The sequence below is a fragment of the Pleuronectes platessa genome, chromosome 6 (assembly GCF_947347685.1).
Source record: "Pleuronectes platessa chromosome 6, fPlePla1.1, whole genome shotgun sequence".
Classification (NCBI taxonomy): Eukaryota; Metazoa; Chordata; class Actinopteri; order Pleuronectiformes; family Pleuronectidae; genus Pleuronectes; species Pleuronectes platessa.
The window spans coordinates 23,012,092-23,084,180 of record NC_070631.1 but is presented as its reverse complement, the minus strand read 5'-3'; the positions used below and the strand labels follow the sequence as shown (position 1 = coordinate 23,084,180).

Here is a 72,089-nt window from a genome sequence, read left to right as displayed (position 1 = left end):
TGATGTATAATTTACTTGCCCCATACCCACAATGTTTCAGAAATATGCTGCTTAGAGATCCCAGTCTAGGATTAAACCTGGAAATAGTTTTGCTACAGATGATATTGTCACATTTTGGAAAGGTAGTGCACATGGCTAAAGCATTTACCACAAATTGGGCACATGGTTATCATCATACAGTTTGTTTAATATTTTAAAGAGTAAGCATTCATTATAAAAGCCCTTCTGCAGGGGTTTATCTGTTTATTATGCATCACATCACACTTCAGTCAACCTGTGACTGCAGCTCATGTATGCAGTGTTAAATGTATGCACTGAGAACACACATTGGAACAATGAGTGCTTGTATGTTGATATCATGTTGAGAAAATGTTATGGCGCAAGATTGAGAGCAACAGAATAGGCGGATCTTGAAGACAGCAAAAAAGAGGCGGAAGGACGGAGAGAGTCACAGGCGAGTGGAGAAGAAAGAGAAAAAGAGATAAAGAGAGGGCAGATCAAAGCTGTTATTCCCGCTTTTTGCAGCTCTTGATTCAGAGCGGCGGGTGGCTGTGCGAAGCGAGCGGCTTCATCCCCAGTCGTAGCTCTCTGGCTTTGGTGTCGTTCGGAGAGATTCCCTGTCCCCCCTGGGCTGTGTTCATGCCAGCCAGGCAGCCTGCACCACCAGGCCATGACGGAGAGAGAGAGAGAGAGATTTCCTTCCTATCTCGCTTGCTCCCTCATAAGTTTTGTTCCTCCTCTGTTTTTCCCCTTTCTTACTCTCCTGTCCTCTCTCTGAAATTCCGTGCCTTGAAATCAATGTTTTCTTTCTTCCGTCTTTTCTTAATAGGAGAACTTTCCGTCCTCCAAGGATGACTGCACAGCACACCAGAAAAACTTTACTTACAGTCAGACAGTTTCCAGCACAGCGGAGGTGCGTTTGTTATAAAAGTTTTAGGTGTGTGAGGGGGTGATTAAAGCTTGGTTTGCTTCTCTGCTTCGCTGAGCTCCTCTCTTCTCCTTTTTTTTTGACTCTTGCTCACCTTTAATTCCCCCTCTCTTTTTGATGCCACACCATACAGCAAGCTGGGAAATGTGAGTTTTTTTTCTTCCTGTGTTCTTCAAAAAGAGCAATTGGGGGCAGCCAACAAAAGGGGACCTCTAATAAGCTGCCTACATATCACAGCAGAGGGTGAGTCCCATGTTGCATTGGAAGGATGATTAAAAGTTACCTGTGCCAAATGATTACTTCTTCGCTGCCCCGGGTTCAGCCGTGCTGAATGCAAGGCGGCCTTTTACTTAGCCAGCACTGTTTAATTAAAACACAGTCAAATGAGATTTGCCACAATAAGGGACGATAATGGGTCAGCTAACTGATAGGGAGAGCTTTATCCGTTCTCATTAACCACTCCCTTGATAGCATTCATGTAATGAAGGAGTCAATCACCCCATCTCATTTGGGGGACAAAAAAAAGCAAGGAGCGCAGGAGGGGGAAGGGATGGCAAACGAGGGGAGGCGAGGGGAGGGGGGGCAATATAGTGGAAATAATACAATCAGGACAATGCTAACACTTTAATACTAATTATCCCTGTAGGCAATCATCATGGGATGCAGTGGACCTATTTTATAAAGAACACATCACCAAAGCTTTAATTAGCATCATACATCTAGCTAGACTCCCAAACTTGTGACAGCAATTCCTCTTTACACCATGTTAGCTCTGGTTCCTGAACTGGTTCCATTCAGGATTCTTGGAGCTTCTGTGCCATCCAATAAATGAGTTGCACAATGCACAAAAAGGGATGCTCCAATCAGACTTTTCTCTCCAATACTGATCCCACTGTTCCTACTTTCTTATAAACAACTTATGTTGACATACAGTGTTTCATACCAAAATACATTGTTTGTGTACTTACGATTGAGATAAATACATTTCCCTCCTCACAAAACATACGTGAATGCTTTAAATCCTAGATTGTTTAAAGGAGATACATTATCCTTGTATACTGTCCATTGCTGCAGTTCCTCTTGTCAGCCTCTGAAACTTGGTTTTAGCTCCTGTCTCTTCAGAAAAAACGGTACAAAACACATTTAGAATAAAACACAAGTGTCTCAATTAAATCCATGTGTGCTGGCAGATTCTTTAAATGAAGCATTGCTATAGTTCATGCAGGACACGGAGTCATGTGCCCAGCTGTCCTAAGCTGTCAGCTACTGATAGGTTTATAGTCGCTCGTCAGTCACTCACTCACCAATCAAAGCCCATTCTCCCACCAAAGCTTGATATACAACCTCCTACTCTCTGATCCCTGCTCAGCTAAACTGACACTCACGCCCTGCTCCCGGCAGCTTTCATCCACCACCCCAGCCTCCACCTTTTAGCACTGAGTCCAAACATGGTTGTGGTAAATGGTATTCATCTTGAACAAATGTATCTTGCCTGCTACGCCCACAATGGGGTTCTGCACATGTGCCCTTTTATATTAGCATGCTGCTTGGCTAATCCAGGGAACATCCAAAGAGTGGAGCCATCCGCACCAAGCATAACTTTATTTCCATTTATGCAATAAATGGGTAAATCCTGACAAAGCGTTCCTGACTGAATTAAGGTTTTAACTTCTTTTTTGCTCAACCTGTCAATCAGTGGTAAACTGGCAAGTATGAGTAGTGCTGCTGGCATGTACTTTACTTGACCAAGGTTTTATTTTGCCTAACTGCAAAGTAACCCTTTAAAAATTTGAGCTTTTCACAAGAAACTGTGAGTTTAAAGGTAATAAAACTAATATCTTTCATGTAATGTTTCAAAAAGACAAACATAAAAGACTGCTGCTAATGAATGAGGCAGAACAGCAATCTCTAAATCAGCCTGGTTAAATAAGATCAGTGGTTTATAACCGAGACCATAGCTACCACTGAAGACACTGAGTTGATGTCATCTTTACATATTTTTGAAATTAGGGTTTCAGAAACAACAAGCATCACATAGTACAACTGAAATAGCAGTAGAGCTCATACCTCCATCAAGGCCCAACAGCCTCCTTAAATTTAACCAAGCTTTAACCAACCAATAAACAAGGATTAAAAACAAAACCTCCTTGGTGGATGTAATAAAATAATCCCCAAAAAATACACGGTGCGTTGATTCTGGGCTAGATAAAGAATCTTTCGTTGTTTGCAGTTGTTTATTTGTATGCTTTTAAACTGACAGGTAATATAATTCACTAAATGTTTTTCTGAGGGTCAAGGTATGTGGTAGAGTGGATCCGGATTGTTAGTGTTGAAATTAATCCCTAAGAGCAGCACACACACGATTTAGGTGCAATATAACTTATATAATGTTCTGCTTGGTTTACAATAAGTTTAACAAATAGTGTGAAATTAGAATTCAGCATACCTGAGGCCTTTAGAGGTATAAATCTGCAGATAAGCCATGGAAAACACATTTTAATCAAGCAGCAGAAAAAAAATCGTCCTTGTGGTGTAAGTGTTTCAATAGCCAACACTGAATAAAACATCATCTGACCCTTGAGACTGCACTTGTTGTCAGGCCTTCGAATGTCTCTTATTCACTGAACAGCTCATTGTGTACTTGTGGAGGGTCACTTATGGCTCTGACCTTGGGCAGATGCTTTAGCAGGGACAAATTAATGACATGGGCGTGATGGTAGATTTCTGACAAAAGAAAGAAAAAACATGGATATTCATGTTATAAGTGCTGATTGGAGATATTGAGCATGGAGTGGTTGCAAGACCAGTGGAGGAGGCGACCTTGTTTTCCCACAAAAAACCTTGCGCTGCAAAAAAAAAGTATTGTGAGACATTAAGTCCTATATAGAGTATTGAATGTTTTGTATTAGAAATTTTTACTTCATTTATTTTCCTTTTTATCCGTGATATTTTGGAGAAAAGCAGATCTCCAGCAGAAAATCACACCAAATTTTTTTTAATTCCTGTAACAAGTTGATCTGTTCTGTGGAAGGTAGTGCTGATCTGGCCTGGAGGGCTATATTTCTTTCTTTGTATTCCTGATAACTTATTTCATGATCTCACACTGAACTGTTTCAAGCAAACCTACTGTATAGTTGGGCTTCACAATGGAAAGAAGCTTTGATGCTAGTCTCAATAAATCCATGAAACTCAAACTCAACAGTGGTAATGCAGGAATAAAGTAAAACAAAGGGAAAATACGATTTATTTCAACTTTACTTATATCAGTCAAATCACAAGTTATATCAGTAATGATACCAAAACCCAGACTCCTAGTAAAGGTGCTGACATGTTTTTAAGCCTCTTTCCCAATTACGTCGTGGTGGACACCTAATTTCTGTCTGCACTATTTTCAGGGGTAGTTGGAGAGAGTAAACGTGGATTTAGCTTTTGCCTTCATTTTCTCCTCTAGATACTTTAGGAGCACTCTGGCAGTCTAAGCTTGCCACCCAATCCCACACTAGTTTATAACTTTGTTAATAGTACAGCAGCCTCATTACAAACCCACAGAAAATCAAAAAAGTAAATCAGAGGAAATACATGGTATAATTCTCAAACACGTACTTTAAAACAGACATCACGGAAGCTGGAGAGGAAGTGGCATTCCACCAGTCAATATGATTTTCACCTAGCCTGAGAAGATAACCTGTTGAATTACAAGAAAGCACTCAGAAATTCAGAACCTCCTATTATTTCCTCTTCCGCACTGTAACCAGGCTGACAGTCATAGCTCCATCTGATCAATCTATTCCCCTTCACTCTGAGGAGCAAGGATTTCATGAGCTTCTTTACAAACAAACAACTCCTCCCCATGATTAACAGATACATTGTCTTGTACAGAAACCATAGAACCACCTGTAGCACCAGATTTATATTTGGACCACTTTTCTTTGATTGAACTTTCTGAACTGACTTCACCAGTCTCTTCCTCTAAAGTCTAAACCATTAACTAAGACACAACTGAGGTCATTGTAATTGGCCCTAAATATCTCAGAGAAACACTGTCTGACCAGATATTCAACTTGGATGGTGTAAGCTTGGCCCCCAGCTGCACTGTGAGGAACCTTGTGTTTATGTTTGACCAGGTCATGTCATTTGACCCACATAAAAAAAAAGTTTCGAGGGACAATTTTCTTCCACCTGCCCAAGTTTAAGAAAATTAGCAACATCCTGGCTCCTGGAGGATGCTGAGAAACTAGTCAATGCATTTGTTACATCTAGACTGGATTACTGTAACTTTTTATTGTCAGGATGTCCCTGTAAGTCTGTGAAAAGACTCCAGCTGGTATTATTACTGTCTTAGCTTCTCTGCATTGGCTCCCTGTCAAATTCAGAATATAATTCCAAGTCCTGCTCCTCACATTCAAAGCTCTTAACAATCAAGCCCCTTAATATATCAGCAACAACACCGTATTGTCAAAATAGATCACTTCGTGCCGAAAATTCAGGCTCTCTAGTGGTTCCAAGAATCTGCAAGAGTAGAATAAGAGGTGGAGTCAACTCTCCTGTGGAAACAGCTCCCACTTTGATTTCAGAAGGTAGACACCATTTCTACATTCAAGGTTAGAATGTTTCATTTTGATAAAGCCTATAGTTAGGGCTGGATCAGGTGAGTCCTGAACCATCCCTTAGTTATGCTGCTATAGGTCTAGACAGCTGGGGGAACTCCCATCATGCGCTGAGCACTTCTCCCCTCTTTTTGTCTCTCTATCCCCACATTCTTTTCTTTTTTTTTACTCTCTCTCTCTCTCTCTCTCTCTCTCTCTCTCTCTCTCTCTCTCTCTCTCTCTCTCTCTCTCTCTCTCTCTCAGGAATCTCTGACTCCAGTGCTGCAAGATTATTATTATTATCATTAGTATCATTATTTTTAATATTATCATTATTATATTTATTATTAATTTGATTAATATTATATGAATTGTTGCTGCTATCATTTATAAAATACTTATACTCTCAAATCTGATGGTCCACATACAGACACAAAATATTGGAAATATTAGATGGATAAACAAAACATCTAACACCGAATCATGGGTTTGACAGGTAGTTTGTGTTCTGTGTCAGCGAGCCCAGGATGGTCTCATTGCTGTCTGATTAGGTGCAGCTTCCAGGCTGTTCTGTGACCTAAACGCAGATACCACATTAGGACAGATCAGAATTACATGTATCCCAAACTCTTATGTTGAACAAACGGACAGGCAAGAAAACTCAATAGACTAAATAAACTCAAACACTTAAAACTTTAGGACAACAATGGGAAAATGACAAGACACTGATAAGACATTGACACAAATCATACTAATCAAGGTGGGGCAGGTAATAAACAAAGACAGGAAGTGAAATTACCAAAATAAGAAACAAGGGTTAGAAATAAAATACCCCCCAAAAAACAGGGAAATTACAAAACAGAAAAAACAGAACTCAAGCAGAGACATGAATCCAAAAACGAAACACAACCTAAAATCCATAAACCCCAAAGTCCAACAAAGGACCCAGAAAACAAAAAAGGCAAAGCCCTTCACATATTCAACAAAACACAGGATCCAGAAAGGGGCAGGATCATGACAGGATGGCGGAGGTTGTCAAGTTACCACCACCTGCTCCTGAAAAGAAACCAGGTTCAGACAAACAGAATATTTCACAAGAAGTTCCTTTAAACGAAAACAATCCACATAATCAAATTAACTGTGAGAAAGGTATGTAGAACCGGACTCTAAAAGCCTTTTCCTCCCCAACCGTAGCTTGTAAATTGAAGCGTGATTAACAAGAAGTCTCTCTGCTGTGATTTGGTGTACACTAACATTAGAAAAACAACCAAAGGACTGTTGTTCTATGAGCACACACAACATTTTTCTTCCACTAAGAGCTCCTTTATTTCAGAGTTAATTTCCCCCTCCCTGTCTGTTATTATCAGAATCATTAGGCGGCACTCAGGAACAGCATGCCTGCTTTTTGAGCGGAACAATTGCACTGAATGGCACTAAAATCCACCCAGTTGCTTGAAAGTCAGCCAAGTGACTTAGAAATTAAAAGAAAGAATAAAATGATGTGGATGTTTTCAGAAGATTACACAATATGCTAAATGATCCTCTGCTGGTGTCTCTCCTTGCAAAATCCGATGTTTGTGTTATTAACAATAGGCTTTGTGTTTTGTCAGTCTCCCGCTTCCACTGCAGCTGAGTTACTGAACCAATGTATCTTTACAATGCTCCTCAGCCCTTTGTACATAAAGACATTCATTACTGCTGTATAACTTAAAAAACATGTTATTTTTTCCTATCTTTGTAAGATATCTTTAAAAACTTTAAACAACAGCCTCTGAAAATCCTCATCCTTTTTCCTGGTTTGACAATCAAACTCTTGCTGTTTCCAGAATCAGAACAGCAGACCTGTGACACCCACAAGAGAAACTCTTCTTTGTTCTGCGTTTGCTCTGCTTTTTTTATATCTGTGTTTTCTTGTACGAGGCTATATAATGATCTCTGTGGGGAGATTTCTTTGATAGAGCAAAGAAAAAGAAGGGCTCTACATAATAAAACTACAATGAGAAAAACTAGTGCTGACATATACTGGCATGTGGTTCGTGAAGCTACGGCATCTACGCTGTGTACTTTCAAGGCCATAATGAGCCAGTTATTGTCAAGTCTAAGAAAGTGCTTGTGACATTTGTCACAAACACGCAGCTGTTCTGAGAACTGTCAGATATCAACCAAACGATTCATCACATTACTTTAATTAATTTCGTTTACAACACGTCTCAGGAGCTCTTAGGGAGTTTTATGAAGATTTTCAATTAAAAAATGTTGACAGCCAGACACTCCTATCCCAACCTTCAGTGTTTCAAATCACCCTCCCACACTCAAACACAAGAATTTGGTGGAACCAATTTCTTTCGTCTTTTCCTAGAGCAAATAACAACGATAATGTGTGTGATTTGGGGACAGTAAAAAGTATGCTTACAGGACAAATAAACCAAACGCACCCAGCAAGGCATTGTTTGTATAAAGATGTTCACGTTATCATGCCGGACTTACAGAACAACCGATGGAAGTAAGTTTGCTTGTTTGCCGTCAGTGTCATTGGTATGAAACTAAACATGATGATACAAATGTTTTTGTCTCATTTTATTTTAAACATTTTGCAAAAAAGTCCTTGACATGAGCCAGTGAGTAGAAGTTGACCAGCATTCAGTAACGACTGTAACAGTTGAAATGGCAGCAGAGTTCACTTCAACACAGGTATGTTCTGGAAACAAACGAGCAAACACACTGGATTATTTATAAGATAACAACCTCACGCTGGCAGTGTGTGTGTGTGTGCTGGTGTGTTGTTTTGTGGTTGGAAATGTGATCATAATGACACTGATTCTGTGTACTGGAAGTGAATATTTTAGTGCTACAGAGTATCGGTTTTTACTTTCATCGCTGGTGACAGCTGTGATAACAAGATGTTGTCTAGTTGTGAACCTGTGGCTACATATACTGTAGGGTTAGGATTTATGTAATTTTAATAAAATAAAACATATATTTTTTTAATCTTTGTATATTTGGTAATAATAATTTATATTGCAGATATATCTGTATATTGCATTCAGTTGATAATCCAGTATTTGGCTGGTTTTATTCCAGTTAATTAATAGCATGTCAGTCATGTGTCTGCAAACACCCTCCACAAGGATTTACAGTAACACATTGGGCCGATTAGTTTTTTTTGGCCCACTGAAAATAGAGAAAGAATGAAAATAAAAATGTAACCTGTGTTATATCACCACGCAATACTATGATTATTTTAAATCAGCCTTAATTACAACCACAGTGGAAGGGGCTAAATGCCTTGCTTAAGATAATCTTACTGGTGGTAATTTTAGTCTTGACCTTGGACATATCAGATGATAAAAACCAGTCCCCACAAAGTGGAGGGACTCAAACAGCACAGGGAATAAATGCTAATCTTATCCTGGAGACAGTGAGCAGTACCTGTTCTTCATCTCTCATCTCCATCCCCTTCCCTCTGTCTGCTTCTCTCAGTCTCTTTATCTTGTCCTTTATCAAAGAGAGAGCTTTGATTGGAGCGGTCTTTTCATTTCCGTCTTTGGCCAAGTCAACACAGTGTCGGTTAATATTTATATGCAAATATTTCCTGGACTCGCTGGGATAATCTCACAATGAAAATGAAAACATATCATCTTCTAAACATAACTACTACTTGCCTCAGACTAACTTAAACCTGACCTTACCCTCAGCTTATAATGTGTCTTCATCTTAAAATGTATTGATTCATGGTAGACTGCATTATAATGCTTTTCTAGTCCTAGAGAGCACACAAAGCTCTTTACACTACAAAGTCACATGCAAACACACGTGTGCAAGTACAAAATTTGGAAAAACCCACAGTTCAATTTCTCACTATAAATTATCAAGTCAAATCCTGTTATAATGTGAACTGTCCACAGGAAGATGAAACATAATATAGGTTATTATTATTATCATTATTATTATTATTACCATTATCATCATTATGTTATGTGGTGAAGGTTGGGGTTCTGTGAGAGGAGGTGATTCTGGGAAACGAGCCATTTCAATGAATCCATCTGGCATGAAAATCTGGTTATAATAAAAACCACTCCCTACTATGCAGTCCAGGTTTTTTAATCAGAACTCTTCTCATATACCAAAGTGAGTGTTACAGCAGGTCCTGTGTGCCAGTAAATGTCACAACGGCAACAGATTTGTGGCACAGCAAGTTTAAGAAAAAAAACATATGTTGCATGACTGTTAATAAGCAACAAGTTGACAGGGTTGGCAATAGCCACTGTTGCCAACTACATTCGCAATAATTTTAATTTTAATCATCTCTACTTCTGACTGTAATTCACGATGGAGACTTATGCTGCAGTTGTCAGATGAAAACCATGAATCACCACAAACTAAGCAGTTAGGGAGCATTTTAGGCCTGATGACAATACGCTTGACACATTTAATGAGCTTATGTGAGCTGAAGTGGTTATTTTCCTTTTAAACTCACAGAACACCAGGGTGTCCTTAAATTTGAGAACATGGCAGTTACCAAACTACAACGTTCTCACTGACGTCACATTGATATTCACACATACATCCACAAATGATCCACCCACACGTTCACAGTAACAAAAGCCTGTGACAAGCACTCACACTGCAGTTTGCCAGCTGGATGAGTTACATCAGAAGTTAAAAAGTTTCACCATAACTTCTGTGTTACACTGTCAGCACATTTCTTTATAGCGGAAGACGGCAGGACAGCCAGAAGGCCGTCAGCTGCTTCATTAAGGATCCCCAGCATATCCAATTACAGAGTTACGACTGTTTGGTTAAGGGACAGAGAGCTTGAGAGGAAGGGAGCGTCATAAAAAAGGAGAAAAAGGAAGCGACGGTCAGAGAATGTATAAAAGCAGCAAGTGAAGACGAGAGGACAGAAAGTGGCGGGAGAGAGTTAAAACGAAGGGAGGAAAAGAAGAAAATATCCAAAATCTTCAAAAATAATTTTTCTTAAATCAGTAAACGCTGTAAGGCAGCAAAACTTTGCAGTTTAGATAACATATGCTGCTCGGTAGAGTGACAAAACAAACACTTATTATTGAACTTTCAATTTAAATTGTAAAGACTCAAAATGTAATCAAACTCTTGGTGTATTGCTGTCAGTGGAATTATAATTGTTCTTTTCCCCGTATTCCTGCCTCCAGTTTGCTGCCTGTTCCATCCCACCCACATGCATTTCAATAATGAAGAGTTAAAGCCAGTAATGGACATTTAGTACTCTAAGCTGGTCCTCTTGGCTTTCTGGCAAAACAATTGGCTTCCACTAATACAATTGATACTTGAGAAAAAGCTGAATTTTTTAACAAACATTGAAAGCATTTTTTTTAAAGCTTTGAGTCGACTTCTTGAACTTGCCATAGAAGAAATACATCATTTGTAAAGTTAGCAAATTATGGCCATCTCCTGCTCAGTTCTAGTTTAGTTTTCGTACAGTATTTTATTGACTCGCAACTATGATACATCTTAATTTTGGGTTGACCACTTCCACTTGCCTTGCACTACATCACTGTTCCTTCTACCTGGGTCTATTAACCTTCCTGCCCGCCTATTGATACTTATGTGATGCATATCAGCCCCATTCCAAAAATCTTTTTGTGAACTGTTTCTGTTCATGTTTAGTCTTAGCTTTCTTGTCACTTACAAATTATTGTCTACCTGATTCTGACCTTTTCCTTTACTCCTTTTGTTTGTCTGTCAGCTCCTTGCCTTGAATTGTATGCGTTCTCTGACTGTGTACGAATTTCTGACAAAAACTAAAAATAGGTAGGACCGACAGCAGAGCCGCTCAGCCCCTAATAAACTACACAAACACTTTAGTGATTTCTAAATCCTTCATGTTAGAACTAAAATAAAAATATCAGTGTCACTCTCTTGTAATGTTGGTCGATCAGATGGGCCAATGCTTTTGCTGAAACAAAAATATCTCTTGTACAATAATGCTATGAAGTCATGGTCCCCAGGGGATGAATACTATCAAGCAGTTTTCAGACATGAACTCCAGAGAAGGTCCATGCAATTGGGTCTGGACATTTTCCTTTCACACGAAGAACGCAGTAGGAGACTTTCCGAGTAAGACTTGTTCATGGCAGAAAACTGGATAGGGGTGGGCCTTGGGTAGAGCATGCTGGAGTTAGCACAACATAAAGATTCCAGTGCAGAATTACATGTACACAGGAATCCACCCTTTTAACCAAGAGCTTTGATATTTGCAATCTTTGTCAGTCACGCCTACATGTGTAGGCTCCCTCCAGCATTCTCAGTAGGACATTTGCATTTTAACATTCAACCCCTCTTTAAGTAGGGAAATTTACCGATGTAACTGAACAAATGGGTGACTACAAGGAAACCTCTGTTTATTGAGACAGAGTAGCATATTCATATATGGTTTGTTCAGTTCAATAAATGTATCTATGCTAAAACACAAAACAAAAATAAACACTAAGCCTGACAAACATCATTATGTTAGTATTGTTGTTTTTAGCATGCTAGCAAGATCATGTTAGCATATAGCTCAAGCATATATCCTGATAGATCTGCTCATTAGCTCTGTACTTTGTGATGTTATAACACTTTTCACTATTTCCGTCTACCACGCAAATGCCAGATAAATATATAACCTCATCAGTTTGACACATCAGAATAAATAATAAAAAACAGCTACATTACGTTAAGTTAAAGGACATTATTTCTAAACATTTCTGAACTTTATTTCAAGTTGTAAGAAAGCATCCTTAACAAAGTGAATGTGCAGCATTTAGAAGAAAATGCAACAAAACTAGAATGCTCGAACAAATACTAAGAGCACAACCAAACACAGAGAAGACCTGCAAATAGATAAAACAGCAAAACATTCAGTTGTACTTGTGACGTCCTGTCATTTTAGTTTGTTAATTTCAGTCTTTGTGTTTTCTACTTCCTGTTTTATTTTGTAGCTTCACTGTCACTGTGTCTTGTTCCAGCTTCTCGGTGTCTCACTTCCTGTCTTTGATTGTCGTCCCCAATCCTCATGTGTTTCACCTGTGTGTAATTGCCCCTGCCTTCCTTCTTGTATTTAAGCCTCTGTGTTTCCCTTTGTCCTCTGTCGGTTTGTACTAGTTGTTTTCTCCCCACGTCGTGAGAAATGGTTTGTTTGCTCCTGCTGTTTCGTCCAGCTTCTCCTGCTTCCTCGTTCCTTGTTCTCAGTGCGCCTTGTCGCCAGTGTTACTTTTGTTAGTGTTCCTGTTTTGTTTTTGTCTTGTTTAAACCCTTTTATTATATTAAATACCTTTTGTTTGTAACCTCTGCATCCTGGGTCCATCTCCCCCTTCAAACCGTAACAGTACTGTGTATGCTCCGTATGAATCTGTATTTTTGCTACACTGGATGACAGCAGCAGAAAGAAAACAAGTGAACATAAGGAGTAAATTTAGAAGTCATTTTCTTTGAGTTGTTGCATAGCGAGTCAATGCTGCCCTCACGTTCATGCTGTCAGCAGTCACCACATTATAATGTTTTATTCTGACTGCTTGCTTCATCCTTGTCAATGCTCGTCTTCAACTTCAGCTTAAATCGCATCTATATGAAGTTCTACAAAACTCACTCAGCTTAGCAAGGTCCTTGTGAAAGTTTTCTTCTGCCAAGAGGATTTATGCCCATGATACTCCTTTTAGGATAGGATAGGTCCTTTTGTGGTAATCGCTTAAATTTCACTTCATTATTTGTTTCTGTTTTCTAAATTGACCACTGAGTCTTCATTTGAGTATTTCTTAACAGGCTTGAGATTTGATTTGAATTTGTTGTTTTTTGGCAATTACCCGTATATTCTGTATGCTCTATCACAGTAGCATCCACAGGTTAATGTGGTGACTGGATCTGGTGCCCAGAGCTGGCAGTGCGTTTTCAATCCAGCTTGGCAGCGGGCCTGGTGTTGGCAGCAGGCCTCACCTGGCCAGCACAGCAGAACAACGCGGTCCAAATACCCACAGAGTCACGAGCAGCTCAACCTCACATTAGCAGCCAGCTGATTAGCATAGACACTTTGATATGAAGAAGCAAACACTGTTGTCCCTCCACCCCGTTCACGCTTCTACTTGCTTTTAGTCGTTCCAAATATTTTATTTTGCACAACAAAAGAGGACTATCAGAGTAACACTGCACAAAAGAGACTGAGGTATTGTTGAGGTATTTTGTCATTTGCGGCTATTCATTATTTTAAGGACAAATTCTGCTTTGGATTACTGCACTGATTCAGCGGATATTATGATGTAAAAAACTGCAGCTTATGTTTAACTGATCATTGTGGTACAGTTTTAACTGTTCTATCAATGTGCTGCAGAATAATCCCTATTTTACTATCACCTCATATTGTACTGCAGAAATAGAGGTTAATGACAGCAGCTGTACTCCGAGAACAGCTTTATTGACATTTACAGTGAGTGATGACAGAGAGTTATAGAGGCACAAAATGTCACACTCAAGTACAGCCACAAAGCATCTGGATGAGGGGGAAATGTTCAATAGGCTGTTAAACATGAGAAATCTCAGCAAAACCACTCTGAACTGAATTGGAAATGAAGCAGCTGTGGAACAGACTACTCCCCTCATGAAACAGTGATGGAGCAGCAAGTGAGGGGTAAGAGGAGAAACAAGGTTACGTAACCCTGTCACTTTAACATTATCTTTATGTGCTTTGTTTACCTGAAGGAAGTGTTGTCCCTGAGTAGTGTCTGCAGTTATTCATTTCAGGCTGATTCCTACAGAAGCCTATTGCATTCAGTTGAGAAAACAAATAATTAAATGTTCTGTTTTCCTGAATTAACAAGATTTTTTATCTCATAAAAGTATTAAAGAGAAAGTATCAACTCCTCTTTTTTGGATGTAAGAAGATAGCCAACTGAAAATCCCACGAGAAGCTCTCAGTTTGCATATGAGAGCATTGAAGCAAAAGTATGAGCATGGTTGTGTAGTTTGAACCAGTTTTAATTAGGTTTGGGTTGGAGGCAATGGGAGATACTTATATCTTAAAGGGATAGTTCAACCAATAATAAAAATTCACTCATTATCTAAACACCACTTTGCCGATGGTGGAGTTGGTGAAGTGTTTGAGTCCACAAAAGACTTTTGGAGTTTCAGTATTAAACAGCGTTGCAGCCAAATCCTAAACAATTGAAGTAAATGGTGACCAAAAAACATAACATGCCTCCATATGCTCCTGTTGTGTCATCCAAGTGTCCGTAAGTCTCGTCATTCAAATTCTACTCTAAAACATTGTCCTTTCTATGGCAGAATTTGTGTGTTATGCCTCCTGCAAGCTCGACTGAGGTACCACGCCTTACCTGAATGTTCCCGACATTACCTTGTTGTTGTGAACCCGTACAGTCTCCAGCTCAATTTTTCATAATTGAAAGGAAATGTCTGAAAACAGCCTTGGACTGTGGCAGCTGGACAGGTGGAGAACAGGGCCGGGATGTCCCTCCCATCCCAAATGGAATAAAATATGCAGTAAGACGGTCCTCTAAAGGGCACCATATTTCAATTGGCTCCACATTTTTAAACATTGTCACTGTTGGGTGAAAAACTGATCTCCATATTTATTTAGATTTTCCTAAGTCAAGAGCGGTGTTACATTTTTTAAAACCTTTTAAAGATTAACCGTTTTGGACATACAAGATTTCTTCTTGACCTTGACAATATGCTTTTCACCGTAACTGAATATAAAATGCTGCTGGTAATGACTGTGCCACATTACATTATGAACAGAAAGTGTGTGAGCATTGCAGTCGTTGAATCTCACCCAGTGTTTTCAGCTCACATGTACAGGAAGGCGTGAAACACTCTCCTGTAATGAAAGCACTTCCTGTCCTTGTCTGTGGCTAGGTTTCTTTGTGGAGATAAAATCAACATGAGTGACAGCATCCACAGCGCAGCCGTCTGCGTCACCGCTACTCTCTCTGCCTGCCTGTGTTCCCCCTCTTTAAATATGAGCGGCGCCATGGACTGTTGTCTCCTTAATTATTTGGCAAACAAACAAGTTGCTTGTCATCCCGTCTCAGTCTATCTCTTCATCTCCTGCTTCCTCATTCCCTGCTCTGTTGGCAGATTGCTGAATAATGGAGTGGCTCAGTGTAGTAGCCAGACAGTGTGTGTTGATTTTGCGATCTTGCTAACATTTATATCACGGGTGTTTGTGTATGGTTGATGGCGAAGGTGGATGGGTAGGGTCATCTTCCTTGCTCGGTGTGGAGCCGATGCCTGAGGGTTGTCCTGGAGCTAATCTCGAGCAGCCTGCCCACATGCCCTCCCCAATTACAGACACACACACACACAGACCCACACACCACTGTTTGCTAACAGACGAGAGAAGACAGGTGCGGAAAAAAGATGAAAACAGAAAGAGAATATCAATTAGAGTCCCTTACTTCCCTCAAACCTCTGTTCTACATTATTTAGCTAAACTGTCAAGCTATAACCAACACACATCAGTCTATATCAGAACATGTAATTGGATGATGAGATACAGCACACATTTCCAAAAATATAAATAGGTCATGTTCTTCATTTAAAACCAATTTAGATCATTTTGATTGGAGCTCATTATTCAACTCATTTCAGGAGTGCTTCCTTTAATCACTCTCCCTTTAATTTGTCTCGCTCGTCCCAACTTTCCAGTGACCCTGGCTGTCGTATTACAGCGACTGAGCAGCCTGTTTTAAAGTTCAGCTGGTTTATCACAGTCTTATCACCAGACGAGAATATCAATGTCAGGCGCTTCTGAACAACTTTAGATAACGTTCAAGGACAACAAACTTTTAATGTCCAAAGCCAGTGCGCAAATTAAATGAGCTATCTCTAATATCTGGGATACACAAATATGGCATTGATGAGGGAAGACTAATGAATTGCAAAAGGAGTGAATGGTTAGGTAACTAGAACACTTGTTTAAGGTTAGAAGTGGATCAGAATTTTTTAAACAGAATTAATCGCAGTTAGGGGGATGCACCCAAACCCAGGTCCCTATCACATGCACAATATTCCAAATGACAGGCACACAGACTAATGAGTAAGAGATAAACCTGCATTTCATGTCTGCAGCAGAAACTGTAAGGTCTGCGTGGACTGTAAAAACGTTAGACATATTAGTGCGCATGCGTCAAATAGTTCTGAAAATTGTTCATGAGATCTTTTTTGTTATGATGAACGTTTTTTTTTTTTTTAATGGTTCATTACGAACTGTAGTAGCATAAATTTGAATATGGCGGGTCACCACAGTCTTGATAAGTAACACTGAGGACTATGGTTGCAGCTATTCAATTGATTACTGTCCATGGCAGATCTTTGACAATCGCATCATACCAAACTAAGATCCCAATCTTCCGTCCCTTGCCTTCTGCTTAGTTACTGGTAGGGAACGCTTTCTTCCTTATCTGACACTGAACAATAAAGTCGGCTTAAACTGTGACATGTGGAGTGTCTGATATGAATATAATTCTAGAATTCATCTAATGATTCATTTTTTGCGTTTGTGCTTTTTTTTATATATATATAGTTATTTATGATAACATCTACATTTGGAAACATTACCATAAAACGATATTGAGAATATTTCACATGTGACATCAATCCACAAAAATTCACATCAGCTGGGGTCTACATCAAACATCAGATGGTGGGGAAAAAACTCTTTGAATGGTTGTAATGGTCAACGAAAACTGTGTAACTGTGTGCTATGATGCATCTCGTCACAATAACTTTATTTTTTGCCCGGTCTATACTGTGGGATCTGCAGATGCTGCCTCACCAAACCATTGCTTTAATAACCGGAAGCCACTGAACATCCAATGCTTTTTTTTTGAATAAAATGTAAATGATCAGCTGATTCACATGGTTTTCTTTTCACATCTGCCTCTGATTCATCACTCAGCTACCAGTGATTCATCACCCTGTTTCAATGTAGGAGATGAATTTTCACTTCATTGGTTAGAGAAAGTGAATCCAATGTGTTAAGTGTCTGTGGTGCATTTTGACAGGCAGCACCCTATGTGCTAATTTGCCCAATTGCATAATTGAGGGCCTCTGATTTGATGCTTGTAAAGTAAAAAGTGACAGCAACAAAGGGCATATGAGGCAAAGTGCAGGTTTACCGAAAACTTTTCTTCACATATTAAAGGCAAGCAGGATATACACAGTATTCTGATGATGAGATATTGTCACCTTTTATTATCTGTTATGAGTCATATGGCAGCTATGAAATAGATTTTTTTCTTTCTTCTTAACCACCCACAACGTAGCCTTGAAAAGGTTGAAATTCCCACAACCCACTCATAAAAGCTGCGCTGTTTCAATGGAAACCTTATTCATTTACATTTAATTTAAAAATGAGCCAAAGTGAAAAAAAATATTTATTATATATATATGTATTTATTAATATTTCTTTGCCTTCAAAAGAAAGTGTTTGAGATTTTTTTGGGCACGAAAGGTGTCAACTATCATTTAAATTCATTTTTCTTTTTTTGCAGCTTTTTCCTCCATTTTCTAGTCTCTAGTTTGGATTAGCAACGAGCTACCCTCAAGACATCAGACGTCTTCTTACTGTTTACTACTTAGGAGGCAAGGCAGCATTTCAGTCGCTCCACGCCTGCTGTTGATTATTCATATCAAGTGTGTGGAACGAAGAAAAGGGGGGGGGGGGGGAATCAAGTGAAATGGTGCAGTGATGAAAGAGGATGAAATAGTGAGATTAGAGGGTAGAAATATTGGTGGAGAGCGAAATTTAAGTTCAGAGGAAAGAGAAATATTAAGGGAAATATGATGAGCATTGGACAGACAGAAAAACGTAGGAGGAGCTTGACAAAACGAGATAAGATGTATAAAGAAAGTGGAAGAGGAGTGTACCTGTCAGCCCTGTGCCGCACATCCTCAGGCCATCTGCTGCACTACATCAAGGGCTTTGCATTGATTAACATGCTATTACACCCTTCACATGGTGTGTGTCTGTGTATTCATCCATACAAACTAAAGTGTTTATGTGTATGTGTGCCTTCACATGCATGAGCGAGTGTGATGTCTGAATGTGTGTGCCTCTGTGAGATGGTGTTAAGTGTGTGTGTTTGTGTGCATGTGAATGTGTGTACATATGGGACTTGTTGGCCATAATTACACCGGTGCATTGAGGTTTCCAGTTGAATGCTAGTGGGAGGTGGCTGAGGGTTTGAGTGGAATAACCAGGGCTACAGATCAACAGGGTGTCCCCCTGGGCTTCACCCTGATTACGGCTAGACATGTGAAAGAATGGCAGACTGGGTCTGACTGTTTTTTTTTTTTTTTTTTTACTGGGGCTTTAAAAAACAATAACATCCAACTGAAACACTTGCGTCATGGTCACGGATGGGCTATAAAGCTCAATATGTTTGGTTTAAGACTGAAATGTGTCTGTAGAACAAAGTGCAGGAAACTGTCAAGCAGAGGACGTTTGCATAACTCTGTATGATTTTAAGTAGATTTACTTTTTATTACATATATTTCATTATTTTACAGTCTTGGACAAACATGGATTATTACATGATGGGGCTATATAGGAAAAGTCAACCCTAATATGCTAATATAGAAGGTTAGCATATTATATTAATTGACCTGATGGAGGTAAAAGCCACAGGATCGTCAAAGTAATTTACAATGTCATGACCTGAGAGGAGAACCAGGAATGTTTTGTTTTTTTATGTGAATTACACTATATCTGACTTAAAATGTGATTGTGCATATAAGTATCCTTTGCAAACGACCCTTATTACACAGCTTATTGTGATTTAACACCCAATTATATTTATACCAGCATACCTTCTATATATATACTATATTTGCATTCTGTTGTGAATCAATACCTATATAAAACCTTTTTTTACTACATTTATGTATATATATGTATAGCATGCTCATATTATTTTTGTATACCATATCTACCTATATACGTATAAACCGTCTAATCTGCACATATATGGACACGTCTATTCAAATCTCTCATTATACTTATGTACACAGTTTTTACATCTGCAATCATCCTGTTCCACTGCACTTTACTCAATAACATATCTATATAAACAACTTCTGCAATGAAAGGTGTCTATTATGTAGTTATTCTTATCTTTTATCTTTATTCTTTTGCATTTCTATATTTGTATTCTCTTGTCTTCCTCATTTGGACTTTGCTGCTGTAACAACTGAATTTCCTTGGTGTGTGGATCAATATAGTTTGTCTTATCTTTTCACTTTCTTTAACATTGCGAGATAGTTGTTTTTTTCAACCTCTTTAAATGTAATACTTTGTAAGGAATAATTCCTGGATCTTTATTAACAAATCAGGCATTTTTAGAGGAATAATATGAGTTTATGCAATTTTGATTTCAGAGTTTTTTTCAGATGTGCTTTTTCTTTAATCAAATTTGAAATATTTGTTAAAATCCCCAAAATCCACCTAGTGTTCATTGAGATTATTTAATTATTTAATAGTAAACATGGATGACTTTCTGGTCGTGCTATCTGAAAACTCACAGAATCACCAAAGTGATGCACCGAAAGCCATTTTATTCTATTCGATACTTTCTATCTAGACAAAGTTGCTTGATCTACTGAAACTGAGTTTAAGTAAATCTTTGTAATCGTCAAAGCAAGACATCAAGTTTTGTTCGAGTGTTGGTACTAAAACTGTGGTGCGTTATCAATGGTTAAAAATAAATCTTAAAATTCTGAGGCTGACACTTTTACCTGTAACTTAATAAGTAAATAAATACATAAAAAAGTTAGAATGATGGAGAATTAACACCCATTAACACCCTTGAAAAGAGACGTGGCTCTGTTTACTTCTTTCTGCCTCCGCTGCCTCGCAGAGCGACAGGTACTGGCAGACTTAATGTCAGTTTGTCAGCAGACAGACCGGCTTTTATCCGATTGTTTCATCTGTGGTCTTGAACCCACATGTTACTTCACACATGGTGGCTTGGTGTCAGGATTTTCCATTCTCACGTTGAAAGACACATATTATTATAAGAAAAACTAATGGGGTTATAATCTCTCTGCCCTCAAGACATAACAACATGTGCATGTCTTGGAAATGAATATCCATAGCTCTTAATGCAAGCACTCTAGCAAGAGGAATTTCCATAAATGAATCACACTTTAATTAGATATAGCTCGCTATAAGCTTTTGTTAGCAGCAGTTACTAAATCATCAGGCCTCAGCTCCTTCAGAAATCACTGTGTGGAGATCAGTCATCATTTTGATATAAATATAAGAGAAAATATGTGGTTGGCAGCAGGATTATATACTTTTTTGCACTGCTGCACTGTTGACTTACTTTCACACGGCAGAACCTCAAATGTTTGATGCTTTGAATATTTGATAGTGAAATCAATCCCTCAGTGCTGCTGGTTGGTTGGTGTGTTTTTTTTGTCTTTTAAGCAGTGAGAACACACACACACATGTACATGTACAGTAGTAGGTGATTTTTTTTTGTGTAGATTTAAAGTAGCTTCGATCGCACACAGATACAAAAAAACAGACAGACAGACAGACACACACACATGGTTGGTAGAAGACAGCTTGCCAGTAAGCCAGCTGTAGCGTGAGGCTTCTCCAGATCCATCTCAAGCCAAGAGGATCAGAGCAGCAGGCCTGAGCTCTCGCTCCCTCGGAAAGAGAGAACACACACACACACACACACACTCAGAGGGGCAGTGAGCGATACCTTTACTTGCTGTGCTGCCCAGGTTCATGCATGAGATATTGACACAGGCATCAGGGGGACGGAGAGACAAGGAATCGAGCAGCCGTGGGGTTGAGAGCACAGTCTGTGATCGCAATATGGTGAACCCATTTAAAGCTCCCACCCACTGCCGTCTCTAGTGGAGTCAAAGGTGGTGATGGTGTCATGGGCGCACAGCAAAAGGGTCAAAGTGCGAAAAATACTTTATATTTATTATCAAAAACAACATACAGAAAGGGAAATCACCCGAAACACAATGACTCATTCCATGACTTTTTTTATCTTGAGAGTCACAAAGGAACAGATATGGAACCATTGGTATGACAGGTAGTCTAAGCTTAGAGTCCTGTTTCTAGGCAACCCCTGTAATCCAGCAAGAAGGTAGCGACTGTACCAAACAGAAACCTTTTTTTTTTTAACATTCGGTTTTACATTACTTTGCACAAATAGGAAAAAAATCTGCGACATTTGATGGAGGTGAACATAGATTATAGAATAAAAACACTTTCAAACCAACACCAACTGGGACAGACTGGAACCCAGTCATGACATCAGAATCGTAAATATGGTCACTTCAGCAATTGTTGACTCTTTCTGTCTCTTCTTCAGGACCCTGAAGATCCTCGGGCCACTAATTCTAACCACGTCACATCTAACAAGGATGTTTAAACGGGCCTAAAATGGATCCTAAATCCTATCTTGAATGAGAAAATAAATATATTTTTTAATCTTTGACTTAAAATTACCATTTAATTCAAAACATTTTCATATTCAGTCGCCATCCTGCATATTAAATGATTGTGAATGTGACTTAAAAGTGAAGTCGGATCAGACAAAGGGCCAGCAAACACAATGACGTGCTGCACCAAATTGCCTGGAGGTGACCAGAGCCTTGTACTAAACCGTTACTATTGATTACGTCTTAGCCTCTAAATGAGTTTTTGTAATAAGATCAATCTTTATTTTATGTGGAAACATCAGCCCTCTGCACTTTCATTGGTGTGAGATATGTTTGGTTAATTTCTTTGTTCAGAATACACAAAACACTGAGCAGTGAAGGTTTTACATCTCACAGAATCAAAGAAATAAAATGCTTTTCATGGAAACCCTGTACATCGTTATACTTCCTGATGTGGCCATGAGGGTGGCTCTTTATTTTGTGTGTATAAATTCAGTTTTTTCCATATAATTTTTTTACTGATATGTCTGATATAAATCAGATTGAATGGTTGGACAATCAGCTAGAAAAATTAAACACGGACAAATTTTGTTTCAAGAAAACTAAGTTTTGTGTTGTTATTGATGATTTATCTTAAGAATAATAACCCACTACCTACTTTTGCAGATGGACCGTGTCGGTGAGCCACATCGAAAGAAAGAATAAAAAGGGAATACCGTAGGGTTCGGGTACATTACATAGTTTAGATCCAGTACAAATAAACCGTGTTCTAATCTCCTTTATGATTTACAGACTAAATGAGCAGAAGGCTTAACAACATGCATCTGTTGGCTTTAGACTGAAAAACTTTTTCTTTAAAAAGTTCTGGCTGAAACTGCAGTCCGGCCTTGACGACGGACTGAACACTGGTCCTTGGAGGCTGAGATGTTGAGTGTTCTTTTCTCAGTAAATACGGTATGTCACAGAGGTTAAATACCACCTTAAGGAACAATAGAATTGAAAGTGAAGGCAATTAGCAAATCAATAGCTGTTTAGAGCTGGCGGTTTCTAGGGAGGTTAAACATCATCATTCTAGAAGTGGGGTTGGCAACATTTTTTTTCTCGGCCTCTTCACAGTGAAACTTTTTCCTTTTTTTCTCTTTTTTGTTGCTGCCGCTAATTAACAATAAAACGCAACCCTCAAAAGCACTTCAGTCGAAAATGGAACATTGATTTTATTTATGTTTGTATCAAGGCGCTTTATAAAATATTGCGGTGGGTAAAAATGCCGTGGATTGATTTGGACAAACAGCGAGGAACAGGTTTGACAATATAAATTATAAAGAAGAGGTTGCTCCTCCTTAAATTTCAAAATAAAGACATTTAATATATCACTTTGAATCTATCAAAAGAAAAGCATTGATTTTTCAAGTTTTTGCTCACCTTCACATTCCTGAAAAAGTAACTCTGTGCAGAATGCACCCGAAACATTTTGACTGTGACATATCTTGTCGATGAAAAGTGTGCATCATACTGTGGAGTTTAATATAAAATATTCTTCTCTTGAAGTTTATATTAAAGTTTATATTAAACTCCATATATATATATATATATATATTAGATTAGAGCGGTAACATCCACTTTAATAACTGGGCTGTAGATAATGAACATTAATTCAATGTCAAAGCTGTTTTTTAAAACTTGCACTGCTCCACCTCAGCTGTGATTTCCAGCCTGTAAGGTCTGTCTCCAACCACAGGAGCAGTAATCTGTTTTTTCTAGCAAAGGGGCTACAGTAGAGTTGTCACCTGACTTGGGGCCGGACCTGACAGGCCGGAGGGATAGCGGCCATTGGTGGTGTTCTTTGAGAATGCCGTTGGGTCGACGTTGGGACGACACCTCATCCATCTCAGCCCCCGTGAGCCACCTGAGTCTGCCCCTAACAAGGAGCTGGGGGACCAGGAGATAGGAGGGAGATGTAGCAAAAGCAGAGAGGGGAAAGGGGTGAAGGGGAAGTAAAGGTTGGAAGGGGAAGGGAGGAAAGAACGAAGGCAAAAAGAGGAGGTTACGCGACAGGGAAAAGGGGGGAGCAAAGAGGGGGACTACGGCCCTGAGGAGAAGACGTGAACACAGTAAAAAAATGTACAGGGGAGAAGGGTTGAGGTTGGTGGGGCAGAAATGTGAGAGGAAGGGAGAAAAAGTAGAGGAACATTCCCTGGTTGACATGCCGGCTTCAGGTGCTGTCATATTAGCTCCCCAAGGTATTTTACCTTCAGACAAGGCAAGGTGATCTAATGCGCTCTGGAACAAGCCCACTGCCAATTAGTGTTACAACCGACTAGTGGGCGTAGTTACTTGGGGTGATGGGGTCAACAATTCAGATGTAATCATATAAAGTTTCACAGTGCTGCATTACTATCAGGAACCCCGGTTTTTTTAGTAGTCGAAAACGTCAACACCACAAATGAAATACTTCTGTATTAATAGTGTGTTTAAGAGAAAATGCCTGAGGAGTTTCCAAGACAACTGTGGTGCAGTTAGTTTGAGGTTAAAACATTATTTGATATACATATTGTGTCACTGACATAACAAATCAATATAAAATTATAATTCCGACATAAAACATTTTTTTGTTGAAAAACGACGACAACAAAATTTTTTAATTTTTTTGATTATTTGCCCCTTAACACCTCTGAAACAACTAACACAATCGGTAACAATATTGTTATTCTAGATGCCATCGTCCTGGCTTCCAGCACCACACTAAGAAATACATGGTTCAGATGTCCATTGACTTTTTAATGAAACAAACTTCCAAAATAGCTTTTTTTCACCCTATAATATTGCAAAATCAGGCACATCCTGTTGAAAAAACAAAACAGCAGGAAAACTGATACATGCCTTTGGATTTTGTAATTTTTCATTCACTAGGCATCCCAACAAGGACAAACACTGATCATATTGTACGTTAGCCCAACTAGGGGTACAGCTTTATCTTTAAAGAGGTTATGATATCCTTTTCCCCACTGGAACACTCTGCTGCTAGAATGAAGACTTACTTTTGCTTTCAAGAGTCTTCAAGAGTAGAATGGCGGGCAGATTTTTCAGCTTACAGGCTCCATCTTCCAGTTTCTTTTCAGGAGGCATATACCCTCTCTACAAGTTTAAAATTTTCCTTTTTGATAGAGCTTATTACAAGCAAGCTTTTGCTTGCCATGAGCCATAACCCTACTTATGCTGCTACAGATCTAGACTGCCTAAGGACCTCCCAGGATCCACCAAGCTTGTCTCTCTCTACCCTCACCTTTGTCACTTTCAGCAGGTATTTCTAGCTTTGGAGCAATTGTTATTATTAGTTATAATACTAGTCCTATTAGTGTCTTATTATTATTTCTATCAGTGTTATTATGATAATACATCTTTATCTCCCCCGCGACAAACACACTCTCCCTCTTTCTCTCTCAAAGCAGATGGCCACCCACCATGGTTCTGTCTGTCAAGGTTTCTATCAGTTTACAGGGATTTTTTCTTGACAAAGTTGCCAAGTGCTTGCTCTTGGGGGAAAGTTCGGTAATAAAGTAAAATAAAAAAGAGTTCACTCTAGATCTGCTCTCTATGAAACAACCCTACAGCTGAGCCGTGGTAACCTAAATTAACCCAAGACAAAGATACAGGTATAGTATCTCTTGCACATTAGGACTGTGTTTAGCAAATTTTGTAGGTAGGACAAATATTGTAAAACCAATATTTAGTCTGATGTGGTCACATGAGTCAAACAAGAGTCAACAGTGTATCTGAAGAGGTCAGAACACATCATCTGATGATAGATAGATAGATAGATAGATGGATACTTTATTAATCCCGTGGGAAATTTAGATCATCCAGTAGCTTATACACTTATACATCGTACCGACATACATACATAAATCACATATAAATATTACAGATACAGGAATGGGTCTGACCCTATGGTACAGAATGCAATGATGTGATTGTGTCAGTTTCCAGTAGGAAAGTGTTCTTGTGCTGCTGGAGTGCATATAGTACAAGAAAATAAATACATAAAAACAAAAAAACAAAAAATAATATATATAAATATATAAATATATAAGAATATGTAAGTGGTAAAGTCTGTGCAAGTCCAGTATAGCCAGTAAAGGGATGGACAGTGGGTTGGAGATGAGATGAGATGAGAAGAGTGGAGAAGGGAAGGGCCGACCGAGGTCGACTCATGCAGGGAAGATCATTCCCCCCCCCACTACTGTGTTTCATCTAAATTGTACGAATTGTTGTTTTCTTAACCCTAGAATGGGTCCTATATATGTTCTCTCTGAGGCCACCATGTTTTTGACAGCAGCCCAGACTGGACAAACTAAATACCTTCTGAGTTTTTATGACAACTGAAGGCTACCACAGGTTTTCTCTTATGTTTGGAAGGGGAGGGTGAGGTGTTTGTGTTTGATAATCAGTCAAACCCATATAGGTGGACTGAGTGGACTTTCCAGTTTGTGTTCACGATCTTCAATGCTGAACCTGCTGTTGTGCACAACCACCTAAAACAAGTGTGGGAGCTCAAAGCTAGGTCTCTTCTCTGAGCAGTTCAAAAACAACTTTGTGTAGCGTCACCATCACAAAGATTAAAAGCAATATGCTCCTCAAACAATTTTACTGGATAAACATTGAGTGGCCCTTGACAGACATCTCATACCCCAGCCTCAATCTACAACAACATTGTATCTATAGACTAGAGCCCATATGAACAAAAATCTAAGTAAATAAATAAGTATCCACACCAAATCCAGGGATAAACTGATTCCAGTCCAACACTCCAACAGTGTGAGTGTACTCCAGCAAGTCCACTATTCACAAGAATCTTCACTCAGTGAGCCACACTCAACTTAAAAACACTCTCTTCAAAACCGGAGTCACTTAAAAGCCCTTCACTATCATTAATTAATGCAGAGTTGATTCGTTTTCCCCACTTGCCGCTTCAGAGCCCGGTTGACTTTTTCCACATGCTTATAAAATAGAAGCAGCGGTGCGGTGCTGAAATGTGGTCGATCTCTGCTGGAAATTACAGTCCAATGAAAAGTGGACGGAGTGGGATCAGTGGTGCGTGGGGAAGGGAAGTCTGAAGGGCGCGCTTGAGTGTATCTGTTCGTGTGTTGTCGGAGAAAGAATTAGGGAGAGTTTCATGTTCACGTATTGGGTATCTGCATCTAGATAGAGAAGGAAAGCAATAAAAGAAACCTGTACACTATAATATAATTTCATAGCTCTGTTCAAGAAGTTTATAACATTCATTTTGTTGCTGTTGTGATTGTGTCAACTTTTACAAACGTTAGCTTTTGCGCAACAGAAATTATTATAAAGCCTCACAGAGTGTTACATTACATTTTTCTGTGCATGCGCTTCTTTTATTGTGTTGTTAATGCATTCATTTTTGTCCGTGAATTGCATGCGAGAGAGCTGGAAGGAAACAACCAGTGCAGGTGAGGGAAATGAGTGAGAGTGGGAGATGGAGGGAGAGAGATCTCATAGTAAACACACAGCCTGGAGCTCATTAAAAGTGTCTCTCGGAGGGCTCAGAGGCAGCAGCAGAGTTCGACTCAGTCTAGCCCTTGTCCTCCCAGCTCCATACTAAACAGGCTAATTAGACTTAGAGTCTCCTGAGCTCTCTAATGATAGCACTTCACAAAGACAACACAAGGAAATACAGCACATCCCAAGCCTCGATATGCTACTCCCGCTCTGGCTCTCTCTCTCTCTTTCTCTCTCTTTTGCATCAATAATATCAGTTTATTCGGCTGTTTATTTTGCCGCAGTGGATTTGTGATTGTGTTCAGGGGATTTGAACACTTCAACCACAAATTGGCAACACAGCTACTGTAATATCATAATAAATCACGGTCCAAATTTTTCCAACTAGGAGAGACCCTGCACCCTTTGCTCTGTTGTTTTTGCTTGGTGTCCATCTTCTTTAATTACATGCGTGATTAATTTAAATTACATGTCTTGGTAGCCCAACTTATACAAAGGATGATAGACCACTCACTTTATTGTGTAAATTGCATTATACATATCCTTTGGCACAATAAAATAAATGAAATAACTGAAGTCATTAGAACCTAATTTTTATTATATATTATTTCTTGTGGATTTATGAATGTTAAATGTTAAGAATCGCTAAATATAATGATTATATAATGGAACACAGTCGAGTTAACATTTCAATTTACTAGATCCAGATTTGTATTCGGATCTGCTCTAAATTGTACACAGTCATAAACATCAATTCCCCAAAAATGTCTACTTTTTTTTTACATGAAGATCCAAGAATTATTTTATGAGAAATAAAAAAAATATTTCTGGATCATTGATTCTTGGAATGGGTTCTTCCCTGACCCACACCTCATCCTTCCAACAAGTTTAATGGTAAGTTTTTCTAGTAGTTTTCCTGCCAACTACCAAACAAAAGAGCCAAGATGAAAATATAACTAACTTGACGGAGGTAAAAATAACAATCACAACTTATATGAAAAACAGCCGCTCATTGTATTTGCATGAAGGATGACTATTAACTTTAAACTGATCCTCAAGATTTTTACTTATTTGATCTCATGGCAATGGACTGATCTAGTTACGATCTTAAAAAGTTGAGGGTTTAGTAAAGAAAGATGTGTCCATCAGGTTGTGAGGGTCAGTGTTGTTTATAGCCCTACAACCGTATCTGCCTGTTGATGTGCATGAATTATCGCAGCTGAGAGTATGTATGTGTTAGTGTTAGTGTTTCCGTCACTAAGACGAGATAAAAAAATTACACGAGCGTCACAACAGACTGACATTTGGATATATTTTGAACTCAATGCAACAGAGATAAAAAGTGTTTTATGAGTCGAGCCTTGTGAATAAAAAAATCTCGAGGAAAAAAACACCCATAAAACAGAATGCAAGCATATGTATTAGCATGTTAATTAATGACACTTCACTGTCAAAGCTTTATTTGGCAAACTACTAAAGAGAAAGTTGTACATTAACATTACATTATACATTAGCATCTACAAACAATGCCATGCTGCTACATTGCTTGATGAGGATATCTGCCTTAAACTGATCATTTTGGAAAAACTGTTGGCCCTAATTCCTTTTAAAACTCTGGGCTGCAACAGGACAGACGGAATTCGTATTCTTGGTCTTCACAAAAACCGGACAAATACCGGACTAATACAAATAATACTCCTTTTATGTTTTTCTATGACTAAAATGCTTTAGACTAAAACCTGAGTAAAAAGAAAAAGGGTTAGGTAGACCTAAGATGAACAAATCACTTTAGAAATAAATCTTATAACTACAACAATAGTTAGACTGTATTTGATACATTTAATTATGCCAACAAAAAGCCATAGATGTGACTTCTACAATCCAGAAATATGACTTTTATCTCTGGATAAAATGTTTATGATGAAGTTCGAATCTCCGTATAGTTGCTTTGCTGTTTTCTGAGTATCCACCAAGGTTAACACTTCTACTGCGTTCTGCTGCTTCTACTTTTGTAAATAAGCATTCCTTTAAAATGTCAACTGTGCCTCTCAACTCATGTTTTTTTAGATCAAACACTCATCCTATCCACACCATGGAGATAAAACATGTGACATGAGTAGAGTATGAAATAAATAAATAAATACATAAATAATGCAGGCAGAGGGAGTCAATCGCTGAGAAGAAGTCAACAAGGGGAGGGCAGCAACAAACACAGAAAGTTTTCAATATTTGTCCTTTATCCTGATCGGACCAACAGTTTGCGTCTTTCATTTGTCTTTTCATGCTCCACAGCTGCTGAGGATGAAGTGACACATGATCAGTGAAAGACGAGAAGTGGAAGATGAGGAGATGAAGAGGAGAGGGAGAGCAGAGGGAGGGAGAAGATTGAACGATCAGCTAACAGGCTTTGTTGAAGCAAAGCATGCTGGGGGCATCAGAGGCGATGGGGGGAGAGAGGGATGTTTGGAATGGGCATGAAAAGCGAGGGGGGGGCACAAACAGACAATAAACACTTTCAGTCCCCCAAAGGGAAAATAGCAAACTGTGCCAAGAGTTCTGGTACCCTGCCCTTACTTCACAGTTTTCATGCGGTCACAATGAACACACTGCATGTTTTCAGAGCTGCCTGCATGTACACACACAGACACACACCGAATTTGCATAAACCATAAGTAACTTATGCTACATGTTAACACATGCGCCTTCACCCAGACACACTCCCATTCGGGGGCACTGCGCTGCACAGCTCCTCTGCAGACTCCCTCTCTCTGACATACAGGATTAGAGTGATTTGCTGTGATTAAGCAGCCGCCAGTTAAGTTCAAGCAGGTTTTTGTAATAGTTTAATTCATGGCCAAGAAGATGGGCTTAAATGAGATTGTAGAGTGCGGTCGATTAAGCTCATTAGGCATTTTGAAGAGGGCAGCCTTTCTCGCATCCCTCTTTTCCTGCAATCAGATCCGGGATGAAAATGGGAATTAATTAGGGAGAGAGGTTCCTGCTGTCCTGTTCCAATGTGTTGTACTGTGAGTGTGGGTGTGTTTGTGTGTGTGTGTGTGTGTGTGTGTGTATGCGTGTGTGGCCTCGAGGATCAGTGCTTTATGAGTCTCCGGCTTGGCCTCTTGTCTGTAAGTATTAAATCCTCATTTATACCTTTGGGGTTAATTTGGGTCCATACACATGCAGGATGTTTTATGATGCCAGGATTACACCTTTGCAAAAAAGTATTTGAATTAAAAATTGAGCGAAAAAAAGTTCATGTGAATTATAAAAAATTTCCATGCAGTACTTTTATGCAAATATCAGGTGTTAGGGTATATCAAGATGACCTGGTTTATAAATGCCTGACTTTTTTCCTTATTACTAACTCTTTGTCGTCAGACCTGGCCCTTCTGTCCTGCAGTAACCATGCATAGCTTTCCAGTCTTTCATGCCTGCTCGCCTGGTTTACCTGTCGTCTGTTATCGACCTATGCCCACGTCACAACTTCACCTACTTTTCGCCCTTGCCTGCCGAGCCCTAATAAAGATGAACGGTTTTGAACTTCAACTGGTTTCACTAAGTCGTCCTGCTGAGTTCACCATTAACGTGAGAGGTTGTGCTAATGCTTCAGTCTTCTAAAAAGGAACACAAAAACAGTAGAGGAAAATGCACGAACTCTCTGTTGCCCGTGTTGATTAAGTCCATGCAAATGAGGATGCGTTAAGGAACCTTAATCAATTACGATTAAAAACTGATTAAAGAAAACAAATAACCTTGTGGACCAAAAAGCACAGAAGATTGTAAAGCATCTCGGAAACGTTACCAAAGGTCAACAAACTCAAGCCACCTATGGAATGTTAGATTTAGCAAGTTTTAAAAGGTGTAAACCTGAGCTCCAGTGAGTTGCCTCCAGCTACATCTCAGCTACTTGGACTTGCTTTGGTTCATCATTCATCAGGAGTCAGCGATGACTCTTGCTACCAGCTGTCCCCAATTTCAGCTGCTGTTGAGGGAGCCCAATTTTGGCTACCTTGAATAAAACAAACGAAAATACTCTGCAAGAGAAGCCCTTGTGAGTCCCAGACTTTCCACTTATGTCCAAGAAGCTTGATGAGAGAGGGAAAGTGAAACAGGTCAATAAAATGTGTTTTGCAGCCAAACCAAGGAGCACAGCATCTGCACTGGGGCAGCCAGTGCCATGTTCTTCCAAATATCTGAAACAGTGGTGACACAATTGGAAATGTGCCTCTCTCTGGCATGGATTAAGTTGGGGCAGGCCAAGAGCATGATCAGCCAAAGGACTCAAAGGAAAAGCCCTGTAAATCTGTATAAAGGAAAACTGCACCCTCCCCAATTGTCACTTCTATTCTAATCCAGGATGATCAGGGATGTCTCTGTTTAGAGGTTATAACCACATTCACAACTGTGGCTTGTATATGCTGTGGAACAGATATAAGCAACGTTTAATATTATGGGAAGTACTTAAATCACTCTCACATTAGTCTGTTAAAGACCCCTGGCAGCTGATTTGCTTAGCTTAGCACAAACACTGGAAACTGGGGTAAAATAGCCTTGCTCTGTCAAATGGAATCAAATCTGCCTAAATGATGAATATGAGTAAGTGTTTAATGGGGTGTTCAGATTATTCCCCTCTGCCAGAAAACTCTGCGAATAAGCATATTTCACAAAACGTCAAAATGTCTCCTCTCCGAAAGCAGGTATGTACTCAAAGCAACTGGTTTGGATCTGCACTCAGTGTTAAAGGTTTACACCCTGCAATTGTTTACACCCTCTGATTCAGCTGTTATGCTCTTATTTAGATGCAAGAACAAATTACACTAAATATGTTAAATGCACAAATTTAGCTGCACCATTCTACATACAGTTCGTATCCTCTTAATGAAAGTCAATGTTATTTGATTCCTCATCTTAAGACTCCTATGGCAAAGTTCAGTGCCAGTTCTGTTTGCTTTGTTTGTAGCCAGGCTGACAATAAAATTGAGTGGATCTAACGGTGATGGACGAGCAAGAAGCTCATCAAATCTTGATGCAGGACACTGAATCTTACTTTTCCCCTGAACCATACCATAGTTGCCATGGGCAGATAGGGTGGGAAGAAAGGATTTTAACAACGTTCTTTTGACAGTAGGGTGCATGCCATTGCATTTTTACTGAATGTCACATGGAGGTATGGAGGAGAATCGTCCAACATTGTTTGATCGTTACAACAGTGCAACACATTCTGCATGTAGGTGCTGAAAATTAGTTGTTTTCTTAAAGGGATGGTTTACTGAGAAATGATAATCCAATCGTTATCTACTCACCACTATGCCAATTGAGCCCCCCTCCTTCTGGTGAAGTGTTTGAGTTTACAAAAAAAAAAATTGAGTTTTAGGGGGTAAACAGCGTTGCAGCCAAAACATTAGAAAAACATAACATGCAACCGCGCTGGTGTGGTGTCATCCAAGTGTCTGATAGCTCGGACATTCATATTCGTCTCAAAAAGGTATCATGTACACCATGTTTTTAGGCTAAATGTCCTCCACTTTCATGTTTGCGTGCACACACTGCACACAAACTCTCGCTCAAGGGAATTCTAGGGCTGCACGTAAGCTTCGCTACTTTCGGTAGCATACTTTTTGGTGTACGTGACACAGTTTCGAGTCGAATTTGAATGTCTGGGCTTGCGGATGACACCACAGTTTTCTAAATTTTTTCGGTTATTTTTTTACATTTGAAGAATTGATCACCCGTTACTTCACTTGTATTGGATATGGCTGCTGAGTGTTTACCCCTGCAACTCCGAAAGTGTTTTGTGGACTCAAACACTTCACCCACCCCTTCATCAGCATAGTGGTGAGTAGATAATAAGTACATTTTTTTCTTTTTTTCTGTGATCCCTTTGAATTAATCATCGGGTTGAGTCGAATCGGGATTGACATTATTTTGTCTGCTGCTCTATAAAAACATCCAATATCATCTCAAATATTCTATTGGATGAAGCAAAGCCGAATTTTACAATTTGTTCTGTATTTAAGTCAGACAACTCATGTTCAAACTTGTATTGCAGTATAACAACAGGTTTACTGTTTGGCGTCTAGGCTCAAACTTAATCACTCCCCCATATGATTACACAGGAACGATGGGAGTGATGAGCAAATAACCCCCCGTTGGAGCCTACAGGGGGATGCTGGGGTGGTGGAGGGGCTGAAGCAACTGGTAGCAATACTGCAGCAGCAGTGTGAGCAGAGGGGATGATGGGAAATGTATCTCTGGTTAATTAGACCACCTGATAAGGTGGGTGTGTAATAAGGATGGTTGTGCAGAATACTCTTATGTCACTATGCAATTTTTTTAACATATCTTTCATAAATATATTGCGAAAAAAACACTCTGCAAAGTTTGTTAGATATCCACAGTTAAAAGTTTTGTTTTCAACAATTTTAGTCAAGGGATCAACTAGTTTCACATAGGTATATAAAAAAAAAAACTGCATATAGTAGCTCTTTTCACAACATGAGGCCAAAATGAGAGGCAAATGTAAATAGAAGCCATTCAGCAATTTTGTATTCCCTTAGTCTTTGACTGGCCTGCCACAGCCACTTACATGTGGTTTAATCTTTACATTTATAACCTTCTGAGAGTTCTCCACATGAAGTCAAATGATATTCATCGCTGTTAATTATTCAACATGAATTCATAAAGTATAGTTTAGTTTAGATCATTCATACTTCATTGGATGGTCACTGTAGATTGACAGAAAGGATGGTAACATCTCAGGCACTGGGATGTTTCTCCGAGGCAAGACCCATCAGGAGGCCCCTCAGTCCTCGTAACTTTTCTTTTTCATTTCACTGTAGACAGTCTCGTGTCAAATTTTTTTATACTTTGAAGTTATCTATTTGAAGCTTATAGTTTTCGTTGTATGGAACACTATTCTGTTTGGTTGTTATAGGACAGGGGTGGGCAAACCTTTTGACTCGCGGGCCACAATGGGTTCTAAAATTTGACCGAGGGGCCGGGCCAGGACCAGATGGATGGAGTATTTTTGTGAATTAATATAAATGACATGGAAAAATCATTACTTGAAAGGATTTGAGCTTTAACAAGTAGCAAAGCATTTATTTGCAAGGCGATTTAACAAAAACTTGCCTTGTTATAAATAAAATTTCCATTAGGTAATATTGGTAAAAGTCCTTGGAAGTATCAATACTAATAAATATCTTATATAATCTTCGGCGCAGATGGCGGCCTTCGTAGCCAGAAAATGTATGGCCTCTTTTCTGGATAGTGGGAGGAATTTGAGACTATATACAGTCTATAAGGTAACCACATAATGTGACTACAAAGCTTAATCTACAGTTAAACTGTATCACAGTGCGGATGCAGAGGGATATTTGCTTAACATCTGCAGTCTTTTTAAGAGAATATGCTGTTTGATAAAAGTAGAGAGGAACACAGTGTCCTTTACTTTCCCACTGCCTACACTCCTTAGCAACAGGCTTGCCAACACACCTCAGCCTCACATTGCTTATTAATACATTTATATAGATCACTGAGTGTAATTACATCCGTATGTTTCTCGATAAACCTTTGTATTTCTAAGTTTTAAGTCAACACCATGTCTTCACTAAGGTACATCTATTCCACAGCTGTTAAACACAGAGACTGCTTTAATGTTTCATTACCTCAACACTGCAAATTTATCAGAACATTTATCACAGGTAATGAATGAAAATGATCAAGATAACTGACAGGCTCCATCGTTTCATCGCTCACTCGAGATGTTAAGAGCAGACATGGAGCAGTGAGGGGGCAGAGGGCATGTGCATGCTCACACAAATTTAACATGGTTCAGGTGTTTCCATGACAAGTCTACATTACAAAACTAAAAGTGCACACATAGAGCACATACCTCCACCATATCTGAAAGGCCACTTTATCATCATATTACATATTAAAATCAGATGTTCCATATACACCAAATTGGGCTGCAAACTGCTCACATTAAGCAGGAGATATATACAATCTGTGGTATAGCTGAAAGGAATATTTATTATCAAAAAGTAGCTGAATAAAGATAAGTCCACTAATATTTTTTTTTATTTTCATTCACAGAGTCAGGATTATTATCCACATAACAATTTAGATCTTCATCAGATAGTAGATAATAGCACACTACACATGCTTGATTTTTTCAAAAAGATCTCTTTCCCGACCCATACCTCCTTAACGGAGGTTCAAATTCTCAGTACCCTTCAATAGTCCATATATCCATCATTTATACCACTTCTCCTTTGGGAGTTGTGGAGGGTTGTGCAAAATCCCAGCTGACATTAAGTGAGAGGTTAGATACACCCCAGTGGAGAGCATATGACTTCACTGCTGAATTATATATTTTAAATACCTATATTATTCAGGCTAACATTTCATCATCAAAGGCATTTTTTTCTCCCATTAAAACTTGTGTTTTGTACTATGCTTGGTGTCCTCTAGTCTAGACCATTCAAATGTGCAACACAGAACACTGCACATCAAAAATATCCACACTGTCCTCCGAGTCGTTCTCATTCTGATGAAATGGATAAATCATTCAGTGTTAGATTTGGTCTAGAAGAAATACAGCAGCTCTTCAAAAGAGTTGTTAGAAACTTCAGCAGTTCATTACTTAGGAACGATGATGTTTGTAATATATTATTCATTCCGCACATCCATTTCAAATGCCCTGATGTTTACAGTATTTCTTTACAAGTTGTTCAAAAGTATAAAGATTTGCTTCGGGCTTGAAAAAGTATCTCAGACGGTTCAGACGGAGAGAGCTTCAGTGAGCTGGTGCTGCTGGTTCCTGGCAGTGGATACATGCAGTTAAAGCTCTGTCATTCATCCGATAAGAATGGAGATGCTGGTATGTACTTGCTTCCTCACATGCAATTACTCTCAACGTTTGACCTTAAATCCCATAACACGTCTGATGATGATCCATTACTTCTCTTGTATGTCTGTTAGTGGAAATTATAACTTATCTTATCACCACTTAAAAAGGATGGTGTTGTCTTTTATTTTCTATCTTGGTTGTTCATTCTACCACCTGTACCGAAGATCTGAATGCAGAACAGAGTTTATGTGATAAGTAAAGTATTTTTTTTTCTCTTACAATAACAGTTTAAAACAACATTAAAACCTGAATTAAAAGATGCCACACTCATGTAGATATATACACAGCTCTGGCCTCCCTTCCTGTTCTCAGGTGGAGCCTAGTATACATTTTCTTAACCATAAATATGGGGGACAACTGAATAAAGATTTCCTGTGTAAAGGAGCCAATGAAAAAAAAAATCCTACCACAACCATTACGCCCGGGAGACACTGCCTTTTTTTTCAAACACTTACAATGTCTTCTCCATTTTGTGGACAAGCACGTTAATACCAACTACCAAGTATTCCAAAATTTGGATTGGAGAGCATGGATGTAAGCCTCTATCATGATACGAGTTACTGTCTATTGTGTTGCTTGTATTTAATCATTCGTTTTAAAAAATGCTATAACTCTCACTACACAGAATATCATTCACTACTTGTGTGAGATTAATCATGAAATATGTAAAATTGCACATTTCAAACCGAATCACAGCAAAGATAACTAGCTCAATTGAGATTAATTAAGAAGTTGGGTTCATGCAGGGGAAATTAACACCACACCTGAAAAAATCTTTTTACAGAAAAATAACAAGACAATTATATCAACTATAATCTTCCTGCCTTGAAAAGGGTTACAGTAAATGATGGTGAACACACTAGCATAAAGAAAAAAGTTCCCCTCTCCCAAACTCCCTTGTTTGCTTTTGTCTTTGCTCTGAACTGCGCAGCAGCAATCTGACGGTCTCTGGTATCCTTGGAGTGCTCAACGTGCTTCCTCTCGTAACCATGAAGAGATACCTGATAAAAGATGTTTAAAATAAATAACAGGCAGATGATCCTCTCTTGCCTACCACGCTGCAGCTGCTCGATCAGAGCGAGGCAGAGCCAGAGGTGGAAACGGTCGCATTGTAATTACATCTAACCACCTTGTCCAAAAACAGACACATATCACACATCTGCACAAGGGCAGATAGATCCCTACTCTACAGCAGTGGTCACCAAACCCCAAGCCGCGGACTGGAGATCACAAATGACGGCGGCCTTAAAAGTATGTTCGAGAAAACAACTCTGCCGGTGTTCTGGATTAAAGTCACGGCAGAATATCCTGAGATCGCCACAACAGCACTCACGAAATTACGGAGTAGACTGGACATCAGCAACACACTTCGGGTGTCATTGTCACCCCTTTGCCCTAGATGGGACCGCCTTGTTGCAGAGAAACAGGCTCAGGGCTCCCACTGATTCAGCGTTGTCGTTAGTTACATGTTTCATGCACTATATATATTTGTTTTTTACTTATGATATATTCATTGTTACACACTATTGTGTTGTTGGTAGCACGTTACGAGGACGCTGCTCATAAAGTTGCATAAGAATACACATCAGTTTCACATTTATTATTATTATATTTAGAAAATACCCCAGTTGTTATGCTAGTTGTATAATTTTATTTTGTCATATTTATCCGCCACATTCCATTATTGTTTACACCTGATTATCTTTGGAGTCTGCAGTTATTATTGTATTATATTGTGATGCTGTTTTTAAGAAAGCTTTATATATTACTTATAATATATTATTATGCGTTGAGATGCTTCCAAAACCTCTCCAAAGTGCACGGAGGCGCAGCATGTGCGTAATGGAGCTTTGGTATCCGTCCGTCTCAGTCTTGCTGGTAAGTTACCAGCAAGACGTGCACAGGCTTCATCTCGTTAATTCGTTTAATAATTATATTGTGATTTGTTTGAAATATTAATTATTAGTAGTAGTAGTAGTAATTCATGTCCACGCATTGTTAATACATGGCCATGCAATAGCCACACCTTAAAGCCCAGTCCCTGAAAATATTGTCGGACATCCAACCGGTCCGTAGCCCAAAAAAGGTTGGGAACCGCTGCCCTATGCCACAAGACCCATTTTTACTCAATAAATTAGACTGGGTCTGAGTTTCTTCTTCAGAGGACTCCTCTATGTCACCAAAGAAGTCTCAATTTATTTAGGAGAGCATGATTCCAAGACACACCCACAACTCCAGCTTGATACTGTGGAACATAGTGTAGGTCATTAATATCAGAGATTTCAGAATCAGAATCAAGACCAAGAATTTCCTTTTCGTCTTCCTAATCCTGATCTTCATGCAGCATGTTTATGATCATTTTAGCAGCAAATCTGGAATGATTTACTTACACTCTGATATTTTAAATATACTTACATGCATCAGATGTACAAAAGCAACATGAAATGTATTGCAGATGGTCTAGTGAATACATACTCTATTGTTAATTTTAGACCGATGTGTGTAAAATTGATATAGAAATTCAAAAAATGTATGTTTGTTCATGAAGTAAGAATGGAAAAACGAAAATAATGACTTTTGTAGTGGTAATGGTAATCAAAAACAAGACATTTAATGAATACTTAAATATAATGTTAAATTGAATGAATGTTAAATGATGAAATAAATAGATTTCAAAGATATAGTAAACACACAGCCATGCATGAAATAGCATAGGAAAAGAATACGGGTAATTTTTTACCCATGTTGTGCATTAGAAGGGGTAATTTGTGAATCAAAGAGATAAAAGAACGGTTTGGGTTCCATCGGCATAGGAATAATGGATATCCAATTTAAATGGCTGATGCGTTACCTAACGGGAGCATATACAGAGAAAATAGGATGGGACTAAGAATCCAACCATGTGGCACATCAGCGGAGTTAAGGTTAATTTTTTTTTCAAAATGGAAACAGAAACACAACAGCTAAGACTTACAGATATGCTGAAGCACTGTTAGTATATTGTGTATGTGACAAAGATGTCAACTTGGAAAGACGAGATTCTAGAGCTTTTGGAGATAATGGCCAGCACCGGCATCGATAGTCTGTAATGAAAAACATTTGATCCCTGCAGCAGAATGTATAGATCATATCCTGCCTTCTGCATGCTCTGAAGAAGAGTCCATGTAGTTCATCTCTGAAAACGTCTGTAATATTATAAATTGAATCGACACTGACCCACAGATCTGTGCAAAAGTGTACTGACTTATCTTCCTGAAGAGGGCAGCAAAACTCAGCAGGTCTTGACTTTCAGCTCTTCCCCTTATATATATGCAATGACAATTAAAGTAAGAAACCATAATGCTTTATTTCATTAATTCTTGAAAATAGTAGAATTGTATGCTTATGATACATCTGGTATTATGGTTCACATTCATCTATGAAATGTATTTTATACAGCTGAATATGAACTGAATTAGGTACAAGTACACAACTGAAGACATGTCCCTAACATCCGCTAACATCCAAAAACATAAACTGATGGGAATATAAAAAAAAGGACAGAGAGAGGGACTGAGAGAAACAGTCCATTAGAACTCATTTGGAGGCGATCTTCCCATGCACACGAAGGCGGTAAAGACATGTATATTCAGCTTGTCCCCAGTTACTGAGGACATGCATCTCCACACCACGATAGATGTCGTCAGTTGGGTTCTGGTACCAGGGCACAGGAGAAAAGAGGAGAATGGAGAGAAACAAAGAAGACAAATATCAATTGCGATGAGTGAGTGTGATAAAGTGGGATAAAGAGATAGAATTAAACAGACATAAACGTTACTGCATTCTAACATTTAAGACTTAACAAGAACAAGCCATGTGCTATGTTCAGGCCTAGACTTGTTATATAGAACAGAAGAAGTTACGTCAGGTTCTACATTTCTTTTTCATGGTGTCGTTGTCTGTATAGATTTGATAATTTTAACTTACAAGCAGCTGAAATGTCTGCGTGGACTCGCCACCCTTATTGTAGGTGAATGTTCCAAGAAGAGTTCTCTTCTCTGAGATGTCTGTCATTCCCTGGGAGAGAAATAATACATTAGAGTTGCGACTATTGTATGCGACTCACTTTTTTCTTCAAGCTTTAAACACAGAGCGATAGGACGTCTGCAGTGCCTCGTATAATGGATTTCAACTAATAGTATTGGGAGCACTCACATAGAGTTCAAAGGCTCTGGGCGCGGAGTTGATGCTCCCAGTGGGTGAGCTGTAGCGCGAGACGTGGTCCACTGTCACGTGCGTTATCTTTACCGGATGAGAGAGAGTAATGGCATAAGTTCCCTGGGCACCAGGGAATGACCAACACCTCCCTGGGAGCAGTGGTGCCAGACCCTGGGGAGAGAGGAGATGCAATTAATAATATCTCCTTGTATGAAACTAATAGTCACCGACTTGTAGTGAACAATATCCAGCCTCACAGAAGATACAAAGAATACAGAGCAGGGGTTAATAAATTATACCTGAATAACGGTCCGTGGGCTCACATCGACAGTCAACATCGTGTAACCAAACAGGGTCAAAAACTCCCTACTACCACGATATGTCTCTGAACACCTGGAAGTGATCACCCTGGCTCCTGCAAACAGAAACACAAAAATGGGTCATTTGTATGAATGCTGAGTCCGCTTTCTGCAAGAATGGTACAGGAATGGTCATACTGAGCTTATAGAAGTGATAATTATAACTGATATGTGATGCTGATGACTAAATCTGTAATGCAGTATCATTCACTTAAGACAAGTTACAATGACATGGAGATATTCCTGACCTTGAACCTCAAGGGCAAAGTCAGCCATTTCGTCACCTATCGAACGTCCACTTCTTTTGTCATCAAGCATGAATACGTCCTGCTCCTGATAGACATTCAAATGGTACATAATTAATTTGTGTTGACATTTGTGACATCTAGAGTCGATAAGTAGTCTTGGAGATGATCTAGATCTAGATGATCTCTCTATCTACCTTGATGTGGTAACTGAGCCACTTCTCCATGGCCTGTTGGATCTCTGGGGTTAGCTGGTTGTTGGTAGCTGAAGGTGGTTTGACCCCCTGGTAAAGCAACAAGAAAGTTGCAGTCACATTTCAGTTACACAATCTCAAAGAAACAACGGCAGGTTTGAAGTAAACAAGAACTAAAGATTAATACCTGTGTGTGTCTGTCACTGGCAGACGTCTCTAGCAGCACTTTTACCACTGCATTCTTAGTCTCCACTTCTATGATCCTGTTACCAAGGCTGGACATCATTCCGGTCAAGTCCTGCATGTCTAGATCTATCAGCTCCTTGATCTGAGGGAGAAAGATATGGTCAGAGTGAATAGTTGTCTCTGCATTTGGGAACCATTTTTGCATCTTAACTAGTTCCTCAGCAAGATCTTAGATCCTGTAAAATTTCTCTCCGGTTAAATGACATGGACGTAACTAGCTTGGACCAAAGACCTTTTTTTAAATGTTCAAAGGAAATTGTATTTTAAGGTGTAGAGTTGCAGAATTCGTCAGTACTGGCAGTGATGTGTAATTGTAAAAATATACAGAAGTTACAGGGATTATGTTTCATTAACGATATAAGGCAAAACCCAGAGTCAGGGTCTCAAATCTGGATTAGGGACTACTCTAACAGAGCACTACTATATTGTTCAAGAATATAGGAAAATGTGAATGAAGAAATGCATGATTTACACAAGGGTATATTTTGAGAATCTGAATTCCTCAGAAGCTAAATAGAAATTATAAACACAAATACACGGTGAGATACAGGTATCTCCAGTTGAGTCCTACCTCCTCAGCAGCATCAACATGGGTGTTGGTTTGAAGAGGTAGAAACTTTGGCAGTTTGAAATCCAACAAATGGGTCAACACAGGAGAGAGTAGCCATCCACCTGGAGAAAACAAGGGGTAACAGTTCTTAGAGCTTCAAAGGTCTGAGAGAACAGCAAGTAGTCTCCTTGCCCGATGACCTGCAATCTTGAATCTTGTAAAATGTCAATGCCACTTACATAGAGATATGAGGATGAGGAGGACAAGCAGACCACAGGTCTTCTTCATGCGACTCCTGACTGAATTGTTCACGTTAGGACAAGGAAGACAAATTTATTTTTAGGTTTTGTTCATCTGGAGCCAAGATATGCAGTGATTGTGAAACCACAAACTTATGTCAGGTGATAGTTGTTCATGTAAACATGCAGCAATGTGAACACACCCCACACAAATCGACTTAACAATGCCAGTAAAACAAGCACAAGTATGAGCTTGAAGCATACATCAAGTAAACCAAAAGCCAAACATAAACACATCCACTATCAACTTACCTAAATCTCCGACATGCATCATCATTGATTTAGACTTGGCCCCTATCCATGAGAGCAATGCTGTAAAAAATGGAATATATCAGATTATTATGCAATAATATATAATATCATGCTTATTTTACAATGCCAGATAATTTCTACACTCACTCATCGGAAAAAATAAGGCACTAATTAATGCTCTCATGTATCCAGAACTTCGAGCTGAATCTTTTCTGGGACGGTTGGTAATACTGTAGGTGTAGGTAGTTTGTGTATTCCTTATTGTGCTTGAAGTCCTGGTAGTACTGGTAGTACTGTTATAATTGTTAATGGGCGGCCATCTGGACAGACCCTCAGACATCAAGTACCTTGAGTGCAATCGGGTGGTGTCATATGGTACTGATGCAGGATAACTGACTAGATAGACAGAGACAAAAACATGTTAAACAAAATTGTGTTAATTTTTTCAGGCTTTGACTTTCTTTTTGTGAATTACAACATACATTTACCTCTTCAAGCTTCTTAACAATATACTAGTTCCAAAAAAGTACCAAAGGAATACTGGTTGAACTAGATGCAGGACTGAACTTTACACTACTTTGTTGCAGGAAATTGTGACTTTTTAAATCTAGAAAAAAAAAAAAAAAAAAAACACTGCGCACAAGTTCGCAATTTATCTAACCATAAGACTGGGCTGCAGGGATGGGTGGCTGGGCAGCAGGAATGGGTGTCGTGTAGCTGTTTGCTTGAGTAGCATTCTTTGCTCCGTGGGGCAGATTGGGGTAGTTACCGTCCCTCTTCCTGAAAACCCTTTAAAAATTGACAACACACACACACACACGCAAAGTTGAAGAAATTGGCATTAGAGAATTGACAAATGCTGAATTCAAGCTTGACACACACACACAGTGTTACATACTTGACAGGCTTCTCACGGTAGGATATATTTGACAGACAATGCGCATCTGATTCCTCATTTGTGTCGTAGTAGCCAGCGGCTCTCAGGCGGGCACTCGTACGACGCATGACTGAAAGACTGAGAGAAACAAGATATGAATTATCACAGAGTTAAACTGCACAGTACTGTATATGCTGGCACTTTGAAGTTAAACACCTATGATGATCCCTAAGTAAATTATTTGCCTTTCAAATGTGTAGCTGTTGACTTGCTTTGCTTTTCCTATGAACTTGCCTAAAGTTTCCTTTGAATAGTACACTATGGAACTGCTTTGCTGTAAAGCAAAAATGTTTATGTCACCAGGCCCTTGTGTGATGTCACCACTACAGAAAAAGCTGAGAGAGAGAGAGAGAGAGAGAGAGAGAGAGAGAGAGAGAGAGAGAGAGAGAGAGAGAGAGAGAGAGAGAGAGAGAGAGAGAGAGAGAGAGAGAGAGAGAGAGAGAGAGAGAGAGAGAGAGAGAGAGAGAGAGAGAGAGAGAGTTTGAAAAACAACTTTATTTGGTACTATTGGTTGACACAACACATTGAAACACCTAATAAGTTATTTTTAAAATACACGTTTAGCCATGAATAAATAAATAAAATCACACAAGATAATCAGCATAAACAAGTTCTTGATCTGTCACAGAACATAAAACATCTTGAAAACACCACAGATCATTAAAAGAGTCCAGGTCACCTGCTGCTTTATAAAAAATAAAATCAACCAATATTCTGGATTTTATCATGTTGATACAGACAGGGACCGACTCAATGTGGATGTCTTGCTCCACCTTCCTCTTCCTGGTTATATACATGGCCATCTTAGCCTGCCCTAAAACAAAGTTTAAAAGCTGGCTTTTGTGTTTTTGTTTGCGAGTGTATTTAAATCCATAAATGAAACCCTGCTTGTTAAAAACCTCTTTGAAACTGGTAAAAACAACTTGTAAAAACAGAAACAAATCAAAGAGACGGTGACACTAAAAACAGTGAAAGAGGGTTTCTTTTACATTACAAAATGGGCATTTGTCTTCCACTGAGTTCTTAATTATTATTTTGTTATCATTCATTAAAAACAGGCTAAAATCCAGACCCAGGCTGTTAAAATGTTGCAGGATGCACAGGGACAGAGGTCTCCACAGAGCGTCCCTTGGCCCGGTCAGCAATCTCTGTAAGAGCGGAAGGCAGCGCCCCTGCTGGCCAGATGGACCAGGCCCTGCCCCCCCTCCTCTATAGGAAGGAAAAGGACACTCTGTGGGATCCAGTGCATCCTGCCCCAAAAGAAATCTATTAAAACCCGTTGTACCTCTGCCAGGAGAGAAGGTGGAGGGTCGACACAGGCCAGCCGGTGCCACAGGGTAGATGAGACCAGATTGTTTATTATTAATGTCCGGCCTCTGTACGACATTTTGGGCAACAGCCACTTCCATTTTTTAAGTCTGCCTTTGACCTTTTGTAGGACATTATTCCAATTTTTTTTGATGTGGGTCTCATCTCCCAGGAAGACACCGAGGTATTGGAGTCATCCTTTCTTCCAGGCCAGACCTCCAGGCAGCCTGAGCCGATCCCCCAGCTTCTCTCCAACCATCAGAGCCTCGCTCTTCCCCCAGTTCATGTCACAGTCTGCTCATCTCCTGTCTGCTGGTATTTTTCCACTCACCTGTCTCTGCTCCACTCTGCCAGTCAGCCACACCTCCTCATCAGGCCAACTCTCCACACCTGTGACAGCCCTGGCTGCATTTAAGCCTGCTCCTGTCTCTGCTTCAGTGCCAGATTGTTCTTGTGTTATGCCTGACTTCCAGCGTGTTTTCCCCGGACTGATCACCTGTTGCCGACCCCTTCGATCCCCGACCTGCCTCCCTCGTCTCTGCCCTGGACATTACCTCAGCCTTCTGTCTTCGACCACGAGTTTCGCCTATTCCCTCCAGGTTACGCTCCTGCTCGGCTCTGTGGCTACACAGCTCACCACTGGACCTGTCTGCCAGCTAGGTAACTCATCAGCTGTTGACTTTACCTTCAGTCAGCGACACCAGGCTCGCTCCTGCTCAGATCTCGCAGATGATCACTGTGAGCAAAGACTTTTCACCCTGCCACTGCTTGAACTGTTAAAGACTGCAATGAACAATAAAGGTCATTACCGACTGGTATTTCGTCTGCCTGTGCTGCTTTTGGGTCCTCGCCATATCCGTGACAGTTCACCTTTGCAGAAGAGATAAAACCAAAGTCATTTACGGTATCAGATAAAAGATCAATGTCTTTTTGTGTGTTCACAAGTATAATTAGATCGTCTGCATACACAGATAATTTAAAAGACACACTACACTGGGGGAAAAACACACCTTTTAAAACCTTCCTTAGCTTATGGAGCAGAGGCTCGATGGCCAGAGAGTACAACATCCCAGAGAGAGGGCAGCCCTGCCTCACCCCTCTCTTAATGTCAAAAGGAGCACTCAGCCCACCATTTATTATAAGAACACTCGCAATGTCTGTATAGAAAACCCGGATCATGGCTATAAAACCTTGGTTGAACCCAAAAGCAGCCAGAGTCTGCCATAAGTACTGGTGTTCAACCCGGTCAAAAGCCTTTTCCTGGTCTATGGAAATAAGACCAGTCTCTATTGCCAATGAACTGGAGAGGTCCAAAACATCTAGAATAAAAGTGACATTGTAACTTATGAGCCTGCCGGGTACACAGTAAGTCTGGTCAGGGTGGATGACGGACGCCATCACCTCCCTTAGTCTGAGGGCCAGAGCTTTGGACAGGATTTTGTAATCCGTGCACAACAGAGAGACCGGCCTCCACTTCTTTAACTCTTGAAGGTCTCCCTTCTTCGGCAGCAGGGTGATGACGGCCCTCCTGCAGCTCAGAGGTAGCCTTCAATTCTGTAAACTGTCGTTGACTACCTCGAGCAGATCCTGTCCTAGGATGTCCCAGAAGGACTTAAAGAAATCAGCAGGAAGGCCGTCTATTCCTGGAGCTTTGCCGCTCTGCAGGCTCATGGTGGCTCTGTGAAGCTCTTCTTTTGTAATGTCTGCAGCTAGCTCCGTGTTGCTGTTCCTGCTAACCTGAGGGAGACCATTCAGAAAACTGCTGTGCACATCTGGATTACTTGACCACTCACTCTTAAAGAGGTCTCTATAGAAACCGGTAGCACACTTCCTGATCTCAGACGAGTCTGAGACTTCAGAGCCGCTACCCGTTCGTAAACAGTGAATGGTCTTCCTTTGTCCATTTTTCTGCTCCAACCCAAAGAAGAACTGGGAGGGGGCATCCATCTGTGAGATGTTCATAAACCGGGACCTGACCAGAGCTCCCTGTGCTGAGACCCCCAGCAGGTTGGCTATAGCCGACTGTTTGGTCTTGAGGGAGTCTAAATGCCCTTGATTTCCTGTAGAAGCTACTAAAGACTGTAATTCTTCTACCTGTCTCTCCAGATCCCTCATTGTCCGGGTTGAATCTCTGCTGACACTGCGAGTGAACTGCTGGCAAAGTTGTTTTGTTTGCGTTTTCCCAAAGTCCCACCACTGCTTTATGCTACGGAAGGCAGGCCTGCTCTCTCTGTGGGAAATCCAAAACAACTTGAAAGCCTTTCTAAAAGCCTGGTCGTTTAAAAGAGCTGTGTTAAAATGCCAATAGGCACTCTTTAAACGAACATTTCTAATAAAAACAGAGCAAGAGACTAAACAATGATCAGTAAAACCCACAGGCTGAATAAAACACCTTTTAAAAATATTTAAATGGTGTTTAAAACAATAGAGTCGATCCAGTCTAGCCAGGGATAAAACATTGTCTCTGGCATGGCTCCAGGTGTATTGTCTGTCATTACTGTTAAAAACCCTCCAAACATCAGAAAGTGCATGTGCCTCGGTCAGTTGGTTAAGCCTGAGACCGGATGCAGGATGTGGCTCTAAATGATTCCTGTCTAAAGTGGGATTTTCTGTGCAGTTAAAATCACCTCCTAAAAACATAAAATGACCACTACAGGTTTCAACAGTATCCTCTTAAATGTTTAAAAGTGCCATCCTGTCCACCCTATTCGTGGGCGCGTAGACATTTAAAAACACCAGCTTGACATTCTCATATTCAGCTTTCACCTTTAACAATACACCTGGAATAATTTCTTCTAAAATAAAAGACAGTGGTAAAAAACTCCTGGCAAAAAGAATACCCACCCCCCCACTGCAGCTGGACTTGTGGCTTAAAATCACCTCCCCATTAAAAGCCCTCTTCCAGTCGCACTCATTGTCTTTGGTGCTGTGGGTTTCTTGTAAAAACATAACATCTATCCTGTTAATATCCATGAGTTTAAAAACAGCCGCTCTTTTAAAATCAGCTCTGGCTCCGTTTACATTTAAAGTGCTGATTTTAAAATCACACATGGATAAAAGAAAGAGAAAAACAGTCAGAAAACAGGTCAGTAAAGGAGAAGAGTAAAAGGACTTTTTAAAACTCATCATCATCAGGGATCATTTGGCCTTTTACTCTCAACACGAGTTTCCTGAGTCTATAAATCTGTTGGTCTGTTAAAAACTCATCGCTGCCTGTTTTTCGTGTGAGCGGTTTGGAGGACTTTAAAAACAGTTTGAGGTCAGGGAAGTGATCCTCAACCGAGGGCAGCCTCTGGCCTTTAGTGGTCTCCAGGAAGGTTCTGATGTCAGAGGGGGGGTAGAGGCCGTCCTCGTCCTCCTGAGAGGAGGGAGCGCTCCCCTGGCTGGACCTCACCCCACGGCTTGCCTTGCAGGCTTTGGCATTGCTTTGCCCAGAGCCTGAACTCTTCCTCTTTTGTGTTAAATTAAACATTTCATCATCACTTATGCCTTCCTCCATGTCCTCACACAGCATTTCAGCTCTGCTCCCTTTTCCCTCAGTATCGTTTATTTCGATTGCCTCTGGCTGGCTGTCGGTTTTATTGCTTACCTGCTCAGAGACACTGTTTACTCGGGGGGCTCCCCCCTGGACTCCCACCTCCGGGAGCGGACTCTCCGGAGCCTCGGATGCTACCTGAGTCTCCGGAGCCCCCTCCTCCACCAGAGGAGCGGGAGGCTCTGCAGGCGGGGGCCGCAGACGCCGCAGCCTGAGCTGCCGCTGCCCGGGTCGGAGCCGGAGCTTCCGCTGCTGGAGCTGCCGCCGCCGAAGCCCGGGCCGGAGCAGGAGCTGCCGCTGTGGCAGCCTGGGCCGGAGCCGCCGCTGCCACAGCCTGGGCCGGAGCCGCTGCTGCCGCAGCCAGCCGCCTGCGCTCCACCCTTCCCCGGGCAGGAGCGGGCCAGGTGCCCCTCCTCCCCGCACTCAAAACACTTCATCGCATAGGATGACACAAAAACCACATAATTAAAACCCTAAATTTTGAACGAGAAGGAGATGTTCAGGTCCTTTGTATTGTCTCTAAGGACCATGAAAACCTGCCTCCTGTGACTCACTACGTGCCTGAGTTTTGGGGATTTGCTCCCAAGAGACACCATTTTAATTTGGGACACAATCTGCCCGTACCGGGACAGTTCCTTTGCCAGAGTGTCGTTTTTAATAAAAGGTGGGGCATTAGATATTATAACCCTCGTGGCTGGGTTGACGAGTGGGAGAACAGGATTAAACGTGTCGTGGATCACCACTCCTTTCTCCACCACCTCGCTCACCTTCGCCGTGTTGTCTAAAAACATTACGATGGCTCCGTTCATCCGGGAGGCCGACTTGACCGAGTCACATCCGACCACCTCTCCCACAGCCAGTGCGGCCTCTGCCACACTGCATGCCACTGCGGGGATCAGTTTAATGGCATGCCGGCGAGTCAGACTTTCAAAGTCTGCTGCCGCTGCCGCTGCCACAGGCATGCTGCCTGTTAGCACACACACTCACACTCAAGGCCAATGTATGCTTCTCCGTTTTGACGGACACGGACAGATAGGACCGCCTTCTCCAACGTGGAACGCCCTCTCCGCGGCTCCTCGGAGAGCTTTTCGTGCAGCTCTCATTTTTCTAACTACATAACTACTAAATGGCGGAGAGCCCACGGATAGCCCTTGGCTGTGATTGGTCCGCTAACGCCAGCATTTCGGGACCTCAAACTTCCGGTTCCATTCCCTACATCACAATAAACCAAAATCACAACTACGACTCTATGATTAATGTGACAAGTGTGTTAAGCCAGCGGCGTTGTCCGGCTGACGGTGGCTGGTTAGAGCACTTACGGCATGTGTGTATGGTCACATACGGTTATAACGAACTTTCATAACGGGGCTAGAGGGCTAGCCACCATGCTAACTGCGGTGGGAACAGCGCAAAAACCCGCTGACTTTAATCCCACGGCTGTCATGACACTGTTTCTCAAACACCGTCAGGTTAGAAGCAAACACTTGGTAGTAATTAGTATCGGGTGTCCGTGCTGACTGTGTGGAAGCTGGGGGAAAGCTAGCTGCCTCCGTGTAGCTTCAAGCTGTTGCAGCTGTTGAATTAGCAACGCAGTTTGGAAACAAGACCGGGGAACCGCTGCGTTAAGACACGATAACATAAGCAATTTGACCCGCTGGGTGTCACTTTATTTCAGCAAAAACTGTCGCGTCATCAACATCCTTTTTCTGTTAGTTGCCATCGTTCACTGTGTGTGAGGAGCCGGGAGGACGTAAATAAACTAGCGTCGACTTCTTCTATATACCTCATGAGGTAGGCTTCTCTAAGCTCGACTTCCGTTGCGCCATCTACTGTTCTGGCGGTGAATTGTTTTCACAACAAAAAGGCTCGTAGAACTATAAATCAAAAAGGGTCCGTCCGCTCCGTCCGTCCGTCAGTCCGCAACGGACTCGGAGAAGCATACAGAGGTCTTCACTCACACACTCACTCAGGAAACTAATCTAAACAGAAAAAAAACTATACAACTTAAGACGAACAAATAAACATACACCTAAGTGATAAAGCTCAGCAAAGTAAGTCTTAAACCCACTATACCTTTCACCCTCACACACAGCTCTCAGCCCCACGCACACTCCGCCACGACAGAGAGAGAGAGAGAGATTTAGCAGAATATTAAGTAAATCAAGACTGTAATGAATTCACATAAACTGTTACACAGCAAAATCAAAACTAAGAAAGTTTGAGTTCAAATTTAGTGGAATTTGAAAGTTGATTTCATGAATTAAAAGAAAAACTGCATGTATTTCAGTATATAATACAGTTCACTACTACATGTGGTAATCAATGATGTCACTGATAAACTTATTCCAGGCATCTTTTGGTGAAACAGCTGTTTAACCAGGTGCAGGTCCGGGGCAGTTCCTCAGGGTGTTATGGCTTCTAATGGAGCTCAGCGTAAGTTCAATAAGGAAGACTTAAAACCCCATTCAGATCAGCTGACTGCGGGCGGTCCTAAATATTGGGAATGCCCATGGGAGGGCTTACCTTGCATGCTGTCAGCTGATCGTGGGTGTTCCCAATCATCTAATCAGGCCCGCGCTGTTTCCTTCAGCCAGTCACACAGCAGCTGTCAAACTTTAAAAATCCCGTCTCTTCTCTTCCTCAGCAGTGTCAATGCAGTGACTCGCACAACCTCTCCTCCACCCCAATCTCCTCCAGTCCTGAGAAGAATATTCAACACCTCTTCCGGATCCCGATGACAACCGGTCACGGACTAAGGTGGCAGCTGACTGCCTGACAACAGACTTGTTACGCGTGGCATCCATTGCACTTCTGTCCATCCTGGAAGAGGGATCCCTCGCATGCGGCTCTTCCTGAGGTTTCTACGTTTTTCCCTCAAGATGGGTTTTTTCGTAGTTTTTCCTTACTCTTGTGAGGGTTAAGGACAGAGGATGTCACACTTAGGAAGTCCAATAGGACAATGCTTATATATGGACCATTTAAACAAACGATTGACCAATGAACCACCACCAGTGTCTAGACCCCTGGGGGGTATTCCTGTACGACGTTCTGCTCCACCCCCTTCTAATCCTGATGACATCCCACAGGGGTCTAAAATGCCAAAGACTGTAAATATTCGCATTCTCCGTGCACTGTAAAAACTAAATAAAATCGTTAAATTGAAAACCAAGTCTCTCCTGATTGAAATTATTTCGTGCTCATTCCAGTAAGACATTACATTATGAGAGGACATTTTTTAAGGGTTGGGTATCTTGCCAAGGACACTTCGGCATGCAGGTGGGGAAGAGTGGGGATTTAACCGCCAACGTTCTTGTTGGAGAACGACCACTCTACCCCCTAGGCCAGGGATCCCCAACCCCCGGGCTGGTACCGCCAGGGGTGGACTGGCCATCTGGCATACCGGGCATCGTCCCGGTGGGCCGTTGACCCAATGTGGGCCGGTCTGGTCCGCTATGTTTTTTTTTTCTCTTCTTCCTCTCTAAATTCCCTCCAATTGGGCCGGCCAATTGGCTACCGAGGGCTAGCAGTGTGTTGCCAGCATCGACACATATTATTGGTCTATTGTTTGTCATTGTCAATCACAACACAAACCAGGGTGGGGCGGGACCTCATGCCATTGGCAGGGGAGTCGCGGGACGGGCTGCTGCTGAGACAGAAACTTAAAATGGATAATAAGAGTAAAAAGCGCCCGGGTGGCGCTGAGAAGCATCGGGAAAAAAAGCTGAAGTCTCTGGAGGTGGAGGCTGCTACATGTGCCAAACTGACGGACCTGTTTCGAGCCGGGTTCACCAGCCCAGCAGCAGCAGGTGCGCCGGGAGACGAGTGAGGAGGACTCGACAATGATGAGCGAGTGGAGGCAGACATGGTAAGTAACGTTGGCCTGGGGCTGGCTAGGCTACATTTTTGAGACATGTCCAAAACAAAGTAGAAAATATTTTTGATTTTGTTTTAATATGCCGAATTGTGATATTATGGGTTATTATTGTTCAGATGATTTAGCTAAGCTAGCTAAGAGCTGCTAACGTCGTTTACTGTTGCCATAGCAACAGTAAACTTTTTGAGCTGTAAATAGAGATGAGATCGCTTATGTGTTGATCCTTAATGGTGTGATCATGTACTAAATGATCAATTATTCTCAATTACAGGTTGTTGTGATATATTTGAGGAGTTGCTCTCCCTCTGTTTTATATGTGGACATTTGGGACCACTGTTAGAATTTGGTAAGTTTATCATGTATTTTTTAATGTATAAATTCATACTTCATAATTATAATAATTTTCAAATAGTTTTAAAAGAAACACACATCCAAAAAGTTCTCAACTCTAGGTGCAGGACAGAGGAAAACATTTTCTTTATTTTTCAGACATTATAATGTATCCGTGTCCTTCTCAGGTTGACCACTTGACATGTAAGAGCCTGAGGAGTTGTTCGCCCTCTGTCCATGTTCGAGGACTTGCTCTCTGTCTGCCTCCACTCTCTGCCTTCACTGTACCAAAGTTTGTCTGTTGAGTCTCCTCTAGTCTGGTGAGTTTATCATTTTTTATGTTTTATGAAATCATACTTAATTTGTGATGATTAGAGACATTATAATGTATCCATGTCCTTCTCGGGTTGACCACTTGACATGTGAGAGCCTGAGGAGTTGTTTTCCAGACACAGGTAGAGCTGGCAGGGGCGTCACCCTGGGCCTGCCCTTTTGTGCTGGGCTTCAGCTGCAGATCTAAAGGCTGCTTCCAGGGGCATGGGGCCCTCAGCCTTTGTTTTTCTTTGCTTCTGCACCTTACAACATACATCACACCTTATTTTCACACATCCAAACACTGTTAACACCACTGACGCGTAACATATTTTACACATCCCACTACGTAGTTAGAGCTATCTTGATTTGGAGTTAAATAAATTTACTTTTGGCTTGAGAGGTTTGTGTGTGGCCTCCCTTCTTGTTGCCATCTTTGAGCTAGGTGGTAACAGTAGTATGCATGAGAGAAGACGCCGCGAGATTTGTGGACTTCTATGTGGTGTCCGCTGATAATGTAGTGGGCTGGTCTGGACAGACAATGCCAGGGCTGAATTTTTGTCCCAGTCCACCCCTGGGTACCGCGCCGTGGGTCATTTAGTACCGGGCTGCACAGAAAGAATAAACAACTTACATGATTTCTGTTTTATTTATTATCTGGTTCTACCTGTGTTTTAATTAGAAAAATTACTGGATCCTCTCCGTTATGACACATGCTTTACGCATGTCAAGATGCTTGCCTAGTCACGTGACATTTTCGCCAAACCCACACGGAATTTGTCGGACCCATTTGTCAACAAACCAGGTGAATCCAGCATGTCTGTACAAGAAGAAGATCAGTTGCTGGAGATCGCAAATGACGGCGGCCTTAAAAGTATGTTCGAGAAAACAACTCTGCCGGTGTTCTGGATTAAAGTCACGGCAGAATATCCTGAGATCGCCACAAGAGCACTCACGAAATTACGGAGTAGACTGGACATCAGCAACACACTTCGGGCATTGTCACCCCTTTGCCCTAGATGGGACCGCCTTGTTGCAGAGAAACAGGCTCAGGGCTCCCACTGATTCAGCGTTGTCGTTAGTTATATGTTTCATGCACTATATATATTTTTTTTACTTATGATATATTCATTCTTACACACTGTTGTGTTGTTGGTAGCATGTCACAAAATGCTGCTCATAAAGTTGCATAAGAATACACATCAGTTTCACATTTATTATTATTATATTTAGAAAATACCCCAGTTTTTATGCTAATCGTATAATTTTATTTTGTCATATTTATCCGCCACATTCCATTATTGTTTACACCTGATTATCTTTGGAGTCTGCAGTTATTATTTTATTATATTGTGATGCTGTTGTTAAGAAAGCTTTATATATTACTTATAATATATTATTATGCGTTGAGATGCTTCCAAAACCTCTCCAAAGTGCACAGAGGCGCAGCATGTGCGTAATGGAGCTTTGGTATCCATCCGTCTCAGTCTTGCTGGTAAGTTACCAGCAAGACGTGCACGGGCTTCATCTCGTTAATTCGTTTAATAATTATATTGTGATTTGTTTGAAATATTAATTATTATTAGTAGTAGTAGTAATTCGTGTCCACACCTTAAAGCCCAGTCCCTGAAAATATTGTCAGACATCCAACCGGTCCGTAGCCCAAAAAACGTTGGGAACCGCTGCCCTAGGCCACAAGACCCATTTTTACTCAATAAATTAGACTGGGTTTGAGTTTCTTCTTCAGAGGACTCCTCTATGTCACCAAAGAGGTCTCACTTTATTTAGGAGAGCATGATTCCAAGACACACCCACAACTCCAGCTTGATACTGTGGAACAAAGTCTCGGTCATTGGTTCCCAAACTGGGGTACGTGTACCCCCAGGGGTAGGCGAAGTGGTTCAAGAGGTACGCAGGGAAATATTTGATTTGCGTTTTGCATAGCTCAACATCTTTCGTGTCCTATCGCACGCGCTGCGGGGGGTACGTAGCTGGAGATTGAATGTCTGAAGGGGTACGGGACTGTATAAAGTTTGGGATCCACTGGTCTAGGTCATTAGCATCAGATTTCAGAATCAAGACACACTCTGATATTGTAAATATACTTACATGCATTAGATGTACAAAAGCAACATGAAATGTATGGCAGATGGTCTAGTGAATACATACTCTATTGTTCATTTTAGACCGATGTGTGTAAAATTGATATAGAAATTCAAAAAATGTATGTTTGTTCATGAAGTAAGAATGGAAAAACGAAAATAATGACTTTTGTAGTGGTAATGGTAATCAAAAACAAGACATTTAATGAATACTTAAATATAATGTTAAATTGAATGAATGTTAAATGATGAAATAAATTGATTTCAAAGATATATGGTTAACACACAGCCATGCATGAAATAGCATAGGAAAAGAATACGGGTCATTTTTTACCCATGTTGTGCATTAGAAGGGGTAACTTGTCATTCAAAGAGATAAAAGAACGGTTTGGGTTCCATCGGCATAGGAATAATGGATATCCAATTTAAATGGCTGATGCGTTTCCTAACGGGAGCATGTACAGAGCAAATAGGATGGGACTAAGAATCCAACCTTGTGGCACCCCGCACATCAGCGGAGTTGAGGTAAAAAAAAAAATTCAAAATGGAAACAGAAACAGAACAGCTAAGACTTACAGATATGCTGAAGCACTGTTAGTATATTGTGTATGTGACAAAGATGTCAACTTGGAAAGACGAGATTCTAGAGCTTTTGGAGATAATGGCCAGCACCGGCATCGATAGTCTGTAATGAAAAACATTTGATCCCTGCAGCAGAATGTATAGATCATATCCTGCCTTCTGCATGCTCTGAAGAAGTGTCCATGTAGTTCATCTCTGAAAACGTCTGAAATAATATAAATTGAATCGACACTGACCCACAGATCTGTGCAAAAGTGTACTGACTTATCTTCCTGAAGAGGGCAGCAAAACTCAGCAGGTCTTGACTTTCAGCTCTTCCCCTTATATATATGCAATGACAATTAAAGTAAGAAACCATAATGCTTTATTTAATTAATTCTTGAAAATAGTAGAATTGTATGCTTATGATACATCTGGTATTATGGTTCACATTCATCTATGAAATGTATTTTATACAGCTGAATATGAACTGAATTAGGTACAAGTACACAACTGAAGACATGTCCCTAACATCCGCTTACATCCAAAAACATAAACTGATGGGAATATCAAAAAAAAGACAGAGAGAGGGACTGAGAGAGACAGTTCATTGGAACTCATGTGGAGTCGATATTCCCATGGACACGGAAGCGGTAAAGACATGTATATTCAGCTTGTCCCCAGTTACTGAGGACATGCATCTCCACACCACGATAGATGTCGTCAGTTGGGTTCTGGTACCAGGGCACAGGAGAAAAGAGGAGAATGGAGAGAAACAAAGAAGACAAATATCAATTGCGATGAGTGAGTGTGATAAAGTGGGATAAAGAGATAGAATTAAACAGACATAAACGTTACTGCATTCTAACATTTAAGACTTAACAAGAACAAGCCATGTGCTATGTTCAGGCCTAGACTTGTTATATAGAACAGAAGAAGTTACATCAGGTTCTACATTTCTTTTTCATGGTGTCGTTGTCTGTATAGATTTGATAATTTTAACTTACAAGCAGCTGAAATGTCTGCGTGGACTCGCCACCCTTATTGTAGGTGAATGTTCCAAGAAGAGTTCTCTTCTCTGAGATGTCTGTCATTCCCTGGGAGAGAAATAATACATTAGAGTTGCGACTATTGTATGCGACTCACTTTTTTCTTCAAGCTTTAAACACAGAGTGATAGGACGTCTGCAGTGCCTCATATAATGGATTTCAACTAATAGTATTGGGAGCACTCACATAGAGTTCAAAGGCTCTGGGCGCGGAGTTGATGCTGCCAGTGGGTGAGCTGTAGCGCGAGACGTGGTCCACTGTCACGTGCGTTATCTTCACCGGATGAGAGAGAGTAATGGCATAAGTTCCCTGGGCACCAGGAAATGACCAACACCTCCCTGGGAGCAGTGGTGCCAGACCCTGGGGAGAGAGGAGATGCAATTAATAATATCTCCTTGTATGAAACTAATAGTCACTGACTTGTAGTGAACAATACCCAGCCCCACAGAAGATACAAAGAATACAGAGCAGGGGTTAATAAATTATACCTGAATAACGGTCCGTGGGCTCACATCGACAGTCAACATCGTGTAACCAAACAGGGTCAAAAACTCCCTACTACCACGATATGTCTCTGAACACCTGGAAGTGATCACCCTGGCTCCTGCAAACAGAAACACAAAAATGGGTCATTTGTTTGAATGCTGAGTCATCTTTCTGCAAGAAAGGTACAGGAATTGTCATACTGAGCTTATAAAAGTGATAATTATAACTGATGTGTGATGCTGATGACTAAATCTGTAATGCAGTATCATTCACTTAAGACAAGTTACAATGACATGGAGATATTCCTGACCTTGAACTTCAAGGGCAAAGTCAGCCATGTTGTCACCTATCGAACGTCCACTTCTTTTGTCATCAAGCATGAATACGTCCTGCTCCTGATAGACATTCAAATGGTACATAATTAATTTGTGTTGACATTTGTGACATCTAGAGTCGATAAGTAGTCTTGGAGATGATCTAGATCTAGATGATCTCTCCATCTACCTTGATGTGGTAACTGAGCCACTTCTCCATGGCCTGTTGGATCTCTGGGGTTAGCTGGTTGTTGGTAGCTGAAGGTGGTTTGACCCCCTGGTAAAGCAACAAGAAAGTTGCAGTCACATTTCAGTTACTCAATCTCAAAAAAACAACGGCAGGTTTGAAGTAAACAAGAACTAAAGATTAATACCTGTGTGTGTCTGTCACTGGCAGACGTCTCTAGCAGCACTTTTACCACTGCATTCTTAGTCTCCACTTCTTTGATCCTGTTACCAAGGCTGGACATCATTCCGGCCAAGTCCTGCATGTCTAGATCTATCAGCTCCTTGATCTGAGGGAGAAAGATATGGTCAGAGTGAATAGTTGTTTCTGCATTTGGGAACCATTTTTGCATCTTAACTAGTTCCTCAGCAAGATCTTAGATCCTGTAAAATTTCTCTCCGGTTAAATCACATGGACGTAACTACCTTGGACCAAAGACCTTTTTTTTAAATGTTCAAAGGAAATTGTATTTTAAGGTGTAGAGTTGCAGAATTCGTCAGTACTGGCAGTGATGTGTAATTGTAAAAATATACAGAAGTTACAGGGATTGTTTCATTAACGATATAAGGCAAAACACAGAGTCAGGGTCTCAAATCTGGATTAGGGACTACTCTAACAGAGCACTACTATATTGTATTGAATATAGGAAAATGTTAATGAAGAAATGCATGATTTAGACAAGGGTATAGTTTGAGAATCTGAATTCCTCAGATGCTAAATAGAAATTATAAACACAAATACACAGTGAGAGACAGGTATCTCCAGTTGAGTCCTACCTCCTCAGCAGCATCAACATTGGTGTTGGTTTGAAGAGGTAGAAACTTTGGCAGTTTGAAATCCACGAAATGGGTCAACACAGGAGAGAGTAGCCATACACCTGGAGAAAACAAGGGGGAACAGTTCTTAGAGCTCCAAAGGTCTGAGAGAACAGCAAGTAGTCTCCTTGCCCGATGACCTGCAATCTTGAATCTTGTAAAATGTCAATGCCACTTACATAGAGATATGAGGATGAGGAGGACAAGCAGACCACAGGTCTTCTTCATGCGACTCCTGACTGAATTGTTCACGTTAGGACAAGGAAGACAAATTCATTTTTAGGTTTTTTTTCATCTGGAGCCAAGATATGCAGTGATTGTGAAACCACAAACTTATGTCAGGTGATAGTTGTTCATGTAAACATGCAGCAATGTGAACACACCCCACACAAATCGACTTAACAATGCCAGTAAAACAAGCACAAGTATGAGCTTGAAGCATACATCAAGTAAACCAAAAGCCAAACATAAACACATCCACTATCAACTTACCTAAATGTCCCACATGCATCATCATTGATTTAGACTTGGCCCCTATCCATGAGAGTAATGCTGGAAAAAATGGAATATATCAGATTATTATGCAATAATATATAATATCATGCTTATTTTACAATGCCGGATAATTTCTACACTCACTCATCGGAAAAAATAAGGCACTAATTATTGCTCTCATGTATCCAGAACTTCGAGCTGAATCTTTTCTGGGACGGTTGGTAATAGTGTAGGTGTAGGTAGTTTGTGTATTCCTTATTGTCCTGGAAGTCCTGGTAGTACTGGTAGTACTGTTATAATTGTTAATGGGCGGCCATCTGGACAGACCCTCAGACATCAAGTACCTTGAGTGCAATCGCGTGTTGTCATATGGTACCAATGCAGGATAACTGACTAGATAGACAGAGACAAAAACATGTTAAACAAAATTGTGTTCATTTTTTCAGGCTTTGACTTTCTTTTTGTGAATTACAACATACATTTACCTCTTCAAGCTTCTTAACAATATACTAGTTCCAAAAAAGTACCAAAGGAATACAGGTTGAACTATATGCAAGACTGAACTTTACACTACTTTGTTGCAGGAAATTGTGACTTTTTAAATCTAGAAAATAAAAATAAAAAACAGTGCGCACAAGTTCGCAATTTATCTAACCATAAGACTGGGCAGCAGGAATGGGTGTCGTGTAGCTGTTTGCTTGAGTAGCATTCTTTGCCCAGTGAGGCAGATTGGGGTAGTTCCCGTCCCTCTTCCTGAAAACCCTTTAAAAATTGACAACACACACACACACATACAGTTGAAGAAATTGGCATTAGAGAATTAACAAATGCTGAATTCAAGCTTGACACACACACACAGTGTTACATACTTGACAGGCTTCTCATTGTAGGATATATTTGACAGACAATGCGCATCTGATTCCTCATTTATGTTGTAGTAGCCAGCGGCTCTCAGGCGGGCACTCGTACGACGCATGACTGAAAGACTGAGAGAAACAAGATATGAATTATCACAGAGTTAAACTGCACAGTACTGTATATGCTGGCTCTTTGAAGTTAAACACCTATGATGATCCCTAAGTAAATTATTTTGCCTTTCAAATGTGTAGCTGTTGACTTGCTTTGCTTTTCCTATGAACTTGCCTAAAGTTTCCTTTGAATAGTACACTATGGAACTGCTTTGCTGTAAAGCTAAAATGTTATGTCACCAGGCCCTTGTGTGATGTCACCACTACAGAAAAAGCTGAGAGAGAGAGAGAGAGAGAGATATTTAGCAAAATCAAAACTAAGAATGTGTGAGTTCAAATTTAGTGGAATTTGAAAGTTGATTTTATGAATTTAAAGAAAAACTGCATGTATTTCACTATATAATACAGTTCACTACTACATATGGTAATCAATGATGTCACTGATAAATCTATTCCAGGCATCTTTTGGTGAAACAGCTGTTTAACCAGGTGCAGGTCCTGGGCAGTTCCTCAGGGTGTTATGGCTTCTAATTCTTTCGTGCTCATTCCAGTAAGACAATACATTATGAGGGGCCATTTTTTAAGGGTTCGGTCCCATTTGTCAACAAACCAGGTGAATCCAGCATGTATGTGCAAGAAGGAGATCAGTTGCTGGAGATCGCAAATGACGGCGGCCTTAAAAGTATGTTCAAGAAAACAACTCTGCCGGTGTTCTGGATTAAAGTCACAGCAGAATACCCGAGATCGCCACAACAGCGCTCACAAAATTACGGAGTAGACTGGACATCAGCAACACACTTCGGGTGTCATTGTCACTCATTTTATTTTGTCGTATTTATCCGCTACATTCCATTATTGTTTACACCTGATTTTCTTGGTTGAATTTCATGATTTAAACTCCCTCATTCTTCGTCTGGTGACATTTACGCACCGAGCCTGCAAACACTGTACATGCAAATGTGCATAATTCGTTTTGTTCATCTTTGGAGTCTGCAGTTAATATTTTATTATATCGTGATGCTGTTGTTAAGAAAGCTTTATATATTGCTAATAATATATTGGTAATATATTAATAAACTAATAATAATATACGTAAAGACTAGAGATGAGCCGGATACTCGGCTGAAACGAGTATCCGGTACGGATAAAGCACTTTTGCCGAGCACGAGTATTATACGAGTAATACGAGTCAATATCTGTGCTCGGACTGAATGAAAATCCTCACACAGCGTCACAGCGCTCCTCCCCTTCACACACCGCTCTGCTCACTCACTCAAAGAACAGCTCTCTGTCTCTCAGTCACTCAGGTTCGCGGGTCTTTTCCGTTAACGTTTAGGGTTTCTTCAGCTTGAAGTTTGTTTTTATTTCAGTTTGTACTTACTTATTAACCAGTAGAGTTCTGTTAAACATGGGTTCGTTACGACGTGGTGCTGGTAGAAAGCGACTCGCGTTGCGTCTCTGCCTGTCGGAGATTTTTTTTTTTTTTTTTTTACTTTAACGGTTTAAACTTTTTTTAAACCGTCAGTTGGCTCTAACCAGTTTTATTTTACTTCACGCACTGAGTGTCTGACAAGTTCTAGGTAGTAGTGGTATAAAAAATATTACAAATTAAGCTACACACACACACACACACTCCCCCTCTCTCTCTCTGTCTCTCTCTTACTCACTTACACACACACACACACACCAACATTTAAGTTAAAAAAGAAAGTTATGTTGAGTATGAAAACACTTGTTATTACATTTCACTTCATAATTGCAACAGCATGTGTTGTATTCATTGTTACAAAACTTGTTCTGTAAATAGTTCGTTTGCTATTGTGATCAAAATCATTGATCTGAAGCTCAATGCTGATGCTGTCCTGTAATAGTTTCCTAATCAGCAATAAATATAACAATTTCTGATCAACCCATATCAATTGCATGCTTAAAATAACATACTGGTTAAAGCCCTGCCCATTTCAAGACAACCCGGCCCACTTCCGGGTTAAATCACACCCACTTCCGGGTTAGGCCCCGCCCACTCCGAGTACGGATACGGATACAGATAATTGATATGGTTAACAGATACAGATACAGATACAGATAATGCTGTACTCGCTCATCCCTAGTAAAGACGCTGCAAAACCTCTCCAAAGCGCACAGAGGCGCAGCGTGTGCGTAACGCCGGGTTCACACCGGACGCGGAAGCGTGGCGTAAGCGCTAATCCCTGGCGCGCCGGCGCTTGGCTGGTCACACCGGACGCGGTAGCGACGCCGAAGCGCCGCGCATTACTAATAATATCACATACTTCTGCTGTTATCAGCCTGCAGTAAAAACGGCATTTAATAATTTTTTTCAAGAATATACTTACTTGTTGCTCCAACATTTACTGCAACAGCGTCCCAACATGTGTCTTTTTTGGTGTTGTCCTTATACAACATATGCTGAGAATCAACAACTCAAGTTACTTCTTCACTTCAATTATTAATTTAATGTCATCCATGTTGAAGAACTTCTCCGCTGTTAGCTCCGGTAAATGTCGGGTGTCGAGGGTAAATTACGTATTCTCCACTCAAGCCTATGTGGAGAATACGTAGCCCCCCCCCTCTCTTTTTTATCTTTATGACTGCTTGTGTGGCTGTAGTGGATGGGCAGAGGGGGACATTAAATAATGTGGTTGGTAAAAGTGGTAAAATTAAAACTCCAAGACAACAGAACGTGAATACAAAGTATGGGATGCATATTTGATCATTTATATCATATAAAATATGTCATCTATATCGTTTAAAATCCTTTTTCAGTGTGTTTCCTGTCGCGATACGCTCGCGTCAAGCGGAAAAAATAGACTCGACGCCGAAACGATCGCTTCACGGCGCTAGGCAGCCGCGGCACAACGCTACGCTTCAGCCTCCGGTGTGTTCAGCGCTGCGGTTTAACATGGGAGTGGATGGGAGCCAGAGGATTGGCGCTGCGCTTACGCCTCGCTTCGGCGTCGCTTCCGCGTCCGGTGTGAACCCGGCGTAATGGAGTTTTGGTATCCGTCCGTCTACGTCTTGCTGGTAACCTACCAGCAAGACGTGCACGCGAATCATCTCGTTAATTCGTTTAATAATTATATTGTGAATCGTTCGAAATTTTAATTATTATTAGTAGTAGTAGTAAGTCGTGTCCACACATTGTTAATAAGTGGCCATGCAATAATTAATTGGAGGCCACGTATTAACAATTCGTTAATCTCGTTAAATTAAACAACGGAGGCTCACTACGAAGGCCGTACCAGAGGGCCTCCGTAGTGAGGCTCCGTAGCCACACCTTAAAGCCCAGTCCCTGAAAATATTATCGGACATCCAACCGGTCCGTAGCCCAAAAAACGTTGGGAACCGCTGCCCTACGCCGGGTTCACACCGGACGCGGAAGCGACGCCGAAGCGTGGCGTAAGCGCTAATCCCTGGCGCGCCGGCGCTTCGCTGTTCACACCGGACGCGGTAGCGACGCCGAAGTGCATTACTAATAATATCACATACTTCTGCTGTTATCAGCCTGCAGTAAAAACGGCATTTAATCGTTTTTTTCAAGCATATACAGTACTTACCTGCTGCTACAACATTAACTGCAACAGCGTCCCAACATGTGTCTTTTTTGGTGTTGTCTTTATACAACATATGCTGAGAATCATACAACTCAAGTTACTCTCCACTTCAATTATTAATTTAATGTCATCCATGATGAAGAACTTCTCCGCTGTTTGCTCCGTTAAATGTCGGGTGTCAAGGGTAAATTACGTATTCTCCACTCAAGCCTATGTGGAGAGAATACGTAGCCCCCCCCCCCCCCCCCCCCCCCCCCCCTCTCTTTTTATCTTTATCACTGCTTGTGTGGCTGTAGTGGATGGCCAGAGGGGGACATTTAATAATGTGGTTGTTAAAAGTGGTAAAATTAAAACTCCAAGACAACAGAAGGTGAATACAAAGTATGGGATGCATATTTGATCATTTATATCATATAAAATATCGACGCCAAAAATATCGCTTCACGGCGCTAGGCAGCCGCGGCGTGGCGCGGCGCTTCAGCGTCCGGTGTGACCGGCACAAAGGTTTAACATGCGAGTGGATGGGAGCCAGAGGCTTGGCGCTGCGCTTACGCCACGCTTCGGCGCTGCTTACGCGTCCGGTGTGAACCCGGCGCTAAGCCAAAACCCATTTTTACTCAATAAATTAGACTGGGTTTGAGTTTCTTCTTCAGAGGACTCTTCTATGTCACCAAAGAAGTCTCACTTTATTTAGGAGAGCATGATTCCAAGACAAACCCACAACTCCAGCTTGATCCTGTGGAACATAGTCTGGTCATTAGCATCAGAGATTTCAGACTCAAAATCAAGACCAAGAATTTCCTTTTCGTCTTCCTCATCCTGATCTTCATGCAGCATGTTTATGATCATTTTAGCAGCAAATCTGGAATGATTGCGACCAACCTTACTTACACTCTAATATTGTAAATATACTTACATGCATCAGATGTGCAAAAGCAACATGAAATGTATGGCAGATTGTCTAGTGAATACATACTCTATTGTTCATTTTAGACTGATGTGTGTAAAACTGATATAGAAATTCCAAAAATGTATGTTTGTTCATGAAGTAAGAATGGAAAATGAATATAATGACTTGTGTGTTAATCAAAAAAATGACATTTAATACTTAAATATAATGTTAAATTGAATGAATGTTAAATGATGAAATAAATTGATTTCAAAGATATAGCAAAGACACAGCCATGCATGAAATAGCATAGGAAAAGAATGCGGGTCATTTTTTACCCATGTTGTGCATTAGAAGGGGTAACTTGTGAATCAAAGAGATAAAAGAACGGTTAGGGTTCCATCGGCATAGGAATAATGGATATCCAATTCAAATGGCTGATGCGTTTCCTAACGGGAGCATGTAAAGAGAAAATAGGATGGGACTAAGAATCCAACCTTGTGGCACCTCAGCGGAGTTGAGGATATTTTTTTTTTCCAAATGGAAACAGAAACAGAACAGGCAGATGTGTAAAAAGTACTGAAATATTGTACTCAATTAAAAGTACCTTTACTTTGATGAAATTTTACTTAAGTTCAAGTAAAAGTAGCCATCCAAAAATCTACTCAAGTAAAAGTAAAAAGTAGTTCATTTAAAATGTACTTGTAAAAGTTACTTAGTTACTTCCAACAACTTGATGGGGGCCGCTCCTATACAGTGCAAAAAGGACAAGGGGTCATAAATCCAATCCAAAAACAGTTATTTTTAATTAAAGGAGAATCTTTACATATATAAGTGCAATGACATTAATAATGTCAAACACTAAACATTTAACATGTCAACACAACATTTAAGAAGTTCTGGGAGGACATGTCAAGGCATGAACCACATGACAGCTAAAATAAAAAAGTTAAAATGCCGCTGTCCCACAGCATATTTAAACATTTGGTTAAACTTTGGTCCACCTTTAGAGCACTAGTCTACAAACTCTTGTTGAGTTTGAACAGCAGTGAACAGCATCCAGCACAGCCGAAGAGTCGCTCGCAGGCGGTCGAGGCAGGTAGGCCAGTAGGCTATTGAGTTTCAGGCAGTGTTGTTCAAAAGAACGCGTTCATTAAACACGTTAATTTTTGTGAGAATGTTGAATCGTTGATCGTTGTTGTGTTAATTTGAAAATAAAGCAGTCTTACAGGGCAAAATACCGTCTGAAAGTTACAATTCCGTTTTTGTGGAAAATCATTTGAAAAAAAAATAAAGGGGGGGGCGCCAGTAGTGAAGCTTTAATAGAGCGCCAAATGTTGTAGGGCCGGCCCTGTGTAGCGCAGTGATTTTCAAACTGTGTTGTGCGCGCGACCGGGAGGGGAAAATGCGAGGCGGAACTAATATTATAGCCGAACTAATGTTTTGACGTCCGCATCTCTTTAACGGCGGAGCAGTAAACAAATCGCTCTTTTGCCGGAGCCAGGGGTCGACAACCTGCGGCTCTTCAGCCCCTCTGCAGTGGCTCCCTGTGCAGTGTTCTGCATGTTGCGCATATTTTTCGCGAACAGTGAACTTTACGATAAGTTTTCATATGTTGAACATGCATGTTAGGGAATCGCATCCACTCTATGCAGCATCTACCACTGCAGTGAGAATTGCCTTGCGCCCTGAACTATGTTTTTGTTTTTACTCAGTAACGGATGTAAGTTCCAATGTAGCGAAGTACAATACTTCAGTCAAAATCTACTTAAGTAAAAGTAAAATTACCCATTTCAAAAACTACTCAAAAAATTACAAAGCACACAAAAAAACTACTCAATTACAGTAAGATGAGTAAATGTAATTCGTTACTTTACACCTCTGAGAACAGGTAAGACTTACAGATATGCTGAAGCACTGTTAGTATATTGTGTCTGTGACACAGGACTGTTGATGAGAATGTTATGATTTAGTTTTACACAAGGAGACGCTGAAAAAGATGTCAACTTGGAAAGACGAGATTCTAGAGCTTTAGGAGATAATGGCCAACACTGGCATCGGTAGTCTGTAATGAAAAACATTTGATCCCTGCAGCAGAATGTGTAGATCATATCCTGCCTTCTGCATGCTCTGAAGAAGTGTCCATGTAGTTCATGTCTGAAAACGTCTGAAATAATATAAATTGTATCGACTCTGACCCACAGATCTGTGCAAAAGTGTACTGACTTATCTTCCTGAAGAGGGCAGCAAAACTCAGCAGGTCTTGACTTTCAGCTCTTCCCCTTATATATATGCAATGACAATTAAAGTAAGAAACCATAATGCTTTATTTCATTAATTCTTGAAAATAGTAGAATTGTATGCTTATGATACATCTGGTATTATGGTTCACATGCATCTATGAAATGCATTTTATACAGCTGAATATGAACTGAATTAGGTACAAGTACACAACTGAAGACATGTCCCTAACATCCGCTTACATCCGAAGCATAAACTGATGGTAGGCATTATTAGTGCATCAGAAATCACAGGGAACATTCAGTTTTAAGTTTAAAAGGGCATAGAGGTAATGATGACTGGTCCACTGAGCAGGCCACATGGCTTTCATAGTGCTGCCATACAAGCCAGTAGCCAGTCAGATGTACCCTTAGCCTAAGCATACCCTAGCACTAACCCTCAAATGTACGTGGGATATTCACCATCTCGTTCTCTATTCAAAAAGTAGAATAGTTAGAAAATAATTGTATAACTGAAAGTTCAAATTAGTGGAAGTAGAAAGTTGAACCAAATTTATGAATTAAAAGAAAAACTTAGGGCGTTAAAACATTATTTTTTTTACAAAGGATTTGAATAGAAAAAAAAGACAGAGAGAGGTACTGAGAAAGACAGTCCATTAGAACTCATGTGGAGGCGATCTTCCCATGCACACGAAGGCGGTAAAGACATGTATATTCAGCTTGTCCCCAGTTACTGAGGACATGCATCTCCACACCACGATAGATGTCGTCAGTTGGGTTCTGGTACCAGGGCACAGGAGAAAAGAGGAGAATGGAGAGAAACAAAGAAGACAAATATCAATTGCGATGAGTGAGTGTGATAAAGTGGGATAAAGAGATAGAATTAAACAGACATAAACGTTACTGCATTCTAACATTTAAGACTTAACAAGAACAAGCCATGTGCTATGTTCAGGCCTAGACTTGTTATATAGAACAGAAGAAGTTACGTCAGGTTCTACATTTCTTTTTCATGGTGTCGTTGTCTGTATAGATTTGATAATTTTAACTTACAAGCAGCTGAAATGTCTGCGTGGACTCGCCACCCTTATTGTAGGTGAATGTTCCAAGAAGAGTTCTCTTTTCTGAGATGTCTGTCATTCCCTGGGAGAGAAATAATACATTAGAGTTGCGACTATTGTATGCGACTCACTTTTTTCTTCAAGCTTTAAACACAGAGTGATAGGACGTCTGCAGTGCCTCGTATAATGGATTTCAACTAATAGTATTGGGAGCACTCACATAGAGTTCAAAGGCTCTGGGCGCGGAGTTGATGCTGCCAGTGGGTGAGCTGTAGCGCGAGACGTGGTCCACTGTCACGTGCGTTATCTTCACCGGATGAGAGAGAGTAATCGCATAAGTTCCCTGGGCACCAGGAAATGACCAACACCTCCCTGGGAGCAGTGGTGCCAGACCCTGGGGAGAGAGGAGATGCAATTAATAATATCTCCTTGTATGAAACTAATAGTCACCGACTTGTAGTGAACAATACCCAGCCCCAAAGAAGATACAAAGAATACAGAGCAGGGGTTAATAAATTATACCTGAATAACGGTCCGTGGGCTCACATCGACAGTCAACATCGTGTAACCAAACAGGGTCAAAAACTCCCTACTACCACGATATGGCTCTGAACACCTGGAAGTGATCACCCTGGCTCCTGCAATCAGAAACACAAAAATGGGTCATTTGTTTGAATGCTGAGTCATCTTTCTGCAAGAAAGGTACAGGAATTGTCATACTGAGCTTATAAAAGTGATAATTATAACTGATGTGTGATGCTGATGACTAAATCTGTAATGCAGTATCATTCACTTAAGACAAGTTACAATGACATGGAGATATTCCTGACCTTGAACCTCAAGGGCAAAGTCAGCCATTTCGTCACCTATCGAACGTCCACTTCTTTTGTCATCAAGCATGAATACGTCCTGCTCCTGATAGACATTCAAATGGTACATAATTAATTTGTGTTGACATTTGTGACATCTAGAGTCGATAAGTAGTCTTGGAGATGATCTAGATCTAGATGATCTCTCCATCTACCTTGATGTGGTAACTGAGCCACTTCTCCATGGCCTGTTGGATCTCTGGGGTTAGCTGGTTGTTGGTAGCTGAAGGTGGTTTGACCCCCTGGTAAAGCAACAAGAAAGTTGCAGTCACATTTCAGTTACTCAATCTCAAAAAAACAACGGCAGGTTTGAAGTAAACAAGAACTAAAGATTAATACCTGTGTGTGTCTGTCACTGGCAGACGTCTCTAGCAGCACTTTTACCACTGCATTCTTAGTCTCCACTTCTTTGATCCTGTTACCAAGGCTGGACATCATTCCGGCCAAGTCCTGCATGTCTAGATCTATCAGCTCCTTGATCTGAGGGAGAAAGATACGGTCAGAGTGAATAGTTGTCTCTGCATTTGAGGAACCATAATATACAGAAGTTACAGGGATTATGTTTCATTAAGGATATTAGGCAAAACCCAGAGTCAGGGTCTCAAATCTGGATTAGGGACTACTCTAACAGAGCAATACTATATTGTTCAAGAATATAGGAAAATGTAAATGAAGAAATGCATGATTAACACAAGGGTATAGTTTGAGAATCTGAATTCCTCAGAAGCTAAATAGAAATTATAAACACAAATACACAGTGAGAGACAGATATCTCCAGTTGAGTCCTACCTCCTCAGTAGCATCAACATGGGTGTTGGTTTGAAGAGGTAGAAACTTTGGCAGTTTGAAATCCACAAAATGGGTCAACACAGGAAAGAGTAGCCATACACCTGGAGAAAACAAGGGGTAACAGTTCTTAGAGCTCCAAAGGTCTGAGAGAACAGCAAGTAGTCTCCTTGCCCGATGACCTGCAATCTTGAATCTTGTAAAATGTCAATGCCACTTACATAGAGATATGAGGATCAGAAGGACAAGCAGACCACAGGTCTTCTTCATGCGAATCCTGACTGAATTTTTCACGTTAGGACAAGGAAGACAAATTTATTTTTAGGTTTTGTTCATCTGGAGCCAAGATATGCAGTGATTGTGAAACCACAAACTTATGTCAGGTGATAGTTGTTCATGTAAACATGCAGCAATGTGAACACACCCCACACAAATCGACTTAACAATGCCAGTAAAACAAGCTCAAGTATGAGCTTGAAGCATACATCAAGTAAACCAAAAGCCAAACATAAACACATCCACTCTCAACTTACCTAAATCTCCCACATGCATCATCATTGATTTAGCCTTGGCCCCTATCCATGAGAGTAATGCTGCAAAAAATGGAATATATATGATTATTATGCAATAATATATAATATCATGCTATATTTTACAATGCCAGATAATTTTGACACTCACTCATCGGAAAAAATAAGGCACTAATGATTGCTCTCATGTATTCAGAACTTCGAGCTGAATCCTTTTTTCTGGGACGGTTGGTAATACTGTAGGTGTAGGTAGTTTGTGTACTCCTTATTGTGCTGGAAGTCCTGGTAGTACTGGTAGTACTGTTATATTTATTAATGGACGGCCTTCTGGACAGACCCTCAGACATCCAGTACCTTGAGTGCAATTGCGTGTTGTCATATGGTACCGATGCAGGATAACTGACTAGATAGACAGAGACAAAAACATGTTAAACAAAATTGTGTTAATTTTTTCAGGCTTTGACTTTCTTTATGTGAATTACAACATACATTTACCTCTTCAAGCTTCTTAACAATATACTATTTCCAAAAAAGTACCAAAGGAATACTGGTTGAACTATATGCAAGACTGAACTTTACACTACTTTGTTGCAGGAAATTGTCACTTTTTACATCAAGAAAAAAAAGAAAAAAAAACACTGCGCGCAAGCTCGCAATTTATCTAACCATAAGACTGGGCTGCAGGGATGGGTGGCTTGGCTGCAGGAATGGGTGTCGTGTAGCTGATTGCTTGAGTAGCATTCTTTGCCCAGTGAGGCAGATTGGGGTAGTTCCCGTCCCTCTTCCTGAAAACCCTTTAAAAATTGACAACACACACACACACGCACAGTTGAAGAAATTGGCATTAGAGAATTGACAAATACTGAATTTAAGCTTGACACACACACACAGTGTTACATACTTGACAGGCTTCTCATTGTACGATATATTTGACAGACAATGCACATCTGATTCCTCATTTGTGTCGTAGTAGCCAGCGGCTCTCAGGCGGGCACTCGTACGACGCATGACTGAAAGACTGAGAGAAACAAGATATGAATTATCACAGAGTTAAACTGCACAGTACTGTATATGCTGGCACTTTGAAGTTAAACACCTATGATGATCCCTAAGTAAATTATTTTGCCTTTCAAATGTGTAGCTGTTGACTTGCTTTGCTTTTCCTATGAACTTGCCTAAAGTTTCCTTTGATAGTACACTGTGGAACAGCTTTGCTGTAAAGCAAAAATGTTTATGTCACCAGGCCCTTGTGTGATGTCACCACTACAGAAAAAGCTGAGAGAGAAAGAGAGAGAAAGAGAGAGAGAGAGAGAGAGAGAGAGAGAGAGACAGAGAGAGACAGAGAGATTTTGATTTTTGAAAACAACTTTATTAGGTACTATTTGTTGACACTACACATTGAAACACCTAATAAGTTATTTTAAAATACACATTTAGCAATAAATAAATAATAAAATCACACAAGATAATCAGCATAAACAAGTTCTCGATTTGTCACAGAACATAAAACATCTTGAAAACACCACAGATCATTAAAAGAGTCCAGGTCACCTGCTGCTTTATAAAAACTAAAATGAACCAATATTGTAGATTCGATCATGTTGACACAGACAGGGACCGACTCAATGTGGACGTACTGCTCTGCCTTCCTCTTCCTGGTTATGTACACGGCCATCTTAGCCTGCCCTAAAACAAACTTTAAAAGCTGGCTTTTGTGTTTTTGTTGGCGAGTGTATTTAAAACCATGAATAAAACCCTGCTTGTTAAAAACCTCTTTAAAACTGGTAAAAACAACTTGTAAAAACAGAAACAAATCAGAGAGACGGTGACACTCATAAAAACAGTGAAAGAGAGTTTCTTTTACATTACAAAATGGGCATTTGTCTTCCACTGTGTTCTTGATTATTGATAAAAAAGCGTTCACTGCTATGATGCCGTGGAGCAACCTCCACTGGAGGTCTCTATGTCTCTTACTCAGTGGAGGTTGGTACAGCGACCTCCACTGAGGTCCGGTTTCTTGGGCTCTGGCAAAAAAACTCCTTGTTTTTGGTATAGAGTCTTCCCAGAAACTCCCTCCAGGGAGACCGGGCGGGCAGG

The 72,089-nt window shown here is 40.5% G+C and overlaps 2 protein-coding genes and 1 long non-coding RNA gene across 3 annotated transcripts; all 3 read right to left on the bottom strand.

The window, feature by feature from the left end:
* Window positions 1-39,967: 39,967 nt before the first annotated feature.
* Window positions 39,968-42,482, bottom strand: LOC128442297 (SUN domain-containing protein 2). The gene is made up of 9 exons (XM_053424691.1): window positions 42,422-42,482; window positions 42,204-42,304; window positions 41,574-41,714; window positions 41,390-41,476; window positions 41,196-41,280; window positions 40,888-41,003; window positions 40,586-40,759; window positions 40,358-40,447; window positions 39,968-40,084 (listed from the first exon to the last, which is right to left on the bottom strand). Exons 1-9 carry the CDS (start codon window positions 42,468-42,470, stop codon window positions 39,968-39,970), a joined length of 960 nt encoding a protein of 319 aa, XP_053280666.1. The 5' UTR covers window positions 42,471-42,482.
* Window positions 42,483-56,690: 14,208 nt separating this feature from the next.
* On the bottom strand, window positions 56,691-63,120 carry LOC128442296 (uncharacterized). Its single transcript, XM_053424690.1, has 13 exons — window positions 63,044-63,120; window positions 59,947-60,063; window positions 59,733-59,839; window positions 59,222-59,470; window positions 59,075-59,134; window positions 58,762-58,821; window positions 58,544-58,644; window positions 57,916-58,056; window positions 57,732-57,818; window positions 57,538-57,622; window positions 57,230-57,345; window positions 56,928-57,101; window positions 56,691-56,789 (listed from the first exon to the last, which is right to left on the bottom strand). The coding sequence occupies exons 1-13, from the start codon at window positions 63,118-63,120 to the stop codon at window positions 56,691-56,693; spliced, it is 1,473 nt and encodes a 490-aa protein (XP_053280665.1).
* A 3,768-nt stretch (window positions 63,121-66,888) lies between these two features.
* LOC128442921 (uncharacterized) lies at window positions 66,889-68,166 on the bottom strand. Its single transcript, XR_008338916.1, has 3 exons — window positions 68,028-68,166; window positions 67,800-67,889; window positions 66,889-67,526 (listed from the first exon to the last, which is right to left on the bottom strand). It is a non-coding gene; the product is annotated as an uncharacterized LOC128442921 (long non-coding RNA).
* Window positions 68,167-72,089: the final 3,923 nt, after the last annotated feature.

Excerpts from the sequence above, each read along its gene's own strand:
- LOC128442297 (XM_053424691.1), bottom strand. The coding sequence starts at position 42,470 with ATGAAGAAGACCTGTGGTCTGCTTGTCCTCCTCATCCTCATATCTCTA. Across the intron at positions 40,760-40,887 it reads GCCCACGGACCGTTATTCAG|GGTCTGGCACCACTGCTCCC; the intron begins GTATAATTTATT and ends CTCTCTCCCCAG. Across the intron at positions 40,085-40,357 it reads CGCAGACATTTCAGCTGCTT|AACCCAACTGACGACATCTA; the intron begins GTAAGTTAAAAT and ends CCCTGGTACCAG.
- LOC128442296 (XM_053424690.1), bottom strand. The coding sequence starts at position 63,120 with ATGATTCGCGTGCACGTCTTGCTGGTAGGTTACCAGCAAGACGTAGAC. Across the intron at positions 58,057-58,543 it reads ATGTTGATGCTGCTGAGGAG|ATCAAGGAGCTGATAGATCT; the intron begins GTAGGACTCAAC and ends TTTCTCCCTCAG. Across the intron at positions 56,790-56,927 it reads CCAGAGCCTTTGAACTCTAT|GGAATGACAGACATCTCAGA; the intron begins GTGAGTGCTCCC and ends TTTCTCTCCCAG.